Genomic DNA, 72089 nt, shown 5'->3' on the forward strand with positions numbered 1-72089 from the left:
ACTACAATCATATATAAAATACAGCGTATGTGAGAGTTGAAGTATATAAATATATATACATGAGAGTCAGTGATTGTAAGAGTGGCTGTATGGATGAGTGTGTACTTGTATCAGTGATTACATAAGAGACTAAGTATGCGTTAGTATCTGTATAAATACGTAAGGTGGTGTGTGTATAAGTGTATTGGTGAGTAAATGGGAGTGTGATTGATTCTTTGCATGACTGACTAGGTGTGTGAGTGGCAGTGTTTGAGTATCTGTATAGATGTATGAGATGAGTGCATATGATAGTGCTGCATTCATGAGTGACTGCATGTATGAGGGACTGTATGGGTAAATGAGTGGATGTGTGTCTAGACCTAGGAATCATTGAGTGCGTATGCAGTAACTAGTATTGGTGTGTCGATGGTTTTAAAAATGATACTCTATATTTTAGATTGGATGTATCAAAGGTTATATTAAAGTGTGAGGAGGTGCATCAGATGTTCACGTGGATGATGTTATCAGTGATGTCATCAGTGATGTCATTTGAGATGTCATCAGTGATGTCATCAGTGATGCAGGTGCGCAAGTTAAATTGAGCTGAACTAACTATAACTGGGGAATTTCTATGGTTTTGTACGAGTGAAATGTCCAACTAACTATAACATGTCTGAAACCTATGTTTTTTTTCAGTGAATTTCTAAGGTTAAATAAATGCTAATGTCTAACTATAACGTGTCTGAAACCTATGGTATTTTCAGTGAATTTCAAAGGTTTTTTAAATGCTAGTTTCTAACTATAACGTGTCTGTAACCTATGTTTTTTTCAGTGAATTTCAAAGTTGTTTTAAATGCCATGACCTGCCACACATTCAGAGGCTCATGGAGGACATGCTGTGGATGGAGGCGTAAAGGATGGCACCCACCGCTGAACATGAAATGTAGCTGGGATCTACCATGCCCTTCAGATCTTCATCATGGCATTGGTGCCACAAGGCATGGCGCAGATGAATGCTGCTGCCCCCACACCCTTCACATCTCTGCCCCATGGTGTGTTAGCACCTCACAGTGCAGCAGGCATATGAACTGTGCCCCCTGAAGTGTCAGTGGCTCACAGTGCGGAAGACGGTCCATCACGTCCACTGATGTGTCAGTAGCACACAGTGCAGAAAACAATCCACCTTTGTCCACTCATGTCTCAGTGGCACACAGTCCCGCAGCTGGTACAGAATAACCCACAGGTGGGGCAGTGCACACATACTAGGACTAGGACGTGAATGGATTTGACATCAGAAGAAGGCACTACCATTAATTTCCGCCACCTGGCCTGTTTATCCTTGGTGCCACACATGGCCCCACGGCCTTCCATTGTCCATGTTCACTCTGATGCACTCACCTTGGTCTGCAACATGGCCTGCCATATCCTCTTCAATGACCAATGACACAGCGACCTCACTGGGGACTTTTCCCTTCCAGTTCCGCGGTACCTGTCATCCCCGGATGGACTCTTGTTCGCCCTCCACGAGCCCATATTGTGAAGTGTGTTTGTCCTGTCCCTCTACCGCTCCAGATGATAAACTCTACTGGATGTGCAATAAACATCCATTGACGCACTGCTGTGTTATGTTTTACCTAATTTATGTATGAATATGTGGAAGAATGTAGAGATAGTGATTCACCTTACTTCAATGATGCTCATCTAATGGGATGCCAGTCACAGTCTGCTACATACCCTATTGTGTTTCTGGTGCTGTAAACACTACAATGGGGACACACGCATTAGTCACTTCCTTGTACGGAAATTTACTGAATAATGCCTAGAGCCTCAGAGTCATTATGGCTATCCCTAACTTGTTCCGTCATACGCCACACCACTCCACTCCGATTACGTTCCGATGTTGGCCCCACATAGCTACCTGTCGCAGGCGTACTCGCTGTTGCAGGTCAGTGGTCTAGTTGCCAGCATGTCACGGCCACTCTCTGAGGTCAGGTTTGCACACACATCACACCCATCCGGCACATGCGTCACAGGCCATGTGACCATGCAAATATAATGAATTGACAATGTCACATGCTTTATTGCCTGTAGTGACTGGATGTTGGACGCTCCATGAGTCTGAATCATAAAGAGTCCATGAAAAGTTGCGCAGGGGGTTAGTAGCACCCTGAGCTGTATGGTCATCATGGGCCTACCACCACATTTTGCGGACTTGAGTTGCACAGGGTTAGTACCACCCGAAGATGATGTGGCCGCCAGGGGCCTACTACCATGTGGCGTGGACTTGAGTTGCACAGGGTTAGTGCCACCCGCAGCTGATGAGGCCATCAGGGGCCTACCACCACGTGGCGCAGACATCAGTTGCATAGGGTTAGTTGCACCCTAAGTTGTATGGCCGTCAGCGGCCTACCACCTCGTGGCGCTGACTTGCGTTGCACAGGGTTACTGGCACCAGAAGCTGATGTGGTCTCTGCCATTGATGACTCAGGACTCGGCGACATGTGCGGGATCTGCTGGGCCACAGAGCGAGTCCACATAATGTGCACCAAGCCATGGTGGCCCTGGAGCTTCCAGGGCACGTGGAGTGCCCACTGGTAGACACTCCGGCGGCAGCAGGTAATTATTTGGCCATGGATACGCAGGGGCGGTGGTGTCTCTCTCTCTCTCTCTCTCTCTCTCTCTCTCTCTCTCTCTCTCTCTCTTTCTCTCTCTCTCTCTCACTTCCCTCTCTTCACTCTCTCTCTCACTCTCCTCCTTCCTTCCCTTCTATCTCTCTTTCTCTCTCTCTCTCTCACTTTCTCACACCCTTCCTTTCCTTCCCTCTCTTTTTCATCTTTTTTTTCCTTCTCTCTTTCTCTGTGTCTCACTCCTTTGATATGCGCATTACACACGTCCTTATTTTGTGCTTTGTTTTCCTGGCTGTGTCGTCAACATTGATGGACCCGACAGGAGTCTTCTGACTTGTTGTTTTGTGTTGAGTTTGTTAAATTTCAATAAAGTTGTTGGTTGTTACTTAAGTGCTGTGTGACTCTTTCTCGTTCGTATTACTGTTATTTGGTGGTGTCAACCATGGTGTTACATTTTGGGGCAGTGATGGCGGAAATTCTGGTGATGTCTGCAGTTTCAAAGCCCATAGGAATGAATGGGGCATTACCGGTCGGTATTTACTGAATCGGTAAATACAGATTTTTACCGATTCGGTAAAAGGAACATCTGGATGTTCCTACATCTCCACCCCTTAGATTTACCGATTTTTAATTACCGAATCGGTATGATTCGGTAATTAAAAATCGGTAAATCTATTTTACCTACATCGGGCCCTAAAACTACCTACTGGCGACTGCCAGTAGGTAATATATATATACTAATATATATATATATATATATATATATTGATTATAGGATTATCCCATGCATATTGACAATCACCCACCCATCCACCCATGACCCCAGGACACCCCCCACGCTGCACGGCTCGCTAAATGTGCCCCCTCGCTGCTGCTCGATCTTCCTGCTCCGTTCTTGCCTTAATTTCGTGCTTTTTGTGATTGTACTTCTTTTTTACTTCTGTTAAATAGATAGTGTGCTTTTGTTATTACTGTACCCTCTGGTGTGCCCCCCCGCTGCCAGCTTCCCGCCGCTGCTCCCTCGCGGCCCCGCCCCTTCTCTATTCTGTACCCCATAGGCCGCCCCGCTCCCGCCTTCCAGCTGCTCCTCCCTCCCACTTGGCCTCATATGGAGCCCACGCGGCGCAGGCAAGTGTGACCTGACCCCAGGACACCCCCACGCTGCACGGCTTGCCAGCTGTGCCCCCTCGCTGCTGCTCACTCTTCCTGCTCCGTTCTTGCCTTAATTTCGTGCTTTTTTGTGATTGTACTTCTTTTTTACTTCTGTTAAATAGATAGTGTGCTTTCGTTATAACTGTACCCTCTGGTGTGCCCCCCTGCTCCCCGCTTCCCGCCGCTGCTCCCTCGCGGCCCCGCCCCCTTCTCTATTCTGTGCCCCAGTGGTCGCCCCGCTCCCACCTCCCAGCTGCTCCTCCTTCCCACTTCGCCTCATATGGAGCCCGCAGGTATGCGTAGCGGGCGCGCCGAAGGCGCGCCAAAGGCAAGACCGTCTACGCCCGTCCGCGCCTGTACCGCGCCCAGCGCCAGGACCCCTGTTCCTCAACGATGCCAGCGCACCCGACGAACTTACGACGCCGCCGCACTCAACGCCGGCCGGAACCCCGCCTGCTACTGAGCCACCCCGAAGCGCACCCACGGACCCTTCACCTGCCAACCCTGCCAATTCACCTGCCTCCGAACCTGCACCGCACCAGCCAAGCCGAGCACCAGCAACAACCACCTCAAGTGCATCCTGCTCAACACCCGCTCCGTCCACAGGCACGCCGTCGAACTATGGAACCTCCTCGACACAACATCACCAGACGTCGCCTTCCTAACTGAAACCTGGATGAACGCCTCATCAGCCCCCGACATCGCCATAGCCATCCCGGAAGGCTATAAGATCGCCCGGAGGGACCGCGCCAACCAAACCGGAGGAGGCATCGCCATCGTCCACAGAAACACCATCCGCATCACGACCAACTCCAACGACGCCCTCACCGCCGCCGAGCACCTTCACTTCCAGATACACACCGACCCCAAGACCACCCTCAGAGGCACCCTCATCTGCAGACCCCTGGGACCACGCACACAATTCAGTGAAGCCATCGCAGACTTCGTCAGTCCGCACGCCCTCACCTCCACAGACTACATCCTCCTAGGGGACCTCAACTTCCACCTGGAGAACAACAAGGACCGCAACACCGCCGCCCTACTGGACAACCTCGCCAACCTCAGACTCAAGCAAATGGTGAACACCCCCACCCACTACGCCGGCCACACGCTTGACCCCGTCTTCTCCTCCAGCAAGCACATCTCCTTCAGCCACTCCACAGGACTACACTGGACAGATCACAGCTGCGTCCACTTCAGCTTCAGGAAAACCAGGACCCACCACCACCCACAACAGGTTCCCTGCAGAAGCTGGAGCAAGATCACCGCCGACCAGCTCACCACCACCCTCAGCCAGAACCCACCCTCCAACACGACGGACCCCAACGAAGCAGCCCGCAACCTCACACAGTGGCTCTCCAACTGCGCCGACGAACTTGCACCACTGAAGAATCCTCCCAGCAGACCCGGCAGCAGGAAAGCCTCGTGGTTTACCAGCGACCTCAAAAACTCCAAGAAAACCTGCTGCACCCTCGAGAAAGCCTGGCGCCATGACCAGACAACAGAAAACATGACAGCCCTCAAGAACGCCACCCGCAAACACCACCAGCTGATCCGCACCACCAAGAAGACAACATTCAAAGAACGACTGGACAACAACACCCACAACAGCAAGGAATTCTTCAGCATCGTTAAAGAGCTCTCCAACCCCAGCGCCTGCAACAACAACATCACACCCTCGCAAGACCTCTGTGACTCACTGGCCTCGTGCTTTCACCGCAAGATCGCCGACATACACAACAGCTTCGGCACACTGACCACGTGCCCAACCGCCCAACCAGCGCCCCCACCACCACCCTCTGCACCTGGACCTCTGTCAGCACCGAAGACACCACCCGCCTGATGAACACCATCCACTCCAGCTCCCCTACTGACCCCTGTCCACACCACATCTTCAACAAAGCCGACTCCATCATCGCACCCCATCTCCGGAACATCATCAACAGCTCCTTCGCATCCGCCACCTTCCCGGAGAGCTGGAAACATGCTGAGCCGAGCGCCCTCCTGAAGAAACCCACCGCGGACCCCACGGACCTCAAGAGCTTCCGCCCCATCTCGCTCCCCCCTTCCCAGCCAAAGTCATCGAGAAGACCGTCAACAGACAACTTTCCGCCTTCCTTGAGACCAACGGATCCCTCGACCCCTCACAGTCCGGATTCCGAGCAAACCACAGCACCGAGACAGCCCTCATCGCAACCACCGACGACATCAGGTTCCTGCTCGACAAAGGGGAAACTGCTGCCCTCATCCTCCTGGACCTCTCAGCAGCCTTCAACACCGTATGCCACTGCACCCTGATACAGAGCCTCAGCAACACCGGAATTCAAGGAGCGGCACTGGAGTGGATAATCTCGTTCCTCGCCGGAAGAACCTAGAGAGTCCACCTCCCCCTGTTCCGATCCACGGCCATCAAAGTCATCTGCAGCGTTCCGCAAGGATCCTCACTCAGCCCCACCCTCTTTAATGTCTACATGAGCCCTCTCGCAGCCATCTCTCGCCAACACAACCTCAACATCATCTCCTACGCCGACGACACCCAGCTGATCCTCTCCCTCACCAACGAACCCGCCACCGCCAAAGCCAACCTCCAGGAAGGAATGAAAGACGTCGCAGAATGGATGAAGATCAGCCGTCTGAAACTGAACTCAGACAAGACGGAAGTCCTCATCCTCGGACCATCTCCCTCAGCCTGGGACGACTCCCAGTGGCCCCCTGCCCTGGGCACCGCACCTAAGCCAACGGACCACGCACGCAACCTGGGCTTCATCCTGGACTCCTCCCTCACAATGACCAAGCAAGTCAGCGCCGTCTCGTCATCCTGCTTCATCACCCTGCGCACGCTCCGTAAGATCTTCCGATGGATCCCCACCGAAGCCAGGAAGACGGTCACCCAGGCCCTCGTCACCAGCCATCTGGACTACGGGAACACCCTCTACGCTGGAACCACAGCCAAACTCCAAAAAAGACTCCAGCGCATTCAGAACGCCTCTGCACGACTCATCCGGGACATCCCTCACCACAGCCACATCTCTGCCCACCTGAAAGACCTGCACTGGCTCCCCATCAACAAAAGGATCACATTCAGACTCCTCACCCACGCACACAAGGCTCTCCACGACGCAGGCCCGAAGTACCTCAACAGCCGCCTCACATTCTACACACCCACCCGGCAGCTCTGATCCGCCAGCCTCGCCCTCGCCTCCGTCCCACGATTTCGGAAATCCACCGTCAGAGGAAGATCCTTCTCCTACCTGGCAGCCAAGACATGGAACTCCCTCCCCACTCACCTACGGCTGACCCTGGACCATCTCTACTTCAGGAAACAACTCAAGACCTGGCTGTTCGAGCAGTAGCTACCCCCCCCCTCCTCAGCGCCTTGAGACCCTTACGGGTGAGTAGCGCGCCATACAGATTTCGTTGAATTGAATTGAATCATCCAGCACTCCACGGTAGGGTTGAAAAAAGTCCTTTTATTTAACAATGACAAATTACATCGACGCGTTTCGGGAGTCAAGCTCCCTTGTTCACGATGTTTTTCCACCATTTTTTTTGCATTAAAATACACTACTCAGTGATAGTAAAAACAGAAAATGGACAAAGTGTTAACCATTAAACCACAATTGTCTGGAACATGGTGGCCATATTTTAACGTGTTACTTCACAGTAATCACCAAGCTTTCCACTTCATTGCAGTAATTCTTATTTGTGCATTCTTGGGAAAAATATTTTCTTTCTTATATTTTTTCCATTTTGACCATGTACATTAATTGGGAATTTTAATTCCTCAAAAAACATTTTCAAAATTCAACTCAAATTACCATTCCACAATTAAAGTGCTAGTGCTTATTTAAAAGAATTCGCAATTGGAAGCAATCCTTCAGTGTTTGGGCAAGTGCCCTTTCCTGTATTCATTGGTCCTTGTAAGAGTGCAAAGCGCTAATGCGACTTTGTTTTTTACACATTATGCATTTCCAAAAGAAAAAAGGGGAGAACTGAAAGTTCAATATGGGACGGAGCAAACAGTTCATACGATTTATACATAATGGAAACTTCATATCCATATAGTAAGGGGTTACCCCTATGAAAAAGTGCTTATGCTTAGGTAAACCATAATCTATGAATAAAGTGCTTGTGCTCATGTAAACTGTGATAATTTTCTCACTGTAAACATTTCACTCTTTTCCAGTACAGTACTCTATTAAAAGTGCAAGTGCTTATGTAAACTACATTCATCTCTCTTATAGTAAACATTTCCACTCTTCACCATTTCAATATTCCGTCCCTTTTCAGTGCAAAAGAACAATTCTATCATAAAGTGCAAATGCATAATAATTCCTAAAGTGCAAGAACTGTCTTAATCTCACTGGTCCATTTCATTCATGTATCAGAAATACTACCACTGTTAAAAGATAACATATTCCTAGTTAAAAACACAATCAATTCATGGTTACAAGTGCAAATCTGTGTTTCAACTCCTCGTCATATTCTTTTACAGTACTTAAGACAGGCATGTATATAAATCCTCATCTACATTGAGTCCATACGGTTCTTTACAGTTAAAATCCAGAATAAAATATGTCTCTAACTTACGAAGTTCCTTTTCTCTGTCCCCCCCTCTCTTTATCTTGGGTACTTCTGCTATACAAGTATATTGCAGACTCTCAGGGTTACTCTGATGACGGGACTTAAGATGTCTCGCGACGAGATAAGTTTTGTCTCGATTGACAATTGCTCGCCTGTGTTGAAGGATTCCTTGATGAACAGGTAGGGTCGTACTACCTATATATATTTTTGGGCATGGACATTGTAGCAAGTAAACGACAAAATTACTTTTGCAGGTCATAAAAGTCCTAATGGTAATGGGTTTATTAAAAAATGTTTTAAAGCTAGTTCGATTCATGCCATGTTGGCATGCCTTATATTTAGCACATTTTTTAAAACCTGCTTTCTGTTTTAACCAATCAGAGGAATCCTTCTTTTTCTCCACAAATTCACTCCTAACGATCAAATCTTTTAAAGATTTAGATTTTCTATAAGTGATCTCAGGATTCTTCTGAACTCTGGGACCTAACACCGGATCATTTTTTACAAGGTACCAATGTTTCTTTAAAATTGATCTTACTTCTTTATGTTTTACATTAAAGGCAGTGATAAACCTAGAGTTAATCTGGTTCCCCTGGAGTTTAAACTGTTCCTGCTGTCTTTTGGTCCGCGAGGGTTCAAATAAAATCTTATGTTGCATTAGATTTCTGGCTTTGTTAGCTGCACCTTTTAAAATGCCTGGTTTGTACCCCCTTTGGATGAACCTTTGGGTCATCTCCATTTGAGATGTCATCAGTGATGTCATCAGTGATGTCACTGACCATGTCATGAAGGATGTAATATGTGACATCATCACCAGTGGATTGCGGACGCGTGAGTTACAGTTAGTACAACTAACTCTAACGGAGGAATGTCAATGGTTTTGTATGATGAAATGTCCAGCTAACTATAACACCCCTAAAACCTATGTTTTTTTCAGTGAATTTCTGAGGTTTTTTAAATGCTAATTCCTAACTATAACCTGCCTGAAACCTATGGTTTTTTCAGTAAATTTCAAAGGTTTTTTAAATGCTAATTCCTAACTATAACCTGCCTGAAACCTATGGTTTTTTCAGTAAATCTCAAAGGTTTTTTAAATGCTAATTCCTAACTATAACCTGCCTGAAACCTATGGTTTTTTCAGTGAATTTCAAAGGTTTTTTAAATGACAATTCCTACTTATAAGGTTGACCACTTCCCCATTTTTTAACAAGAAACTAAATCTGCAATACCACCTAAAAAATCAGGCACTAGTTTCACGTCCCACTAACAAGTACTGTAAGAACGTCGAATATGTAGTGCGTAAACTACATTCAACTCACACCCATGTTTAAAGAGCAATATGTGATAGAGTTGCTAATTATAAACTTCCAACACCCAACAAAATCACAATACCCAGCGCCACGATCACCTTAATCATCCTCACGGACCCCTCCCCCGTACTACCTCAGAGGCAGCGCAAAACAGGACAACAAACTTTTCCAGAATAATATATCCCCTCAACAGTACACTAGCTTAATCTACAGGGATGTGGCAACCAAGTATTTATAATGGAAAGAACTCGAACATCAACAACAATGTACACAACACTAAGACTACCGGTGAAATACTATACACAATTCACTATAGAAATCAAAAACCTTTCGGTGTGTACATATACCATTGATACTTGTACTGTACTAAATAGTGGACCCCACCATATTCTCTCAGACACTAGGGAATATTTCGGTCATGTAGCGGTGGTCACGCCCCCCTTTGAAACAGAAGCGGAGTGGGCTAGTCCAACGTAAACAACGTCAACGTTAAACTATAAATAATTAGGCTACGCCTTGGGGGTGATTCACTTCTGCAAAGAGAACAGACTGAGACGCAGCGAAGGTCCGCACCCTGCCACATGGCTGCCGCCATGACCGCGTGCCTCCTCGATACAGGCCCATTGCGAACTCAGTGCCACAGCACCGCAGACTTATGTCTGTATCGACTAGTGATTTCCATTGACACAGCGGAGAGCAGGGTTCACAACTTGAATTCAACTTTGGATCTAAATTTGTCATCGGTATCTGTGCTGAGAACTGGCTTCAATCTACTCTGCGATCAGTAGAGTTGACAACTTGATACCAGTTGCGCATCAGCACCACAGAAAACATTGAATTCAGTCTTGATTTATTTAAAACAGAGACAATTGTACTATGTCCTCAGATTTTGTTAAAGTTTGAACTGTAGGAAATTCAGCCTTCATTGATTTAATACAGAGACAATTATGGACAGCATTGAAGTTAGCCTTGATTTATGAAAGGCAGAGTCGATTTTGTTAATGGATGCCACAAAAAACGTTCATCTATGTCTGTGCTAAGTACTACCTTCAAGTGTACACTGCCATCAACAGAGTTTACCACTTGATTCCAGAAGCGGTGAAGCACTACAGACAACATTGAATTCATTCTCAATTTATTGAAGACAGAGACTATTCCACTGTGTCCTCAGATTATGTTAACATATGTGACAAAAAAGCATTTGTCGATGTTTCTGTGGACTACTGCCATAAATGTACTCTGCTGACAACAGGGGTCACAACTTGAATTCAGCTTTTCATCTACACTACAGACGGTAGGGAAATCAGCCTTGATTTATGTAATGCAGAGACAATTCTACTGTATGTGTTCAGATCTTTTTTTACATAAGTAAAAAAAATCATTTGTCGATATTTGTGCTGACAACTGCCTTAGATCTACATTATTAGAGCTCACGATTAAGGTGGAATGGCGATTGCACATGACACATTCCAATAGCCAAGAGACATTGTACCAGCGCGACCCACCCGAACTACGAATCATCGCAGGATGCACACACGCTGAGTCCTTCAGGTACCACTAACTCACTGCACCACAAGTCATCTCCCCATGGCCTGCTTAAGACAGAATTCACTAGGCAAAAAAACATCAGTCCCAGTGCGGCCTGCCCGGACAACGTAACATCGCAGGTAACGTACACACTCAGTGCCAAAGGTACCAGTAACTCACTACACTCTAATTCATCATCACATGGCCGTATTCAAGCAGAAATCAATAGAGAAAAGACATTGGTTAGAATGCGCCCCCCCTTTAAAACTCATTATCACAGGGTACGTAGAAACTCAGCGCCAAAGGTACAACTACTCAGTGCACCAAAAATCATCGCCACGTGACCGTATTGAGTGAGATGTCTTACTTAGAAGAAAATCTATCATAGTTTTTGGAGATAGACTTCAACTTACTCCTGTGAATGGACAACCAATATATATTAGAAAACTTGATTATAAAGACTTTGCTACCAGTGCGTCTTGCTCGGAGCACGCATCATAGCAGGCTCCACAGAACTTTGTTTCTTCAGGTGCCACTAACTCTTTGCACCACTTATCATCGTCGCCTGCACACACACTAAATTACCAATACTGTGCAGCTCTAATCAATGCCACGTAGTCGTGGGCTCTTGCTAACCGCTGCCTCCTTCCTACACTGCGGTCATCAGAGCTCACAATTAATTACACTGTTGATTTATTTTTGGCAGACTACAATACCAAACTAAGTATAACCTTTATCAAAACCTATGCAATATCCCTTTATTATGCTTCCTTTAACAACTATTTTTATATCACATATAGATTTACTTGAATAATAAATTTCACGCTGCAAGTGTAAAGGTACACTTAATGATAGTCAACACTGTGGATAGCATAGGTCACAATTTGAACCTCACTTTTTCTTCATTGGAAACCTGAATTTCCTTTTGGGAGACAAAAATGGCTACACCACAGGAAGAATCATCTGATTCTGATAATTTTGTTGCTGAAGAATTCATAACCATCGATAACACTTCTTTTCCCCCTCAAAGTACATACTGTCCAGTATGCAACATTCAGTTCTTTGAGTGCAGCCGGTTCAGACCACACATCATCGCAGGGGGACCACACGCTAAACATCAGACATACCACTAACTCAGTACACCATAAATAATCACCACGAGCCTTTATTAAGGCAAAATTCTGTAGTCAAAAAACATTATCCCCAGTGCTGCCTATCCGGACCACGCATTATCGCAGGTTACGTATACGCTCAGTCCCAAAGGTACTGCTAACTCAGTGCACCATAATTCATCACCACAAAGCTGTATTCAGGCAGACTTTAACTGATTCTTCATTCATTATGTATAAAGTGAAGTACCAAATAAAGTAATCTCCCTCAAACCTACACAAAATCGCCACTTGGCCTTACTAAGCCAGAATTCACAAGATAAAAAACATTACTATCAGTACGTCCTGCCCAGTCCACACATCATCGCAGGCTCCACAGAACCTTGTTATTTCAGGTACCACTAACTCAGTGGAAACCAAACTAAGTATAACACATATCACACCCTACACAATATCCCTTTAGTATGCTTCCTTCAAAAAATGCTTTATATCACTTATAGAGTTAGTTGAATAATAAAATGCACGCTGCATACATGTTTGAACTTCCACTTCCACTATAATTGCAGATGATGCACTCCACCCTAAGATGTACACTGTGGACAGCAGGGTTCACAACTTCAATTCACCTTTGCATCTATACTATAGACAGTAGGAAATTGAACCTTGATTTATTTATTGCAGAGACAATTATACTGTATGTATTCAGATTTTGTTAAAAAAAGTGAAAAAAAGCATTGTTCTATAACTGTACTGACTACTAGCTTCCATGTACGCTGTGCACAGTAGGGTTCAGCACTTGAATTTACCCTTTCATCTACACTATAGAAAGCATTAAATTCAGCCTCGATTTATCTAAAGCAGAGAAAAAAATAGTGCTGTTGCACTTTCAGTATGCGCAAGCATCTTGAACCTTTGCATTCTGTGAACTATGATAACAAAGAATGTAGAAAATTGTGCCAAAATGTACCTCCACCACCGGCAATACCAACTACCTCTGGGATATCACCTTCAACATCGCCACCACATATACGTCCCCATGTTGAGAAAGCTAGAATGCACTACGTGAAATGCAATCATTTAATTTGTTATGGGGGCAATCAGTAGACCTAGTTTACAGAGCAATTGATAAACATCGATGCTAGTTTTTTTTTTCCCCCTCAAAGTTCATATAGTCCAGTATGCAACAGTGAATGATTTTAGTACAGCTCGGTCAGACTACGCATCGTCGCAGGGTGAGCACACGATAAATACCAGACGTACCACTAACTCAGTACGCCGTAAATAATCGCCACGTGCCCTTGTTAAGGCACAATTCAATAGTCAAAACAAATTTTTACCAGTGCGGTTTGCCTGAACCACGTATCATAGCAGGCTCCACACAAACCGCCCCTACCTCAGTGCACCACAACTCATGAACCCTTTACGAAGGAATGTTCTGTGTGTTATTTCACATACAATGTTCCTACCTTTGTACAACAGAAGTCATAAACCGTTATGATTAAATATCTGTGTATGATATCATGATTACTATTCTACTTGTTACCAACAACAACGTAATAAAATGAAGTCGAGCACACGCGCCCGCACCTACTTCAACTATCTATCTGTGTCTGTGTATTTATTGTGTTTGTAAAATGCTGCTCATCCGCCCTACCACATTATATTGTGCTATAAATAGCGTATGCAACCAATTTACCTGTGATAGTCAGTGTGGGCTATTCCTCCTTTTTTAAAAAAAAAATGCATATTTATATAGCGCAAAATCAACCCAAAACTATATCAGCTATTTACATGAGCACCATATTTACAATACATTTTCAGGCAAGCGTACATTACATCATTACTCTACAATAACAGGATATGGACGCAACTCAGAAACTTGAACACTGATTTCCAGCATCAAGTTCTACAGTTTACCTGAATGACCACATACGTATATATTAGCTGCCCCTCATGTGCCAAAAACTACAACTTAAACCTTTCACAGCCTTGTATTACTACAGCTACAACACTCGACTGAATGTGCAACAAACATTCATAATCGCAGAAATACGTCATGTCCACCATCTTTTATGTATCGAACTATGAACGAATATAGAGTCAGTGATGCCCCCTATCTTCCATGTTGGCCAAGTTGTGGAACTTTACAGATATAATGACACATTTGCTTTTAAGACCCGGGTGACGTCAGCACTACAAAACGGACACCTGAATCACTTGTTTTCTCATATAGCTCACGTTGGGACTACGCCCATTGCTCCAGAATCATGGTTCAGATACCTCGCGCAGCATTAGCATATGTCAGGTCAGCCCACTCTACTTACGCTACCAGGAAAAAACAAAAACAAAACATTGCCCAGATTTCCATTGTAGTGATTTCTTAGTTCCAGGTCTAGTTGTCAAAACGGCACACACACTCCCTCATGGCTGGTATACACCCACACAATCCATCATCACTGCACATGTGACCATACCTATAAAAAAGACTGGCGCACATGCTCTACGACATTTTAGAGTTGCTCCCATTGTAAGCACAGTGATGGCCTGTCCTGGTGGTTCATGTAGGCCCGAAACACCGAACCACCGAACAGGGGGCCCACCACCACGTGCGTGGCCTCTTTGGTTACTGAGTTAATGGTACCGGAAGGACTGAGCGGGTAAAGAACCTGCAATGATGATGATGGGAGCATGAGTATGTCGTTAGCCATAGCGATATCAAGACTCAGCACCATATGTGAGACTTCTTGCTGGCAGAGCGGGACTGCACAATGTAGCAGGTGTCCTGTCCACGTCCTGTCCTCGAAAAGATGAGCAGTGAAGCCTGGGTGCTCATCGGAGGGAGTCAAAGGGCTGCAGCAGACTGGATACAAAAAAGTGACGCAGGAACGTTTTTATAATCGGTCAAACGTCCGGAATATAAACTATACAAATAGTTGTTTTTAAATGCGAGAGGGAACGTGTGTGAAAGGTCAATGTTATTCAACTCCACAATTAGATAGTAACAAATACCAATCATAACATCTTTCTTTTACTATCTTTTAGATGTAGAGCTTCAGGGTGCATTATGTCCCGGCACGTGGTGAAAAACACACTGGTGACAGAAAGGTGAGCTGCGTATATTCTTTGCAGTCACTCTCTCACTTCCTCTCTCCTTTGATAAAAAAATAACACACAATGTTAACTTCCTTTTTATCTTACAGGTTGTGTTTCACAAATTGGTGTCCCCCAAACACCTCTAAAACTCAAAATGAGAGGTTTCTGCGATGTTACGTGGCCATCGTAACAACTTCTGAGAAGGCTGCTTCGACACATAGTGCACCCTCTTTGAATCAGGCCAATGGCACAAGGTGAGCAAAGAAGCTTGTTTCCGAAACAACGACAAGTCATCTGTGAAAGGAGAGAGTGAGTAGTGTGCAGCAGCTTGACTGCTTAGGAATTTACAATTAACTCCGGGCAGTGAGAATACATAGGTTACAAGTTTGAGGAGCAGATGTATGAGCCTCTTGCGCCACTTTTGACATGGGAAAAGTGGCACAAGGAGCATCTAAATCTGCCTCTGACTTCCCAAGAAAAACACTCACCCCCAGACTCTGCGAGTCAATGGGGTACAATAGTATAGATAACCAATATTGAGAACTCAACGCTATGCAGTGGGAATGCATGGGATATACTACTTTGGAAAAAAACAGCGCACAGAGACCTCCTTACAGTGGAACTTGTTGTAATGTAGTATCCTGAGTGTACAAATAAATAAACCGAAAATATACGTGTGCATTTGTATGTACTATGCTATTACTAACTCTATATACTATCTTTCAGATCACTAAACTGGAGGGTGCACTGTGAACCAGCACGTGCTTGGGCACACAACGGAGGCAAAAGGTGAGCTACGAGTATTTTCTCCAGTATTAACTGCTCCATCTATAACTTTCTCTCTCTCTCACACTTTTAATGCTGTTTTTTCTCTCTTTCTCTCTCTCACTCTTTCTCTTTTAAAGTTATGGACGCTGCTGTCCACTCTGACATGTAGAACCAAAGCTGAGGTCAAGTTGTGAACTCTGTTGGTCACAGTGTTTACACAAGGTAAGCAGAGCGGCCTACATATGCAATCCCTCCGATTAAATGCATTAGAATTAAAAGAGCTTATTTACAAGCCCCTTGTGCCACTTTTGCGTCACTTTCAACATGAGTAAAATAACACAAAAGTGGCGCAAGAGTCTTGTAAATAAGCCCTAAAATATATTGTCCTGCTTAATGACTTGATCTCTCACCTAATTCTGTCTCATCTCTGAATCATTTTAAAGACCTGTTGATCTATAGTGTGAATCTGATGCAGTAGGCACTTCCATACAGACACCTCTTGAAGGCGGGCCTATGAGACAAGTGAAATATATCAGGCACACTGCAAACGTAAAAATAAGGAAATATCGCCAAGTGTTACCTTGACTTGTAATGTTTGACCTCATTTAGTCACATTGATCTAATTTTAAACACTCATTTTCATGTTTGTTTTGCAGATTACCTACCGTACTTCTATTGTAGTCCATATCACATTTTGTTTATTATATTGTTTTGTTAAAGTTATTTATTATATTGTTATCTTTAAGTTACGTTTCCAGTTATTTATTGTTGTTTCAATAAAAGTTAATTAAAAAAATATATATATACGTCTTCTTTTTTTGGGGGGTGGCGGTCCCCAATAGAAATTATATTGATAGTTTGAAGTATAATTCTGCGGCTAACTCTTTACCAGATCTTTACCAGAGTCTATAGCTACGACTAACAGTTCCTATGGAAAAGTTTTAAAACTCCAGCACAGTAACTTTTTCCATTAGCGACATAGTGTGGTGAACTTCTAACCTCTGTGCTCACGTAAGTGTTCCATGAACTGTTACTATGGTAACAGGCGGAAAGACGTTTGGGGGTAGGGTTGAAAGATACTGACTGTACAGAAACCGTTATATTTACTCTGGATCCTCTATGTTACAGAAAGGAAAGCAAAGTAAAACAAAACACTGTGTACCAGATTTACAAACCCTTGCACCACTTACGCGTCCAAGGCCCCCCTTACAAAATTAGAACTGTGTGGGCCTCAACGACACCCCTCAAGCACCGGGAACCACCACCCCCCGGGGATTTGTGTATTGTGGGAGGCAGGCTGCGTGGCCCTCCGCCTGGAGCCCTGGAGACCGCAACGCCTAAGGCCGGCTCCTGCAGTCTCCTGGGGTGCCTACCCCCGGGACACTGCTGTTTGCTATGAGAGAGCAGGAGTCTTGTGACTTCCGTCCTCCAATAGCAAACTTAGTTTGTATTTTAAAAGACACAGCAGTGAAATCTGATCTCACTTTCAAAATCCAAACCAGATTGCATTTCCACATGCAAGTTAGCATCTCCCCAGGTTGAAAAGCAATGCCAGCTCCCGAAAAGCGCGGGAAGACGGCGGGACCGTGGGGGCAGTGTGGCTCCCCCCACGGTTGCCAACATTTTTTTATAAGACCTGGGGGATACGATCCCCGGGAATATTAGAAATTACTGATAGGGTTTTTTTTTTTTTACAGAAAAAGTAAAAGTCACGCACCCAGGGCAGCGCTCATTGTGGCCCCCTGGTGTGCACGCACTGGATGCACCACTCATAATCTGTAGGGTGCGCGACTCCAGCGCATTTGGTGCACAACTTCTACGCGTTTGGGAGCTGGCATTACTTTTCCACATCGGGAGCTACTAACATGCAGCTCCCCATGTGGAAAAGCAATCGGATTTAGATTTTGAAAGAGAGAACAGATTTCCTTGCTATGGGAGGGTGGGATGGACACCCCAGAACATTGCAGGATCCGGCCCTCCCACAATACATTAAGCCCCGGGGGGAATGGTGGTGTCCGGGGTTTTGGAGACCTTACAGCCCCCCAGCCATGTTTTTTTTTGTAGCCCCTGGGGGGTAACAGGGCCCTCAAGTGCTCCAGGAGGGGGGCCATTCAGTCCCCCTCTCACAATACATAAAGCCTTGGGGGGTGATGGTCACCGTGGCATTGAGGACCTTCGACCCCTCCCCCAGCAGGCTGGAGGGCCCCTCTGGGCCCCACATAAAATATATTAATTTTGCCCCCGGTATTTAACCCCCCTGGGACTAATTATTTAAAAAAACTCTGTTTTATTGTATTTATTTCACGGCACAGTCCGCGCACCCTACACGCACCTGCCGGGTTTAAAAAAAATAATAATTGTGGGCCCTGGGGGTCCTTCCAGGACCCCTAAGCAGGTATAGAGGATACAATTATTTCTACCCTGCCCCCTTTCTCCGTTTTGCACACATATTCCACTGACTTCCTCAGCCTTGCTTCTACCGAGGCACAAAATGGCTGTCAACAGTTCCTGGTTTTGAATGTTGACAACCACTTGACAACCAATCAGCATTCAGCGCGTGATCGGGACTGTGCGCTTATGGTACGATGACAATCCTCGCACACTCCGCGGTTCCACCGCGCCCATAGATATATAAATGACTTTAACTGAAATTTTCTCAGGAACTACTGAACAGATTAACAACATATAAGCAAAAGGCACAAGTCCGAACTGAGGACTACCTCTTTGCCAAATGTGGCGTAATTCCATTCAGCCGTTCGGGCTGTAGCTGTGGCTAAAGGTCCTATGGGAAATTGCATGGGGAAAACATGTTTTGGGACCCCCTTTTTTCTCGGCCCCCACTTAACCAATCACCCCGAAACTTTCAGGATAGATTCATCAATCGGTGCCAAAGGTATTGGGAATAGAATGTTGCGGATTTTCTATGCATAATAGGTCCTAACTATAACTACCTACTGGCGCCCCCAGTTGGTAATATACATGCACCTGAAGTGTCATCTTGACGTGTGAACATATGGGCTACAGATTACATCAAGTCATTTAAGTTACTGTGTACTGACTTTGACTTCCAGAACTTCCAAATCTATAAATATCTACCCACATCAAAACATAATATGTAGCCCTACAGGCTGGAAGAGTTCAATCCATTGAAGGTTAAACTTACCATAGACAAGCTTGTAGTCAACAGGTATTGACTATGTACAAGACTAATCAATATTTCTCAAAATCTCCCCAAATTGAAGGTGTGATGGGAGGGTGACCTGAGCATCTTGAGGAAGGAATAATGGAGGGAAGCAAAGATGATATCCTGATCGATTACGATGACAGCCTTACTTCACCTGGTGGAATTTGAGAATCTGGTCAGAATTACATGCCAGAAATGCTCTAGAAGATGCATAGGCTTCAGTCCTCAAGCTGCCTTAGGGGTCTCATGAAGGTAAGATACTTCTATCACATGATCTGAGGATGTTGGTTGAGACATTCTTTTTGGAAAGAGGTGCCTCAGAAGTAGGTGGTGGTGCCTCCAACTTACTTCCTCTTGAAAGTCTTGATGTTGTAATCTAAATGAATACGCTGTTAAATATGCAACTCTTCTTGTTCAGAGGTACATGAGCAGGGTCATATATTATAAAGAGGTCATTAGTGGGACTCAGGACTGCAGATTGGCAGGGAGGCAACATCCTAACACTATATTAAAAACCAAAATAAACAAATATTGGCAATGCCAAAAGCTCTTGGCTCATCTGAGCGGTGGAGAAGGTATTGTGGAGAGGTGGAGAAGACAGGCAAACAGGGAAACAGAGCAAGGAAACAGGCACTCCAGTTGAGTGCTGAAAGGAAAATAATAAAGTCCCCTCAAGTAAGTAGTAGAAGGATATCATTCATCCAATCAAAACACAAGACCAACATGCTTGTGGGCATGACAATGACAAGAATAGGGAAGAAAGCCATTGTCCTGAAAGTGTACAACAAAGATAGCCAACAAAGCCATCCAATTATGAGCAAAGGGATTCTCTGCAAAGTATTACATGACACAGGACCTGCGTACCTCAACCACTAACTCACATTCCACACACCTACCAGAGACTTCCGCTCCGCAAGACAACAGCCAGAGAACGATCCTTCTCCTACCGCACAGCAAATATCTGGAACACACTACCTCTCCACCTAAGGCAATCACAGTCACTGCCTCACATCAGGAAGGCCCTCAAGACCTGGCTGTTCGACTGAACCACAGCTCCCAATCGGACCTGTTGCCACCCTCCCCCACGCCTAGAGGACCTTACATGTGAGTAGTCGTGCTTTCCATGGCATTTGATTGATTGATTTTATTTATTTAATTTTATTTATTTAAGTGTATTTTCTATAGCGCGCAGCTACCCCAACGGGTTGTCCCGGCGCTTGATTGATTGATTGATTGAAGTATTTTGGAAATAATCGGTCTGTCTACAGATCTGAACCAAGACCTAAATTTACAACAAATAACTTCAGTTGTAAAACAAGAATAAATTAAGGGATCTTGCACCGAAGAAAAATATATTCGTGTCTAGGGTGTGAAGTGTCTCTCTACAAAAAAGATTAGCCTCGAGAGAGAAAGTAAAAGCTTTGTTACATTTGTAAATTGAGCAGCTACTAGCCAATGCCTAAAGTGATAGGTATTGGAGTGATGTATTTTTCTGAACTCAATGGCAACAAATTATAGCTGAACATTAATATATATGCTAGCCATATCTATTATCGGACAACTTATTGACTAGTGTGGGCACCATAGCATAACACAATGGTTTGCCATGTGGCTGCATTACAACTGAAGCTTTATTCACCTCGAGTACGACGGAATTTAAAAATGTGTGCAGGCATTGATGAAAGTTACAAAAGCCTGCAAATATTTCAAAAGCATGTGGGCATTAGTTGAGTGTTGATTTGCTACTCGAATAGCCTGCCTCTACATTGACTGGGTGTTAGAGTGCCAATTCGCACACATTGGGATGCCATCAAAAACCTGTAATGCTGCTCATTAAATTGATGTAGTGTCACTGTAAAGAGGTGTTTCTGTATTTTAATGGGATGTCTTGAACACATAAAAGAGGAATCTTATGAATGCTTTATGTACCTGAATGTTCTGTCAGTTTGCTCTGTTTCCCCCTCTGTGTCCTTGAAGCATGATTGCACACTGGGCAGTCCCTTCTCGTTGATTATTTTTTAGACCAAGGTATTTTTTTGCTTGTGTTATCGATGGAGAAATTATTGTGTGACATTATCTTGGGATTTGCATATCAAAACAGCCAGTTGACAAATTCCTATATTTTTATGTGTCTCCAAAATAAATTACTGAATGTAATGTAAAATGTGTCTTGTAATGTTTGTATTTTACAAAACGTTCAAAAGTATAGAAACGAGGGACATGTGCACTTTTCAAAATAAAAGGCTGATCCGCAGAAAATCATTTTTTTTTTTATTCTAGAATGAATTCTCAGTTAAAAACAAGCACTGGCAAAGCAAATGGTTTGGCCTTTGCAGACTTTTTTGAGCAAGCATGCACAATAGGCTTTCACATTGAAAAGTTTTACATTATTAAAAAAGTACAAATATTGAAATCTACGGGTCGTGTATACGATTGCAAAAAGAAAGTAAAAATGGATCCACATCAAACACAAATTTTGCCAGCTTCATGCAATAAAACAAATTCATATACAAATCCACTCATATATACATGGAGAAGCATTTGGTCATCCTCTAAATGCATGCGTCGCCTGTGCACATATAATTCAGATTTTGCTTCTGCCCACCACTGGCTTTCTTGTGCTGTGACACCCTTATTACCCTGAACATACATCTACATCCACCTAAATGGAAATTCACTTCAGTGCCTAAGCTACAAGGCCAGTTATTTTATTTTGGCAATGCTTTGTTTCCATTCTTGAATCTTTTTAAATATGCTCTTGGTCCTCCTTGTGTGCTTAAACTCAATCTTCAGATCACCCTCATTCAAAGCTATTATTATCTTGTCTACACGCCAGTAAAAACATGTTTTCCTCTGATGTACTTTACATTTAAAAATAGTTTTGAGTCTGTTGTAATTACACCTGCCTGCCGGAAGCAACTGTACTGTTATTTTAAAATGATATACAATGGTTATTATTTTGAAAATTAAGCTGCCATGCTGGGTGCCATGTTTCATTATTTTCTTTATGTTTTCGTGGCATATGCTTGCATTCAAAATGTTAACCTCTGCACCAGCTCGCAAAGTCAGACATACCTACTGGTTTGCCAATGCTCTAGGAAGCTTATGATAGTAATGATAATGAAAACCTCTACAGAACACTAGACATTATGAAGCTCGGAGTCACTGGTAACTGCTATTACCATTGTCACCCTGTCTCATAATATATTTTTTTATGGGATTGGTAGAAAGGTAAGAGGTTCCGTATGGATTTGAAGCTGATCTGCAGCCTCTTTAACCCAAGGAGGTGTATTCCCAAGGTTTAGGAGTTATGCTTAGGAGAGGCGATAGGAGATACCGAATTATTAGAGTATAATTGGAAGAGCAGTGATTGGACGTCTGCTTCCTTCTTTCTTTGTGCTCTCTCTTCTGTGCCCTCCCTCCTTGCACTAGGTAGGACACATGAATAGGCAAATAGCCCGCTGCACAGCTATAGAAGTAATGTCCAGGGACACATCATTCATGTTTGGCACCAGAACACACATTTGCTTCTTGGATAAGGCAACTCAGAACGTCAACAGTGACCAAACATTGATGCTGGGATGGTGGTTTTCTTATTGCGGTTGGTAGTCTGCTTTCATGTGATGTGTTGGAGTGTAAGGCAGGGCCGGACTGGCCGTAGTGGGCTTTGGGCATTTCCCCAGGAGGTTGGAAGGGAAGGGTTGTGATGTAACTAGGTTCCAGTTCCAGTGTTCTTACATTGAACCTAGTACATGGGGTTCTAGATACTGGCAGTTGCTGCTGCTGTCTTGATGGCTGAGGTTGCTGAATAAATACCTCTTATATTTTTCACCTATTTGGCTCCAGTGTCACCCTATTACACTGGCGACGATCGTGTGCTGATCAAGAAGGTGATCTTTGGAGGAGTAAGAAGAATTAAGCAACCTCAACATTGAAGAAGTGTGTTCAAAAGGAATCTGAGAAGAAATTTGCTGTGAAAGATCTCTTACTTTGACGGTGGTAAACAGCGGGATCTGAAAGGCCTGCCGGTAGGTGGATTGTTAAATTTGTGTAAGCGAAGCCCAATTTGCGATTTTAACAACAAACGGCAAAGAAGCGTAAAGCATACGCGAGGCACGATTTGCGTTCCACTCTGGGCTGCGTCTGCGAGTCACCGCTGTGTGCATGACCGATGTAACGTAAAGACTGTGCGTTCCACCTATGCGTTGCAAGTCTCGTTGTGGATTCAAGGCTGATGAGTACACCACCGGCCTGACGTAAAGACGGTGTGTGTTTCATCTGTGCATTGCAAACCTTGTTGTGAATTCAAGGCTGACAAGTGCGTTTCAGAACTCGTTCTGTTTAATGCAGCGGAGGCGTGTGGGTACGTTCAAGCCCAATATCTGGAAAAAACAAACAAGACCAACTGCGGACTTGAAGTAATCGGCGGTCATAATAATTTTCTATTTTTCTTGAAGTAAAAAAAAAAAAAAGAAAGAAAGAGAGAAGCAGATCGAAAAGCAGTGTATATTTACTGGAATTTCAAGCGGTTTAAGACGATCGTTTGGAGATTAACGAAGCGATATGGAAGATTAGAATGAGGGTGTTACAAAACAGGTGGCGTTGCTGTGGAAAAGGACGCTTTGCAGAAAAGGAAGGTTTGGAATATTTACAGGAAGAGTTAGCCTGACAACTTTGTATTAAAAAAAAAGAAGATACAAATGCACTTTGAGTGTTTGTAAGTCAGTGACAAACAAGCCTCATCTTAAAGACAGAATTGGTAAAACTTGAATGTGCTTGTACTCAGGTGACAGGCACACCTCTAAGCTAATTTTAGGATTAAGAGAAGTAGTATTCTTATACATTTTTTGTGAGTTAAAAAAAATATTATTCATTTCACAGTTGGGAATGTTCTAACAGTATGGTGCTTGTGAAAACAGTGATGAGCACATCTAAAGGTTAATTTTAATATCGGTTATTTTGTTAGTGGTATTTTTTTTAAAGGTTGGAAGGGTAATTTTGGTTTGGAAGGAAAATGCAGAATGTCACTTCGCCTCTATTCTTTTTATCTAATCCAGGTGAACCACCTGGTAGATGGAAAAAATGGAAAAAAATATTTGAAAATTATGCGAGGGTTTGTGGCACAAATTTGAGTTTTGATGATTGAAAGAATGTTGAGGATGTCAGGAGAGTTTGTGGGATGTTCCTCCACCCTGCAATCCAAGGAGACTGCAACCCAAATGAGGAGGCCCCCCGAGGGGCGCCCCCTCCCTGCCTGAGACATAACAGCAGGAACAAAGTGCGACGAATAGCCCACCTTGTGACAGGGCTCCATGGCCCATGTCTCCTGGAATATACAAATGGAGTATCTCTCCACAAGGGCATTCCACTCGGGCAACTCCAGCTTCCTATCAATTCCCGCGATGTTCCAGCCGTTGGATATGGCTTCGGCCTATCATCAGGTACCACTCAGCAAAGAGTCACAAGAGTTAACTGCTTTTATAACTCCTTTTGGCTCGTTCAAATTTTTAAGGATGCCCTTTGGCCTAATTTCCGCTGCCTCTGTGTTTCAGAGAATTATGAATGATTTGTTTAAGGGTGTGGCTGGTGTGAGATGTTACCAAGATGATGTGTTAGTTTGTGGCAAGACTAAAGAAGAACATGATTCAAGACTGAGTAGTGTGTTGAGTAAGATGTCAAAGGCGGGGTTATCTCTCAGACGTGACAAATGTAAATTTGGTGTGACAGAGCTGGACTATTTGGGCCATCATATCTCTGGTTTGGGGGTGCGACCTAAGGAAGATCTGGTCATAATCATAGAAGAGCTGAAGGAGCCATGTTCTAAAGATGACCTTTCGTCATTCTTCGGGATGGCTGAATTTTACAATAAATTCATACAAAATTTTGCAGATAAAACTGAAAAACGTAGGAGTGTGATGTGTCAGAAAAGTGAGTTTTTGTGGACGGATGAATGCAACAAGGAGTTTGTTCAGATTAAAAAAGAACTTAGAAATGTTCAGAATCTTCAGGCTTTTAGGCCTAGTGATCCAACATTTATTGTAACAGATGCAAGTAGTAAAGGTCTGGGGCGTTGCTGTTCCAAGTGAGGACAGGTAGTGAGGAGCTTATAGCTTGTGCTTAAAGATGTTTGAAGGGGGCTGAACTTAATTATTCAGTTATTGAGAAGGAGGCGCTCACCATTTTTTGGACTGTCAATAAGTTCAGGAAGTTTGTCTGGGGCATACCTTTTGTTGTGAGATTGGATCATAAACCGCTTAGAGAAATTATGGGAAAAAAAGGACTTGATTCGGTGTCTTCAAGGATCAAGAGGTGGGTTATTTCACTACAAGAATTTGACTTTAAATTTGAGTATCTTCCAGGCAGTTGTAATGTTTCAGCGGATTGTTTGTCGCGTTTGGTGAAGATTGTTGAGAAAAGGGATTCAGATGGTGGAGGAGAGGAAAGTGTTGATGAGTGTGATATTACACTTGGTGCCATAAAAGAGGAAGAGTGGAAGGAAGAATTGGCTAAGGATGAAGAGCTGGTGAAAGTGATGGATTTGTTGTCTAGAAATCTCAATGATAAGTTGTCTAAATCATGGTCACTGATTTCTCATGAGTTGGCGGTTGTTAAGAGTGTTCTTGCAAGGGGGACAAGGTTAATTCCTCCAGTGGTTTTGAGAGGTAACATTATAAATATGGCACATGAAGGACATTTGGGGATATCGAAGACAAAGGAACGTATTAGACAGCATTTTTGGTGGCCGGGTCTAGATTTAATGGTTGAGCGTGTTGTTCGTGATTGTGTGCCATGTCAGTTGAGTGATAAAGTTCTGAAGCCAAGATGTTCTCCTATGTTTTGTAGAAAGTTGCCTGTGTGTGCATGGGATGAGGTAGCAATCGATATAGTGGGTCCTTTACATGGTGAACAGCAAACTCCTTACTTGATTGTTCTAAAGGATTTGTATTCTCGTTGGGTTGAAGTCAGCTCTGTACGTGATGTAACATATAGGAGTGTGATTACATTTTTAGAATCAATCTTTAAGAGGGAGAGTTTTCCTAAATCTTTGCTTTCGGATAATGGTCCTCAATTTTGTTAAGATGAAATGGAAAAGTATCTGACTGCTAGTGGCGTTATTCACAGGAAGATTTCTTTATATCATCCAAAATCGAATGGACCTTTGGAGAGGTTCAACAAAACACTGAAAGAGTCTATTCAGTTGGCAAGAGTTAATTGTCTTGATTGGAGGGTGGAGCTGCAGAATAGAATCTCTGCATACCGTTTTACACCTCATTCTACCACAGGGAGATCTCCTTTTGAGTTGTTTAGAGGGAGGTCTTCTAATACCTGTTTGTGTCCGGGTTGGATGTCTTTGGATAAGGGATTTAAAGATAATAAGATTGGACAGTGGAGAGATAGAGAGTTACTTTTGCAAGAAAAGAGAAAAGTTTATTATGACTTACGAAATGCTTCAAAAGTTTTGAATTTCAAAGTTGGGGACTTAGTCAAGATGAGAGTTCCTGTGGGCTGCCAAAGATGGTCAAAATTTACTTGCGCTAAAACTGTCATCAAGCTTTTTAAAAATTCTGTGAAAACGGATGATGGGCGTATTTGGAATCTTAATCGTGTGGCTCGAGTGCGTACACAGGTTACTGGTGAAGAACTTGATTCTTTTGATACATCCAAGTCTAATGCCAGTAATGCTACTAGCCGCAGGAGTCTCAGAGTTAGTAGAGCTCCTGGATACCTGAAGGATTTTGTAAAATAATATGTTATATATGCCACTTTCATTTACTGTATGTTTTCATTTGTTTGTTTATATAAGAAGGGAGATGTGTGATGTATCTGGGTTCCAGTTCTGGTGTTCTTACATGGAACCTAGTACATGGGGTTCTAGAGACTGGCAGTTGCTGCTGCTGTCTTGATGGCTGAGGTTGTTGAATAAATACATCTTATATTTTTCACCTATTTGGCTCCAGTGTCACCTTATTACAAGGGTGTGGGCTGATCTTGCAGCGGTCGGGCTGTTTTTGTTACTGGGGGCGGTTTTGCAGCGGTGCAGCTATATTGGCCCCCGGTGACAAAAGCAGCAGGTGAACTGGTCCGTCAAAATTACCAGGGATGGTTTGGGTTTCCAGTCTGGCCCTTCTGTAAGGGATTCAAAAGCGGTGTTATGCTGTGTCTAGGAAGCCATCGATGTCTCATTTAGAGACCAAAACGTTCGTTCCCCTGATGTCAACAGTTCAATTCAACATGAATGGCATGACAATAGACTAATGAATAAATAGAACTGACTGCAAACCCTATAACTAAGTATGTTTTGCATAAATATAATTTTATTAAAATCAAAAGGTCTTGGCTAACGCCAGACCTAAACATTTTAACACTCATTAAATAGCCAAGAAATATGTTGGTCAACTTGCAAGTTGTGAATGCGTCACGTTTTATGACATAAAACAGCAACATAACATTTAGAGCCGTTTCAAATGTGCAAGTCTCTAACATCTTCAGGATATTAAAATAGAGTGCAAGGCAGAGGTTGTAAGGCAAGACTCTCTATTTCCTTTTATAGTGCCTGTGTTTGCATTCATACGTGGGATAAACGGGTTCGAAATCAGCCCTGAAACTACACCTCAGATGTAAATATACTATTGCACGAGCTCTTGTTTAGTGCAAAGTGTTCCACTACACAAACAAAAACGGTACAAACGAAAGGGTTAATACACTTTAACATGCAAAATGTTTTTTTTTTTGCACTAAAATTAATTACTTCGTATTGAATAGTGGGAGTAACGGGGTACAAATAGTGCAAACACCTCTACCTTTCTATGCAAGGGGAGACCATCAAAAGTCATACAAAGTAGCACAGCCTGGCTATGCGTGAAATTCTCGCATAAACGGAAGGTGAGCACAAACAATAGGTAAAAGCTGACTTGGAGATATTTTTACGTGTGGTACTTATAATGTCTTGAAGTTACAAATATTACACGATTTACTTTTGAGGGGTTGACCGTGCATGGAGGTTTCTTCTAGAAAGTGTCCTAGAGTACAAAACTCGAGTTAGGCAACGCTCACTTGGCTCTATGCTAGTAAATTGTGTTTAATTTTACTAAACGAGGCATGATCAATCAAATCATCAGTATGATAAGCATAGTAAATATGGCAATGCACAATTTGCTGCTGTTCACGCTGCAGATTTATGCAAAGGTCTCAGGTTTGTCATATGTGAGGAGCTCATCAAGTCCAGCTTTTTCCTATGTGCAAGCTGGAATTTGTAGTCTTAGTGATCCAATTATAAAATCAGGACTCTAACCTACAGAATACAAAGATCTGACCTTAAATAACTAATCATGCATGGACATGGGAATTTTGAGAGCTCTGTTTCTCATCATGTTGCAAGATACTTGGCCTTTGTAAAGCTGGGTATTTGTGTCCGATGGCAACATTGATGATACAAACGTTTCATTAAAAGAAAAAAAAACTTTTTAGCACAGATTTCTTAAAAAAGTTACACTGTCCATGTGGACATTGCATCAAACCAATATACTGAGCATCTTACACATAGCAATTGACTGCTATGTCATTCATGGGTAAATGTCTCATCCGCTCTCCCAATTGCATCAGGGCCTGTGTGCTCATTGATTTCAAAGCACCTCCCACATTGACACTGATGGAGCAGGATTTTCGAAAATTAAACCTGCTTGGATTAAACCTCATTGTTAGAACTGGGGGTCTCTAGTTGGTAGAGGTAGGTACCACTGTCCAAATAGGGACCCTTGCTTCTAGTCAGGGTAAGGAGGAAACCCTCTGAGATAACCCCTGCTCACCCCCTTGGTAGCTTGGCACGAGCAGTCAAGGCTTATCAAAGGCAATGTGTAAAGTATTTGTACCAACACTCATAGTAACACAGTGAAAACACCACAAACTGACTCCACAACCGTTTAGAAAAATAAAGGTATTTAATCTAAACTACACAAGAGCAAAACAACAAAAATCCAACATACACAGTTCAAGAATATGGTTGCGAAAGAGTTCTTAAAGTTGCGATAAAAATAATCCACAGTTGCGTGAAAAGTTCACAGTTGCGTCACGTTTTGCCAACAGTACCTTTTAAATGCAACAAAGTTCCAAAGTAGAAGCTGGTGCGGTGGAAAACAAGCAATGCGTTGCTCCTGAGACAATGGGGAGGCATTGACGACCGCCCCGCTGCAGCAACGGGTGTGTTGCGACAAATCCGGTCTGTATGGGTAGGAAGGCGATTACTTGTATGGATTCCGGTGCGTAGGTTCCGTAGGAAGTTTGTTCTTGCAAAGGCACGATGCGATGATCCGTAGGGGCTGCGACGAACTCCGTGGCGATGATGCGCGGTCCATCTGCGATCTTCCTCTCGCAGCTCCTCGATGCGATGGCTCTGTGATGATGTTCGCAGCGACGTGATGTGGTGCGCAAGCAAGCGGTGCGGCGATCTCACCCAGCGATGACAGGCTCTGCGACGATGCTTGCAGCAATAGTAATCTTCCCGCAAACGCAGGATGCATCGTCTCCGACAGCGGCAACAGGCGCTGCGACAATCTCGGCCTTCGTAGTGGGGGGAATTTCCACCCACTGTCGGGAATGCGCTCCGCAAGCGAGCGATGTGATAACTTTTCTGTAGAAAAGTCTCTCAAATCTTGGTTTCCAGCTTCCCAACACAAGTACCGCTTCCAGAGGCACCACAACTGGCCCAAGCACTCTAGGAAGGACATGGCTCTCTCAGCAGAGCTCAGGGAAGCTGGGGGTGAAGTCCTTTTGTTCCTGGGACTTCAAAACAGGGAGCCAGCTCACAATATGCCCTTGGAGATTCCTTCAAGAAAGGGGACAAAGCCACAACAAAGTCATTCCCCTCTCCTAGGCAGCAAAGCAACTGCAGGTCAGTCCAGCATCACACAGCAGGGCAGTCCTTCTCCTTCAGTCTTCTAGCTTTCTCCTTGGCAGAGGTTCTTTCTTGTTTCCAGGATGATCTAATTTTCTGTAGTCAGCGGTCCTGTACTTATACCCCTAAAAATCTTTGATCCCTTTGTGCAGGAGGGCTCTGAGCCCGGTCTGAACCAGTTCCGGGTGTTCCTTGAGCACTTTGTTTTCCTGGCCTCTCCTTTCCTTTCAGAGAGAGGGGCAGGGTCATCAGCCGCCCAGCAGGAGGTGGAGACAGCATTGTGGCAGGCAGGCACAGCCCTATTCAGGCCCAGGTGCTAACCCCTCCCACCACTCTAGATGCAGATGGAGCTATTCAGCCCAGGGATGGCCCACTCAGACTCTGGGAGCCACCCAGCCCCTGTCACTCACACACCAGACAGTCAATTCACAAACAGGCCAAGGCACACAGAAAGGTCAGACAAGAGAATAGCATGTTTCTAACAGTGCTGTTCTCAAACACAGGATTTAAAAACAACCTTTCCTAAAAGATGTGTTATTAAATTCTGAGTTCAGGGATACCAGACTTTTATGTCCTGTCTTGCTCCTATGGGAAGAAATGCTGGTAGCCACTGTAGCCAGCATCCCCCATGATAGCCTATGGGGCAAGATAGCCTTACAATAGTGAAAAACGAAAATGGTTGTAATTCACTGCCAGAGCATGTCACCTGCACAAGTACATGCTCTACCTTTCACATACATTGCACCCTGTCCAGGGGGGTACCTTGGGCCTTCCATAGGGATGACCAATGTGTACAGAAAGGGAAGGGTTAGGCCTGGCCAGTGGGGACCCTGACCAGGAGGACATGTCAGTTCACAAACTGCACACTGGCACTGCGGTGGCAGGCCTGAGACACCATTTTAGGGCTCCTCATGTGGGTGGCACAATCAGTGCTGCAGACCCACTAGTAGCATTTGTTATCACCAGCCCTGGCACACTCAGTGCACTTTACTAGGGACTTCTTGGTGACACAAATATGTCAATCATGGGTAACCAATCCTAATAACAAATTACACAGGGAGCACTTGCACTTTGACATTGAACAGTAGTGGCAAAGTGCCCAAACCATCTAAACCAGCAAAAAACGAAATCCAGCACAGCATCAAAAATACAGGAGGTAGAGGCAAAAAGATAGGGGAAACCTTGCCAAAGATGCCAGGTCTAACACTCCTACTGTGATAAATGTATTCACAAGAGACCTGAAATGAGCAGAGAAAAATTAACATGGGGTACTTGGAAAGATAATCAAGAAACGTGCAGGAAAATGACAAATGGTTCTTATAGGCCGTATACGATTTCTTCACGAGAGACAGTAGAGAAATGATGCTGAGAGGTTTGAGTTTTCACGAGTGTAACGTAAATGAAATGTGTTATGAAAAGAGTTATATACCAGTGACAACTCGATGAGAATGTTTACGTTTATATTAGAATAATAGAAGACTAAAATGAATAACGAAATGGAACTTTTTATGTGAGTCTGTTTATTTCTCCTAGAGAAAACTGTACGCTTTCCAGTGAAGGCCTCAAAAGACTGTTAGAATTAATATGTTATGATTGTTGTGTTCTTTTCTTGTCGACTGCTACGTGTTTGGAATATCAACAGAATTTCCTACTATTCGAGGAAATTATTAGTTTTGTGGATAACTGCTTTAGTAAAATGTGGCAATTGTTTCAAAAATGTGCGAGAGCCTGGAGAGGAGAATATCGTGATTTCCTCTGTTGAAGGACGATGATGAGCGCATGGCTCTAAACAAAGAACTCTTGAGAGTAAAAGTGAGATGGAAATCGTGTGACTGAACACCCTATGCTCCTGAACCATTGAAAACAGTAAATTGCTTGGACTTTGATACTAAATTGGAATGGACTTTAACATTTAGGGTATAACTATTGGTCTTAGTGGCGGGTTTTCGGCTGAGGCTGCGAGGATGAGCATTTTCCTGTTACTCGTGAGGAGAGAGCTGTTTCCTTAAGCTCTACTTTGGCTACTGCTGTCTGATCCTGACTCTTTAGCTTTGCTCCTCACACCTTTGTGAGGTTGCCCTAGTTTTCCCTTCCGGGCGGAGTTTTAGCTCTTCAGACTGTTAGAACCTTGTGCTATAGTTTCTTTATGTTAGTATGTTAGTATGAAACTTTGAAATTGCATTCATCTTGTTACAATGCTTTTTGTCTCTTTACCTTCAAGATTCAAGATTCAAAGATAGCTTTATCGGTATTTGACGAACACCATAAAAGCAAACAGTACACAAATGCGATTAAAAACAACATTAATTAATTAAACATTTACATGCTAAAAAGGAGATTTTTACAAACAAAATACATACTCATTACCCTAGTCATTCAGTTAATCTAATATTAAAAACCTTGTAAAAAAAATGTTCTGGAAAGCGATTTATATATGTATCGTTGCAATTTCATGATAGGAGGGTTGAGGTAAATATGACATATTTATGTATTATATGGTGTTATTAGGCACAGAATAATACTTCTACAAACCCTCAACCTACTATTCGTTACTCATAGATCCTCTACATTTTATAATGAACGACAGGAATTTTATCATCACTCCAATAGTACATTCGTCTTGAAGCAGATACAATCTGTGGAGGGCTGCTTTACAACTTCTCAGGCCCCACAGTTTTAACAAAGGCAATAGGTGTTTTTTCCTACCCCATTGATAGTACTTGCAAAAGAGTATACAATGTATGTTAGACTGAGTAGCTACTCCGTCACACGGGCAATTAATCATTTTCCTTGACCAATCATTCGGGGCAGGGAACGTTATTAACCTGAAAAAACAGTCTGTCCTCAGACGAGCTAGCAGCATTCTATGGTAAGGGGAGATATTTGGCTCCAGATAGGGATGTAAACCATGTTCATGCAAAATCTGGCGGTGGGCTATAATGGTGGACTTATTCCCATCTAGATAATATCTCCTCTCCTCCAATAGGCCAAGACATGTCTCTTTTAATACTTTTTTGGGGATTTGAGCGCATGATAGTGGGTCCGAAAAGAATTCTGGGTTACCGATGGAGTTCAGGAATTTTTTAACGTAGGCTAGCCAAGGTTGTTTAACGCCATTTCCTTGCTGCAGGCAATCCTGAATTACCTCCCTATTAAAGGTCGTGTCCTCGCATGTCCAGATCTTATGCCACAACATAACTGGAGCTATCTTTATGATGTCACTAATGTGAGATCTATCCAGTTCGTTGTGGCAGATGGTAGTGGATGTGGAACGTGGGACTCCTAAGAGGTACCTCAGGAAGGCATTCTCCACCCTTTGGATTTCGGAGCTATCTACAAAACCCCAAATCCCCGCCCCATACACAGCTGTAGACACACATTTAGCTGCGTAGATCTTAAGTAGTGTGTCTACCGGTTTCCCGCCCAATTTTTTAGCAAATTGCTTAACCGCCCCTATTGCGCGGGCAAAGGCCAAGTTTCGGGAGGTAATCGCTGCAGACCATGTCCCCCTGTTATTAAAAATGATGCCCAGGTAAGAAAAGGTTTTCGAGATCGCTATCTTTGAATTATTAACAAAGGTTTTGCAGTCTGGTACTTTTTTTCTCGTTGTACATGACATCGTGAAAGTTTTCCCGACATTTATTATGAGACCTCTAGAGCTCATAAAGGTTGCAAAGCCCGTTAGTGCCTTTTGGAGTCCCCGCTGAGTGCGGGCCATAATCACCGCATCGTCAGCGTATAACAATAACGGGACTGCGAGTCCGTTTATCTTGGGGTAATCCACCTCCAGGACATTCATCGAGTCTGCTACCTCGTTTATGTACAGGTTAAATAAAAACGGTGCGAGGATGCAGCCCTGGCGAACGCCCTTTGCAATTGGGAATTTTCTGGTTTGCTCACCGTTTTTCCCATATCTCACCGTGGCACCTGCATCTCTATAAAGTTCCTGGATAAAAGTTAAGATGTTTTTATCTATCCCCATTTTAGTCAGGGTTTTCCACAGGGTTCCATGATCCAGACAGTCGAAAGCCGAAGTTAGGTCGACAAATGTCAGGAACAAGTTCCCTTTTTTTGATCCAATATATTTGTTTATTATAAGGGACAGGTTTAAGCCCTGCTCTATGGTTCCCACCCCCGACTTAAAACCATACTGAAATTTTGAGAGTATCCCGTTAGTCTTGGCCCAAGTTTGCAGTTTAGTTAGTAGTACTCTGCCAGCGACCTTCATTAAATTATCTAACAGAGAAATGGGGCGATAACATTTTGGATCTTGTCTGTCTACTTTTTTAAATATTGGAATGACTATCGCTTCCTTCCATGTGTTGGGGAAACCTATTTTAGTATAAGCATTTAGGACATTTGCCAGTAGGGGTGCCCAGAGGTCTACGTTCCCTTTAAATAGATCAATGGGTATACCGTCAGGCCCTGGGGCCTTTAGGCTTGCACTCTGAGAAATCGCTTGTTCCAGGTCTGCGGGGGTGAACATTACTTTTAATGGAAAGTTTCCATGTGGTTGTAGAAGGATCTCACTCCCCTCGGCCAACTCCTCTTGTGAGGTCAACACAAATGCGTCTTTCTTGTAAAGGGCAGTAAAATGCTTGACCCAGACATCTTCAGCTATGCCAATTTCCATGGTGTCTACCTTCCTATCTAGAAAAAAGGGGGCATTTACCTCTTTCCAGAAGGACGTGTTATCCCTTAGTGCGCTTGCCTTTATCAAGGCTTCCCAAGCTGCATTTTTAAGTTCTTTCTTCCTTGTCAGGAGAGTCAGCTTATAAGCTTGTCTAGCCTCCTTGACTTGGCTGCTATCCCTAGGTATAGTCTTTAATGCCTGTAGAAGTGCTTTATGGGCACTTGTGCAGGCTCGGTTAAACCAGCCATATATTCTCGATTCCTCTCTTGCCTTTAATTTTTTAGTTAGCTTAGAGTTTATTTCGATTTTAATCTCATCGAATGCCTGTAGTATTTGTTCTGGGTTAGTGCTTAGTTCCAGGCAGGTGTTAAATTGTCTAATTTCTTTCTGTAATAGATCTTTCAAAAAGTTCGTGGGTTCAGTTTTTGCCCATTTAATGGCATAGCCATTTTTCTTGGCCAGTGCCACTGAACGGCCATGCAATATATCCGTGGTGCTTATTTTTTGAGTGCCAGGTTTCCCTAGTTTAAGGGAAATACTAATGGGAAAATGGTCACCTATTGCTAGGGCCTCCGTTTCAAACCCGCCCACCCAACCTTGGTTCCTGTTTGATACTAGGATAAAGTCTATTACAGTACCTGCCCCATGACCAAAAAAGGTTGTTTGAAACACTACGGGTGGCTGGCAAAGTTCATTTGCGAAAGCCAAATCCCATTCATGCATAAAATGGTTTAGCAGATTTCCCCCTACGGAGTGTTCAAAATGTGTAGTGGGATCGCCTTGTGAGTCAAAAATGCCACAATTTTTTGTTTGGCTATATGGACATAGGTGGCAATTGAAGTCCCCTGCTATAAGTAAGCAGTCTGCCGCCTGGCCGCCTCTCTTTAGCAGTGAATCCAGTTCCGCTATTAGAATTTTTACCTCTACTTTTGGCATATTATTGTAAAGGTTTATCAAAAAGAAGGAGCGCCCATTTAATTTAAAAAGCAATCCTTGTAGTGAGCTCCCTACACCTGCTTTTGGCCCATTTCCCTGATACATGTTCTGTTCTATATTACAGAGGTTAGAGGTAAAGATACAGAGTCCCCCCGAGCCCCTGCCTCGATTACCCTGGATCGAGGGCACGTAGAAAGTGCTAAAACCCTCTACTGATGTCTCATATGGATCCCAACACTCCTGTAGGCAGACTATATCCTGCTTTTCCATGAAGGTTAGGAATAGCTGGTCACGCGCTTTTTTCGCAAGCCCGGCAATATTCCAGGAAGATATCTTTAGCAGACAAAACCCCTCAGTGATAGGGCAGGGTTCTTCCTGCCTAAGTTGTGAGACCATGCCCTCTTGCAAGGCTTCAATCTCGTTATCGAGTTGGGTCTTAGTCCTATCTACTATACTCAGATATGATTTTATGTTGGTAGTTTCAATTGTGGACCCAGTACCGTTCTCGGTCCATGACCTGTTGGATCTTTCTGTTATTTGCTGGCTTAGCCGGTTTCCTCCACGCGGGTCTTGTACTAGTGGAATCTCTGCCATCGCGGGATTATTATTTTCTACTAGGGAAGGGACATCATGGATCTTATGTAGGGGAGCAGTGACTTCTAAGACCCCTGTGGTAACCTTTATTGGTCAATCGACCATGTCTAAACAGTCGAATCTGTTCCTCATGGGAACCCCCTCCCAGTAATCGAAATTTGGGTTGCCTCTGCTATGGTACCAGGGGCGGGAATTCCAGCCTCTGTTCCATCCATTATTATTGTTATTCCTATTTGTTTTTCTGTTAGTATACCCCACCTGTGTCCAGGGCCAATCCTGAACATCTTCCCATCCAGTTCTGTTTTCATAATTCGGGGTATTTAACGGAGGGTAAAAGAAGGAAAGGCGCTGTACATCCACCCCTCCCCTTTTTTCAAGTGCTGGCCAGGAAGAAATATAGTCAGCCATGGCGGGATCGTCACAGTTGACTATGACACAGTCACCCTGTAAGCTTTTTTTAGTATCCCCAATCCAAAACACTCTTCTAACTGAATTAATTCTGCTATGATGCGATGGCTGTATAGGTCTGTTTTGGCTAAGCCATTGCAGAACTTTGTTTCTCAGTGACCACTGGGGCTCATCCGAGCCCTCTGGTAATTCTGAGACCCCTGTTAGGACAACAGTGAACGGGGTGGCCTCAGGTGGCAGATGGAACGGCCGTCTAGGTCTAGATCCCGTCCTCTGTTTCCCCTGAGCTTGAGAGGGCTGAGAGGGGTGAGATTTTTGGAGTTTTTGTGTATTCTCCTTTAGGTTTGCTAGCTGAGTATTTAGGGCTACTAGGGCTGGGGTGGGTTGTGCATTATCACTAATGGCTGGGGTGGGTTGTGCATTATCACTAATGGTGACGAGTTGGCCCTTTCCCTCTACAGTTTGGGGTTTATGAGTATTTTGTGGATTCTGTTTGACATTTTTAGTAGTCTGGATATTCCCTTCTTTATCTGGTCCACCGGGCTTTGGGCAGACAACTGATGTTGTGGAAGGTTGGGTTGGTTTTGCCAATATGGCCGGTTTAGTTGGTTGTGTCGTCTTCCCCGCCCCCGTGTCTAGGGTACTAAGTGACTTTTGCATGAATGCAGTGGTATTTAGTTTGGCGAGTTGTTTTTCAATTACCCTTATGCTTTTCTCCAGGGGTTTCAGATGGTATTTTAACAGTTCCCCCATGCTGTTTGTGAGAAAATCGTGTAGTGTCACACATGAGGTACAGGGTTTTTGTAAGCCCCCTAATGCGCCTAGTGAATCTAGGTTCCCCAGTGGCGTGATGTTCCGTGGAGGCGTGTTTAGAATCACACTATTAGTTGGTGATGGTGTTTGCAACACTACGGTGTTGTTAGTGTTTATGTTCAGGTTGCTAGGAATCCCACCATTTGGTGGAGCTAATAAATGCACGTGTGGGTTCGACCCCTTGTTTAACCTCTTTGGTATGGCACCCTCCCTGGCCCCCGTGATGTTAGATTCTGTGGCTATTTCATGATTTTGTAGGAGTTGTAAATCTGGTGTTTTTTCCAGATCCTCCCTAGAATCAGAATCGGAACCTAGTGACAGCTGTGTTGCTGACAAATCCACTGTATTTGAAACTGTGTGAACTAATGCACTTGTTGTATTCAGCAGGGGTATGATAGCCCCCTTTTGTATAGGGGTTTGTGCTGAGGCCAGCGGACCCATAGACGATCTTTTTCTGGCCATCTCCAGTTCATGAGACAACCGTCGATCTAACAATTGGATAGTATTGTCAATGGCTGCATTGGCCTTGTGTAGAAATAGGTCAAGTGGACCCGTTATGTCGGTGGTTTTGTCTGTTTTTTTGCTTCTAGTGACTCTGGACATAATTGGGCGCTCTGCGTTACTGGGGTGGTAACTTGTAGATCGCGAGCAAAACTAGTATCGCTGTTACAACTAGAATATGAAGCCCCACTAATATAGACCACACAAAGCAGCAGGTGGGCGGAAAGAAATATAAACACAAAGACAAAAATAGAAATACCGTGGCCCAGTCCAGTCCTGCACAGTCTGGAACGGGCTGAAACGGGCCCGCCCTTGGCCCGGGCTTCGCCTCGCGCTTCTCCACGCGCGCGTCCCGCGTTGCGTGGAGTATGGTTTAATTTAAAGGGAGGGTGAAAGGGCGTTACCGCCGGGGGAAGAGGCACCAGGTGGTGGAAGCAAAGGCTTCTGGTCCTCGCAGTCCCCCGGTGCAGGCAGCCAACCAGAGTGGGGTCTAGCGCACGCTGGGAGCTGTTGGACACTCCGTCGATCAAGGAGGAGCTCCCACCAGCAGCGCGACCTCAGAGGGTTTCTCCAGGCAATTTGGCGCTAGTTCGCTTCCAAACGTCCTTCAAAGCAGCAGTAGCACGGATTCTGTGAGTGGCACCCGCGAAGCGGGTGTCACGAAAGGTAAATAGGGAACGGCAGGTGATGGGCGTTACCGCCGGGGGAAGAGGCACCAGGTGGTGGAAGCAAAGGCTTCTGGTCCTCGCAGTCCCCCGGTGCAGGCAGCCAACCAGAGTGGGGTCTAGCGCACGCTGGGAGCTGTTGGACACTCCGTCGATCAAGGAGGAGCTCCCACCAGCAGCGCGACCTCAGAGGGTTTCTCCAGGCAATTTGGCGCTAGTTCGCTTCCAAACGTCCTTCAAAGCAGCAGTAGCACGGATTCTGTGAGTGGCACCCGCGAAGCGGGTGTCACGAAAGGTAAATAGGGAACGGCAGGTGATGGGCGTTACCGCCGGGGGAAGAGGCACCAGGTGGTGGAAGCAAAGGCTTCTGGTCCTCGCAGTCCCCCGGTGCAGGCAGCCAACCAGAGTGGGGTCTAGCGCACGCTGGGAGCTGTTGGACACTCCGTCGATCAAGGAGGAGCTCCCACCAGCAGCGCGACCTCAGAGGGTTTCTCCAGGCAATTTGGCGCTAGTTCGCTTCCAAACGTCCTTCAAAGCAGCAGTAGCACGGATTCTGTGAGTGGCTCTTTACCTATCCACTCACTTATGCACGTTAAATGAGATGTCATTGTGAATTGCGTATTCCTCTTATGTGATGATTTGTAACTTGATGCTGTGTCTTTGAATTTACCATTTCATATGCTTCAAATAAATAGATAAAGCTAAGTGAATAGTAATACTGAGTATGTCATTACTCATGACTACGATTACTGCGATTTGTACATTGTTATGTAAAGTTTGTTTATAGAATATTCCTTTTGTTGTCGGCCCTCATAAGGGGGGTATTATACATCTTCACAGTTGTCAGTTCCTGACACATTTCAAAAGGTTCGTCGGAAGACCAGTTATAGGTATGGGTCGAATTATAGTTTCATAAGGAGAAAAGACTAATGGTTATTACATTGGCTGCATGTGGTATATATGTTACACCACGTTTTTCCGCTGCATAAAAACCCATGGTTGCCAGATTTTTTCCCATTTTTGTGGGCACCCTCAGCTTTCATAGATCTGTTTTTCAGCCAGTGAACACCAGTCCCTGTCCATTTTCCATTGTCCAGGTCTAGCATGGCCAATATACTCCCTCGACGGCCAACATTTTTCCTGGCCGTGAAACCCAACCTACGTAGAAGAAATTTTTTGTCTCCTTCTTAAAGTGTGCCAAGGACGGAAGTCTTCTGATGGCGGGTGGGAGAGAGTTAGAGATTCTTGGAGTCCCAGAGAAGGCCCGATTGTAGGTTGTTTCTTCCGGAAGCGTGCTGGTTGCAGCAGCAGGTCTTTGGCAGATTGGGAGTTTCTGGCTCCTCTGAATATCACAAGTTTTTGTGTGAGAAATGTAGGGGAATTTGAGTACAGAGCTTTGTGAGTAATGCAGGCCAGTTTAAATTGTATTCTGGCATATAGGGGAAGCCATTTCAAAGCTTTGAGGTGGGGAGAGATGTGGTCAAATTCTTTTGAACCCTTTAGGAGTCTGGTGGTGGTGTTGAGGCAGGCTTTTAATGGGGCCAGAGAGTCCTTGGGTAGCCCTGCAAGAGTAGAGGATCCATATTCAAGTCTGGAAATGACTAGAGCTTGGGTTGCTGTTTTAAGGTCGGACACATCAAGGAAAGGTTTTATGTTTCTTAGGTAGCTCAGGTGGAATCTGACCGTTTTGACCATCAAGTTTATATGGCCATGTATATTCAGGCTGCCGTCAGTGGTTATTCCAAGGGATTTCACTGAGTCACCAATGGTAGGAGGGCAGTTTAGTGCAGTGATGGTCTTGATCCATTCCTGGATGTTTGGATTCGGTTTGGATAGGGAGATAAGAAGAAATTCAGTTTTATTTGCGTTGAGTTTAAGTTGGTTGGCGGTGAGCCAATGGACCGTCAGCTTCAGGGCCTCGTTTAGGGAGGAAGTGTCCTCATGGGAAGAGATTTTTTATGTAGACCTGTGTATCGCGGCGTACATAACGTAGGAGATGTTGGGGGCACGAAGCACCTCAGTGAGAGGTTCAAGGTAAAGGTTCAAGAGGGTAGGGGAGAGGGTTGATCCTTGGGGGACTCCAACAGAAACCGGAGAGGGGGCTTATTGATCACTGTTGATGAGGACTCTCTGTGAGCGGTTTTGGAGGAAGGATCTAAGCCATTCAAGGACGGTTCCCTCCAACCCCATCCTGAGTTTGAGGCGTTTTAGGCGAATTTCGTGGTTAACCTGATAGAGCGCGCAGGTCACCCGACTAATAATTTTACCATATGCACACTTGGGCCCATATATTTTAATACATCATACTAGATATAATCGGGTAACCTACACTCTACTACCAGTAACCCTGTTCATTCCTATTTATTTCCAATGTACCCGACTTACCAATCCTCGTCACGGGTACCTATGATCACAATGGATCAGGGAGCTAGCTGAAAAAGATAAGCAGTCACCAAAAGTACAACAATAAAATTTATAATATTTGCACTCTTTATAATAACCACAGACTCAGGACATTTTGAAAACCTTTATCTAGTTCTCATCAATCTCAGAAAGCATAACATTCACAGTGAGTAAATTATCAATAACCAAGATAATGAAAATCGTGTAACCATGCAGAAAATAGATTATGCCAACCATTTAGAAATGTAAAGGGAAGATAAGAACAGGGAACATGCTAGTAGATATTTTCAATAATCAGATTTGGTATGGTGTGCCTAAAGAACGGGAAAGATAAGAAACATGCTACAATGTCACAGTTTGAATACCTCTCGAAGGTGGGTAAAGCGAAAGAACTTTAATTTGTACTACAGAAATTTGAAGATACGATGTAGCTATAGGGAAGGAAAAAATGGAACACGCTAATGATTCAGAGCAATCACTCTAATTCGGATAAAATAATGTAAAGGAAAGATACGAACAGGGAACATGCTAGTAGATATATTCAGAAATCAGACTTGGTATGGTGTGCCTAAAGGACGGGAAAGATAAGGAACATGCTAGAATGTCACAGTTTGAATACCCCTCGAAGGTGGTAAAGCAAAAGAACTTTAATTTGTACTACAGAAATATGAAGATACCATGTAGCTATAGGGAAGGTAAAAATGGAACACGCTAATGATTCAGAGCAATCACTCTAATTCGGATAAAATAATGTAAAGGAAAGATACGAACAGGGAACATACTAGTAGATATATTCAGAAATCAGACTTGGTATGTTGTGCCTAAAGGACGGGAAAGATAAGGAACATGCTAGAATGTCACAGTTTGAATACCCCTCGAAGGTGGTAAAGCAAAAGAACTTTAATTTGTACTACAGAAATATGAAGATACCATGTAGCTATAGGGAAGGTAAAAATGGAACACGCTAATGATTCAGAGCAATCACTCTAATTCGGCTAATAGAATGGGTGAAGAAAGGGAACATCTATATTTCATGAGCAGTATTTCACAATTGAAAATAAAGGATGGGAAGAAAATGGAACATGCTAATAAAACAGCAAAAGTGTAAAACTTTATTCTTGGTCAGCACAGGGAGGGTAAAAAAAGGAACAAGGTGCAAATAAGACTTTAGCAGTTTCAGAAAAAGACGTAAGTGCATTTCCCGCACAGATTTATATTTACCTAGAACAGTGTGAAGACCAACCCTGTCCACGGGTCAGTTAAGGACAGTAGGAACCCCAAGGAATACAGTCGCCAGTAGGCTAGCAGGTGCAGAATGGAAACCCACGACAGGGAAACCAGATTAGGATCAGGACAGGACCACCAAGGTAAGATCAGCACCCGCAGTTCAGTTGCAACGCCTGCGCTACACCCTCTCTGCAGCTATCAGTCAAAACCCCGATTAGGTTATCGAATTCCCCAGCAAAGTGCTTCGCCAGCACTTAAGGTTCTCAAAACCCCGAATGGGTCTGTGAGTCTGTCTGACAGAGTGCTCCGCAGCACCTCTGTTTCTCGATCAGCTATTGAGTGCGTTGGGTCAGTGACAGGTCAGCTATTCGGACAAGTCGGACAATTTCTCTAGCTAAACTAGGCTAGTTATACTGTTTTTGGGTCAGTGTTCCACCCCCCAAATGTTGCATGTGTAAGGATCCCCAATTTCAATTGGACAAAGGAAAGGACAGGTCATCACACCTCCTAGGATTTGACTTTCTCAAGCCCCTCATTTGAATCTTTCATACCCGCCCATTGAATTTTGGGTTCCCATGACATGTTCCTTACATGGATCACTGACATAACCTCGACAGACCGAATATCGATTGGACAAAATATCGGTGACAAATTATTGACTACAAAATTATCGATTCCCTATACTTAAACAAGAAAACACAAAAATATCGAAACCACAATATCGATTAAAAAAAACGACTACAACAATATCGACCAACAATATTATCGCATTTTAAAACATCGATTATCACATCTTAACATGAAACATAGTCAAAATATCAAATACAAAAATATAGAATACAAATAAATCGTCTTTTAAAAAATATCGACTTTACTAAATACTTAAATAATGCACTTTATAATTAAAAATTAATATTATACTCATCACAAATAACCACTTTGGGGTCGATTCCGATCCTGTAAAAAGCGCTCCAAATTGCCGTTCGGAGCGTTTTTCCCAGTACGAATCGTACCCATAAGCGTCCCCGTACGAATCAGCTAGTACTGGAGAACCGTAGCCTTAAGGATCAGCGGCGCAGGATACGCCTGTAATCCCCTGGATTCACCTGCCTTGTCAGAAACAGAGACACGGACTCTTCATCTGGCGTAGAAGATACTATTTATTAGCTGCAGCTAGTACAGTGGTCTTAGAAGTCGTTGATAAAAACGAGGTTCAAAAGAGACTGCCACTTAACTCCGTGGCGCACAGGTTTATATACGGTACAATACAATGCAAAATGCAATCACACAAGAGAATGAGACATGGGCAAACGTTATAAACAATACTTTAAGTCTAATACAACTCAAGTTTCCCGGTTATGTTTGTCACTCGACCCCTTGAGTAAATTACAAATGAATCCACAAAATTCAATTTACGAGTAGAGAAAACACAGCTGCATGTTGTGGAAGGACAATCGTGAAACAGGAGAATGCATGAGACGTGTTGCAAAGGACAGCAGATAAGATAACTTGAAGGAAAGAATGGAGCGAACCAACAAATAGTCCAGGCGGGGATTAATCAGCTCAGACAGGAATTAGTGTACTCGGCCAGACCCTGACACTAGTTAGTAAACACAGGCAAAGAAGCCACCTGACACGTAAATGCAGAAATGACAAAAACATCGCGTTCGCCGCGCTGCCTGAGTGAGGGCAACAAAATGGCGGCGACTACAAAATGGAGGCTGAGCGCAAACGAATTCGTAATTTACAGAACCTCAGACCCTCCTTTTGCCATTACTCAGGCAAAAACAAATCAACTCATGTTAATCTGAGTCGGAATCAGCATCGATGTTCATAAAATCCTCAAGCTGCTGCTGTACCATCATCCTAATATTCTCTGTCCTCTGAGTTGCAGCACGGGGAACGCATAAAGTAGCCAGCAGGCCGCACACTGCGGGACCACACTGAACACACAGACAACAAGAGAATATGACGGCCAAAATTCCTCCAAGGAATGTTAGGATTTTCCATCCCCAAGTTGACAATAGTTCCCAAAACCATCCCATAAAGGACCAATCCCCTTCGTCTTGATGAATCGACTCGGAGATGGTATGCAATTTGGAAATGGCTTGGTATACTGCCGGAGCATCGTCTGGAATATAAATGCAGCAACTAGATCGGATCAATTTACAGACGCCTCCTCGGTCTGCTAGGATCACATCTAGGGCAATTCGATTTTGTAACGTCATAAGACGGTCAGCCTGAAGCTCTGCTGTAATGTTACTTATTGCACCTGCAGTAACATTAATAGTGGTCTCAACCACTCGTACCAATTGCCTGATGTTTCTGCTGTTGGCGATTGGGCCCCAAAAGGGAAGGAATCCTTTTAGGAAGTCTCCTCCCTCTTGTTCTGCTGTGTCCTTGACATCAAATATACCTCGGCTATATCTAACTCTTTGGTGGTCTGACGGAGCCGTATAGGTAGGGGGAAGAAGGAAGGCTACATAACAGGTTCCAGAAAAGTTGGAAGGGAGCCACGTGTAAGCTCTGTCTTTACAGACAAAATATGTTCCTTGAGACGGAACCAACGGAGGGAAATCAAGGGACGAGAAAATGTAGGTGTGTAAACAATTCTGCTTAACGTCAGTTTTCTTACTGTTGATTTGGAGACAAATATTACCTTGATGGGGTACAGTCCATATAGGAGAAGGCTCACCCTTTCTAGTTTTGTCACCAAGAATAGAAACATAGTGGGTAACATTCCATCCTTCATAAGCTTCCTTCTCATCTAACGGAATCTTACTTTTCTCTACAATCTTAGCCATCGTCACTATTCCTTTTATCAGAGAGCTATGGCTGAAATCCAATCCATTCCCAGACGTTTTTACAGGGTTTCGAAGTCTGTTATGGTATGCGGCCTAAAACATAGTCAGGTAAGCCCAAGCTGAATCTTCATATGAGAAGGGAAGAACCAAATACGGCATCCCCTTTCATACATTGTGTGGCATAAGACCGCACACCCAACAGTCAGTCATATTAATAGCCAACTGGTGTTGGTGTAACAATTGAATAAACGTATTATTCATATATTCAGCTCTCCTTATCTGTTCATGAGGGGGTAGAGTATGCAGAGTTAGCCACATTTCTAGGATGTAAAACATGTACTAACCAACCTATGCAAGCTATTAAAATACACAAAAACATGAAAATACACAAAGTTACGCCAAATCGACTACGCAATAATTTACAATATTTCAATCTCATTTCCTGCTTTCTATTTTCCCTACCTATGGTTGTAGTACCATCCATCTTTATTAAAAAAAAATATAGCTCACGGCAATCTACCTCAATTACTCAGCTACGTACTTCTGTATATCCTGAGGCACTAGCCACCTACTAAAGAGAACAAAAAACCAGGTTACAGTCTGAGACTCCTACCGTGACCCTGCGACAGAGACAGATGGCACATCTAATACTAAATATCCTACGAAAAAATGTCTCTGATCGATAAGAAAAAAGTGTTCAAAATGTTCAGTTCCTTTGGCCAGCTCTCAACCTCAGGTTGTAGCAAGTTTTTCTCGGTACCGTCTGATCCTTGAACAAAGTTTTTGGATTCGTAGTGTCTATTTGAAGATGCACAGGCACAGGGGCTTGAAGAATATCGTCATCTGCTTTCTCAGACTGAGTCCCATAAATTTGAGCATCACTGAAAGGCACAAAAGAAGGAACCGCTGCAGTACCCGAGTCCCTTACACCACTGCGAATCCACTGGTCGAATGGTAATGGCAATGGCACCTTCTTGCAGTGCACACCTTGTACCCAGTTTCGTTTGCCGACCACCTTCACAGCTGTGCAGGTAACAAGCAGGACTTGTGTAGGTGTGGACCAACTGGGCTCCAGATTCTTGGTACGTTGAAAGTTTTTGACACAGAACCAGTCACCGGGCAAGATGGTGTGACCCGGGTCTGTGGAGGCCTCTGGAAAGCACTTTGTACCTGTTGACGAATAATACTTAATTTAGTAGTCAAGTCATGCAAATAATCAATTAACAAAGGATATGGTATGTCAGAGTATTTCTTAGGACGAGGGACACCCCAAATATTGGCTGGGCGTCCGAATACCACTTCATATGGGCTAAGTCCCATACGAGAGTGTACAGTAGTTCTGGTTGACAAGAGAGCTAAAGGCAGGGCGTCTGGCCAAGCAAGACCCGTGCTGGCTTGAATCTTAGCTATTTTAAGCTTGAGTGTACCATTATAACACTCAACCAAACCCGCTGACTTTGGATGGTTTGCCGCATGGAACTTCTGTCTAATACCAAGACCAGAACAGACTTTCTGCATGATTTGTCCCACAAATTCACTTTCATTGTCACTCCAGACGATTCGCGGCAAACCAAACCTGGGGAAGAATTCCTTAAGCAACACTTTAGCAGTTGACAGAGCAGTGTTATCTTTCAAGGGGTAGGCCTCTATCCAGCCGGAAAAGGCACATACCACCACCAGAACATACTTAAGGTTGTTACATCGATCCATATGAATGTAATCGATTTGCAACACCTCAAAAGGATATGACGGGGGAGCAAAATGACCTGCCGGAGTTGGGGTACCCTTTCCTGGGTTATGCATCAAACAAACAATAAAATGCTTACCCACATTCTCTGCACATTTCGGAATTCCTTCATTCTGCCAGACAGGGGCCAACAGCTTACAAATGCCTTCCGCACTAATGTGATCTGGGCCATGAGCCATAGTAACAACCGGCAGCACATAGGCATCCGGTAATAACCATCGCTGATGTACCGACAATTCCGTTCAACAACCCGACGAGTCTAACATTCCCGCACTTTCCTTCCACGTTTTCAATTCCTTCTCAGTAGCCTCTCCTTGAATCGTTTTCACACTCTCAATCGTATCTTCACACATTCCAATTTCCCTGACCCAGTTTGCAGGACCTACCACATACATTCGACTAGCAGTATGTATGGCTGTAGTTCTTGCTACCTTATCTGCAAATGCATTTCCACAACCCACGTCGTCTGTGACTTTCTTATGTGCACTGCACTTTATGATCGCTATCTGTGCAGGTAAGGTGACTCAAGAAGATCAGTCACTAACTCACCATGCTGAATCTTTGTTCCGTGAGAGGTAAAAAATCCTCTCTCCCTCCATAACCTACCGAAACTATGTGCAACACCAAAAGCATACTGGCTATCTGTATACACATTCACTCTCTTTCCCTTTGACAACACACACGCTCTAGTCAAGGCTATCAATTCAGCTGCTTGGGCTGAATTATGTCCAATACGTGCTGTCTCAACAATTGTGCATAAGGTGGTAACAGCATAAGCAGAAGTAGTCTCCCCGTTCGGAAGTTTGAAACAAGAACCGTCCACCCACAAGATCCCATCCGGGTCTTTGAGCGGAGTGTCCTTTAAATCAATCCTACCCTTCGTTTCTTCTTCCGTTCGGAGAAAACAATCATGCTTTTCCTGAGCGTCTTTTTCTTCTGGGAGTGGCAACAATGTGGCTGGATTTAACGTATTACATCTTTTGATATGTACATGGCTCGCTAGAAGTGTCAGCGCATATCCAGACAAACGAGCACTTGTAAGGTGCTGTGTTCTTGTCCTATTCAACAGGGTATCCACTGCATGTGGAACCATAACAACGAGCGTGTTATCCAACACTAATCCGGCAGACTGTCTAATAGAGATCACCGCAGCTGCCGTGGCTCTGAGACAACTGGGCAAAGCTTTAGCTATTGGGTTTAGTGTAGCGGAGAAATAGGCACATGGCCTCTGCTTATCTCCAAATTTCTGTGTCAAAACTGACAATGCGCAACCCTCTCTTTCGTGAACATACAGTGTAAAGGACTTGCTATAATCTGGGGCACCCAACACTGGAGCAGAACATAGAGCAGTACGTAGGTCATCAAAGCTTTTCTGACATTCATCCGTCCAAGGGAGCGGATGTGACGTATCTTTCAGCGTTAACACCAACAGTGGTTTAGCTAAAAGTGAAAAATTGGGAATCCACTGTCTACAGTAGGAAGTGATACCCAAGAAGGCACGCACTTCTCTCTGCGTGGTGGGTACAGACATCTGTGAAATAGAATGAATAGGTTCTGGGGTCAATCGCCTTCCCTCCTTCGACAAGAGATGACCTAAATAGGTCACTTCTTGGCATATTGCAACTTGGAGGGAGACACCTTATGATGTAAAGCAGACAAATGATGCAACAACTCAACAGTCACATTATTACACACATATTTTGTATCAGCAGCCACCAGCAAATCATCCACATACTGAATGAGCATGGCACCTGGGGGCAAAGAGAAAGCATCGAGTTGTGACTTAAGAACCTTGCTGTAGATAGAGGGACTTTCGCAATAGCCTTGGGGTGCTCTTTTAAATCTAAAACTTCGGCCACCTAAAGAGAAACCAAAGATGTCCCTACTTTCTTCAGCAATAGGAATGCTGAAGAAAGCATTCTTAAGATCTATGACCGAAAACCAAGCTGTCGAAGCAGGAATCATCGTCAACAAAGCTGTAATGTCTGGTACAACAGGAAACTGTTGTACAACTATTTTGTTAACCTCTCTAAGGTCAATAACAAATCGATACACAGGAGGCTGTGAAGGATGCGTCCTTTTGAGGATCGGAAGAACAGGGCTGTTACACACATTTCCTCTCGTTTCTTCAACCACACCCTTCTGAATAAAATCATCAACAATAGCCAAAAGTGCTCTCTCTCCATCAGCAGAGATACGGTATTGGGGAATGCGCGGCATTCTCACATTCTCTTTAATAGTGACAACATATGGTGGAATTGCAAGACAACCCACGTCATTCGGGCCTGTGGCCCAAAGACTTTCAGGAAGAGAAAGCAACTCAGGTAGGAACCGGTCTCGGGATAGATACATGGAAGACGTCCATTTCTTCCCCAACGTTAGATGCACACCAGAAGGGGAACAATACAATGTTGCATGTAGTCTTTTCAATAAATCCAGACCCAGTAAGTTCTCCCCGCAACCAGCTGTCAGAATAAGTGGAGCATTCAAATCATATGGGCCAATCGAAACGGGCAAAGGACAAGAAACCGGATTACGGACTGGGGCACCAGAAAATCCTACTGAAGTATTTATTAAGCCAGACAAAGGTGCCCCAGGGAGTTTAGTATGCATAATAGAACTTCTCATCGCGCCAGTATCCAAAAGAAACGGTTATGAAACACCCATAGTGTTGATAGTGATATATGGCCCATTTTGATCTACTGGAATCGACACAACTCCCTCACTTCATCCATGGCTGTCCTATTCGATCTGAAAATCATCAGCCCTCTCTTCACAATAATCGTCATTATAATACTGCGTGGACTGAACTTTCTGCTGATCAAAGTAATTTGTAGTAGATGTAGGAAAAGAACGCTGCTCCTGAGAGGACACACCTCGTCCTCTAACTCTAGATCCAGTCAGGGCAATACCACGACCCCGTGGAGCAGACATCCCATTATTACGCTGTGATAAAACCGGACAGCTATTCTTATAATGTCCCTCTTCCCTACAATATGCACATCGATTAGGACCCAACGGAAGACGTGGTGTGAAGTACTCAGGTTTCTGGAGCACTTTCTGAAACTGTGGGGGTTGAGAAAACTGAGGCTGTGCAGAACGCGGTGGGTAAGCTTGCTGTAACAGAACCTTCGTTTATAAATCTTTATTTTTCTTCTCCTGTTTTTCTTTCTCCTCCTTATCTATATTCTCATAATACTGTGCGGTAGCCAGTATTTTAGCAGGGGAAGAGACAGCCCATGCACTTTCAGAACTCTTCAGTTTATTTGACAATTCAGAAAGCAAGTTGTATACAAACGTATCCACAAACAATCGCTGACCACCCTCTACACTCAGATCCTGACCACTATGATCAATAAACGTCTCTTCAAACCAAGTGAAGAAATCCGAGACGCTTTCATCTTTCTTTTGCTTGCATGCAGCCAGCTTATCCCAATTAACTCGCACCGCGGGCATCATAGTTTTCATTAATTCAATTATTCTGCCTGGTAGGGCCGTAATCAGATCCTCAGGCTTCGCACCACCCACTTGATTCGCGTCAGCGGCTCTAATAGCAGCCCAATCACCACCTAATTCACCAACATGATTCTCCCTACGAATCCGTGCCCATAATGCTTGCGGAACGACATTTCCAAATAACATATCAATATCGGCCAAATTCATAATACAGGCCTCAACTGTTTGAGACAACTCCTTGTAATATCCAGCTGGATTTTTACGAGGGTCCGAAAGAGTTTGTTTAAGTGCAAATACTTCAGACCTTTTCCAGGGTTTGTGAACCCATATACGCTGAAAATGAGCAGGGACAGCAGGCGGACCAATCACCGCTTCCCTCCATACTGGGGGAACTTCACGCATCGGATAATTCTTAATGCCCTTGTTGTTAGAAGCATCAATCTCGGAAATGGACAAGGACAAAAACATTGTTCGGAACGCAACAAGTTTATTCACCGCCTTCTCAACTTGTGGCCCTACAATAAAACCTTTATCAAAATCAGCTTGTAATTTCAATAAATCCGAAGGAACAGTATCCAACTCCATATCTTCCCAACCACTTGTGGTATATAAATAAATAATACCGGATCTATTTTTGACTGGACATAGTAATAACAGATAGCTCAATAAATAAGAGTCAAGATTCGAGGTAGTAGGAGTTTGCAGGTTTAATACAGCATAAGGACAGGAACAGGACAACCTGCACGGGAACAGGATGGCAGGGCCCTGCCGGGGGGACAGGGAATGAGCGCGCTAACTTTAATAACAGTGCACAAGCATATATACTAAAACAGTTGCATTACAATACATATGATAGGCGGAGCAGTGGGTGTGGTCAATAGCAGTCGCGAAAGATAAGGGTGAAAGTGGGTGTAACAAGAGGCGTATACATAGACATGTGATGTAAACGTAACAGAATATGTCATAAATGGGGCGGAAACATGGAGGGGGCTACCTAAGGAGCCGGGACCTCTAACCTAATGGTGCGCGCAAACTGACAATGACGTGTTACTAGGAGAAGCTGGGGGCTATCAACTCTGCGCTAGGAGTAGAGACTGAAGTCTGGAGAGTCAGGGCGACATGTACCTAAACCCTATCTAGTATCTAATGTTTAGAGGACATGTTGATATAAACTAAGAGTCAGGAGGGGAGGGGCTAACAGACTCTAAGACTGGAGCATGCATTATTCTACATGTAGTGCGTGTTGAGGAATATTAAATGACCATTAATACAGTATTTCTCCTACTTGGAGACGTAAAGGCTAGACAATGACGGAAACTATTGATGCGATTCAGTAGCTTAGGAATGCAGAGAAGGAGGGCTGGACTGATAACTAGAATCATAACATACTCTTGGCAGACTCGTGGGCAGAGCCAGGCCGAGCCGGGCACTGCGAGGCAGGAAGTAAGTGAAGGGTCGAGGATACAGGTGGGGGCTGTATCGCTCCTCAGCGAGGGTTCAGGAGACAGGAGCTGAATCTGGTGTCCGGGCCCTTTTGAGGCCTAGAAACGGGGACTTTTCAATGAAATAACGTGCACACTGAGAAACGTGGCAACGCAACTTTACATAGGCCTAATACTCGTAGCTTTCACGAGAACTGGAAACTAGCATACTAGAGATGGACACAACTGTAATTGCGTCTTTAATCGAACATGGGGGATACATATGCATATTAATCATGCACACATAACATAAGATGGGGGACACGTAGGGACACAGAACATGGCAAAATTTACTTTTCCACACACTTATAAGAGTCTGACACATAACATTAAAAACATATCATTGTGTGGGCTCTGCCCATATATGAAAGGAACTCATAATGTCCCCTGTACTACAGTCTAATCCATTTTTAATCCATTTACGAGCCAGGGACCTCAAAACCACTTTCTCATCCGTGAGAGGAAGTTGACAACGGGATTGTCGTCTAGAAAAAGCTGGAGACAAATTCAAAGACCCAAGAAGAGGAGAGAAGAAATTCGAAACAGCGTCTGCTAGTCTCCTGTGTGAAGTAGGGGAATCCCTTGAGAGAACAGGAGTCCTTACAGACATAGAAGGCAACGGGGACTGGAACGTAGACGAATGAGTATAAAGAACGGGGGATTGGAGAAGAGGTGGGGGCTGAATTACAGGTGGTAAAGGCGGAGCAGAGGCAGGCAAGGAAGCATGAATAGGCTGAACCGGTTGCTGAACAATCGGCAATGGAGCAACCATTTGTTGGGCAATAGGAGGGGGTAACAGAAGTGCATTAGGATTTTGAGCATAGGGCGGAGGTGAATTCAATAAACAAGACATTAGAGAATCTTCTTCCAATTCTTTGCTATTATTTGACGATGAAGTAGGCACCATCGGATAGCATTTATCTATTGCCATGCGATGTTGTCTCTCTTGTATCTCATTCGCACCATCTACTTCATCATTTTTAAACTGCTGAGCAGCCTCTATAATTGACATATTTTGCACTTTCTTATCCTTTTTTGCTTGTTTAATTTCCTTCTGTTTGGCTTCCTTACGCCAAAGGCAAAAAGAGTCAAACATTGCCTGCCGGGCTTTTCTTTTAAACAGAATCGTTTCCAAATAGTCCAGGCGGGGATTAATCAGCTCAGACAGGAATTAGTGTACTCGGCCAGACCCTGACACTAGTTAGTAAACACAGGCAAAGAAGCCACCTGACACGTAAGTGCAGAAACGACAAAAACATCGCGTTCGCCGCGCTGCCTGAGTGAAGGCAACAAAATGGCGGCGACTACAAAATGGAGGCTGAGCGCAAACTAATTCGTAATTTACAGAACCTCAGTACGATCCCAACAAAAAGCGTCACTCCGTACGCCTCGTAAAAAACGCCATCAAAATTGAATGTCCATACGATTTGCAGTCGGCTGACGCTCTACGCTACGTCCGAACGTAAATAGACCGGGTCTTCCGAACCAGGAAGTACGATCCGTGTTGAACACACTCCGTACGGCTCTTTTGCTACGAGAGCTCAAAACTACCGTAAAACCAGACTCCGCACCCCGGTACGCGACAAGCAAGACATGAACGCCATCGTCCGTGTCATCCCAATCCTGTTCGGCCACCACCTCATACATAGAAACCGACGACGGCGCAGACGGTGAGTATAACGAAGTCCAACATACCTGTACATGGTGCCACACGCGCACATCTCCATTGCACGACTGTAATGTCTGGGTACGTTGCGCCACACACTCCCACATATCACCAGTGTAATACGGAGATGTGCCGCACCTACGTCATCGACCTCGGAGTACGGTACGTCACCGCACATCACCAGTGTAATACAGAGACGTGCCGCACCTACGTCATTGACCTCGGGGTACGGTACGCCACCGCACATCACCAGTGAAATACGGAGACGTGCCGCACCTACATCATCGACCTCGGGGTACGGTACGCCACCGCATCACCAGTGTCATACGGAGACGTGCCGCACCTACATCATCAACCTTGGGGTACGGTACGCCACCGCACATCACCAGTGTAATACGGAGATGTGCCGCACCTACGTCATCGACCTCGGAGTACGGTACGTCACCGCACATCACCAGTGTAATACGGAGACGTGCCGCACCTACGTCATCGACCTCGGGGTACGGTACGCCACCGCACATCACCAGTGTAATACGGTGACGTGCCGCACCTACGTCATTGACCTCGGAGTACGGGTACGTCACCGCACATCACCAGTGTAATACGGAGACGTGCCGCACCTACATCATCGACCTCGGGGTACGGTACGCCACCGCACATCACCAGTGTAATACAGAGACGTGCCGCACCTACGTCATCGACCTCGGAGTACGGTACGTCACCGCACATCACCAGTGTAATACGGAGACGTGCCGCACCTACGTCATCGACCCCGGGGTACGGTACGCCACCGCACATCACCAGTGTAATACGGAGACGTGCCTCACCTACGTCATCGACCTCGGAGTACGGTACGTCACTGCACATCACCAGTGTAACAGTGAAACGTGTGGGACATACGTCTGCTATGTCAGTGTAAGTGTAAGAGGTGTGTAGAAAACACACACAGCACTGCCAAGCAGCATAGGGTGTGTGTGGCTAAGACCCCCACCAGTGCCCAGCAGTGCCCAGCATTAGAGTGTGTGTGTGGCTAAGACCCCCACCAGTGCCCAGCATTAGAGTGTGTGTGTGGCTAAGACCCCCACCAGTGCCCAGCAGTAGAGTGTGTGTGTGTGGCTAAGACCCCCAGCAGTGCCCAGCATTAGAGTGTGTGTATGGCTAAGACCCCCACCAGTGACAAGCATTAGAGTGTGTGTGTGGCTAAGACCCCCACCAGTGCCCAGCAGTGCCCAGCATTAGAGTGTGTGTGTGGCTAAGACCCCCACCAGTGCCCAGCAGTGCCCAGCATTACAGTGTGTGTGTGGCTAAGACCCCCACCAGTGCCCAGCATTAGAGTGTGTGTGTGGCTAAGACACCCACCAGTGCCCAGCAGTGCCCAGCAGTTAAAGCAAAAAAATACCATTGTTAACCTCATCACCATCAGGAAATAGACACATGTCACAATACCCAAATTTGAACATCACACCAGCTCCCAGGCACACAGCAGTCACAGACATTATCAGACAAACTAAAGTACAGAAAGGGAAAAAAAATAGCTTTATTCAGCTGGTTCAAAATTGAAAACGCAAATAAGAGTCCTTTCTCACAGAAGGCCAATGGCCAGTCCAAACAAGTCAGAAAAACAGTTTGTGCCTTCATGGATGTTCTCACACCCAAACTTGCCTGCACATGGAGTTCAATCCGCATTGGAAACTTTGGGGGCATCATCTGTGCAATCCTCCGGCACCACATGGACAGGAGAGGGAAGGACAGGTGGAATGGGTGCAGGTGTTGTGGATTCATCCTCACTGGCCGGTGCATCGCAGAAAACAGCAAGATAAACTTGGCTGCACACTTCAGCCAGTTCGGAAAAACTACCACCTGAACCTGGGGACACATTGGGGGTGGAGGTAGAGGGCTGTGAGTCTGTTGTCCTGGGTCTGTGGATGCGTGTGTGAGCTGTGTCACCTCTCCCTGTGGGTGTGCCTACATCCCCTTGAGATTGGGTGCGTGGAGATTTGAGCTTTTTCTGCCGTGTCGGTGTGCTGGGTGTGTCTGTTGTTGTGTCTGACCTGTGGCATCTGCGTGTATGTTGGGTAGGTATGGGAGAGGCTGAGGTGGATGGGTCTGAAGGATGGGGGGACAGATGCTGCTGGGTGTACAGAGCTGCCGTCAGTGTTGACTCTATGGCAGCCACACTCCGACGTAGATCAGACATGGCAGATGACATGCCCTCCATGAACGAGAACAACTGTGTAATGAGTCGTGTATGTCCATGGAGGACAGTCAACATGGATGTCTGACCTACCACAATCTGCCGGAGTAGGTCCACAGACTCAGCACTGTGGGCAGCAGGGGACACAGGGCCAGGTGCTGCGGAGCCGGGAACAAAGGAGACACGGGGGCTAGCACGGACCCTAGGGACCCTAACAACTGGGAAGGTGGAGATGGTACTGGAGGAGGAGAGGCCAGCCAAAGATGAAGAAGAGACCATTGCTGCATATTCCCCCTCCTCCTGAGAGTCTGATTCCGAGCCGTCCGCATGGTAGGATGTGTCAGTCACATGGGGTCTGGGCTGCAGACTCTCATCACCCTCCGTGCCACTGCCTTCCTCTGACTCCTCAAAGCAGGTGGCACTTTTGCTGGGTCCCTCTGCCTGATCTGCGCCTGTGTCTCCTCCAGATTCTGGTGATGATGCTGTTGGCAAGGAGAATAAGAAAAACATATCAGTCACCTGTACACATCACACATATCAGCTACAAATCATTTGGGCACATTTCTCAACATGTCATGCATCATGAGTCACATGCCACTGAACCCTGCACAATGCCAAGCCTAGTCTTGGAGAATTGTAAGAGACACAACGCTCAATGTATAGTAGGATACAAGTAACAGGCAAGGGAAAAACTTGTATGAGAGACACAATGATGAGCCACTGCCTGACAACAGGATAGCTGATGATGAATCACAGTTCATTTGCCCACCCTGCCACCCAAATCCAGACCTGGTCATGTTTGATTTGCTTTGACCTTGTGCCACATGGGAAAAGTCCTGCCTGAACTGCCATGTGATGCCATCCTGGGACCTGAACCAAGTGTTCCATCACCTCACTCTGGAATCACAGCTGTCTACACCCAAAGTCACATTGTGTGGCTGGCCATCAATATTATTTACAAACAACATGCAACATATTTTGAGAATATGCACACACGCCTTGTCCAGTGTGAGTATGCACAAGCCAAAATTAGTGCACATGTACAGTGTGCACCTGTAGGTAACACATGACAATTAGAAAGTATACCATGGACAAAGGCCACTGAGGCTGACTTGTGCAGAAAACACATGTTGATACTCAAGATCAGTGCCAAAATATGAAGAAGATTCAGAAAAGGGGGTGGTCATCACCACCCCCTTTTCTGAATCGTTTTTGGCCACTATAGGTGTGGCAGGGTATACTCAGACATGAGTCCCTTGCTCACTGCTCCATCAGGATTCAAGCAAGCCGGGCCGACGAGGATGAAATGCCAGAAACCGGTCCCCGGTAGCTTGTCTCCTTTCTGGTGAAGAATTGGCTTGGTAGTTTGGTCTGCCCTGTTCCCATGATGCACTGGGCCAGGGACAGACTAATTTGCATATAGCCAGGTTCTGAGCTGGGATGGGGCAGTGAGCTAAATAACGGTGATGGATCAAGCCCTGATCTTTGGACTGGGTAAGAGTGGTCTGCTTAATTCAGACACTCTGTTCATCACCACCCCCTTTTCTGAATCGTTTTTGGCCACTATAGGTGTGGCAGGGTATACTCAGACATGAGTCCCTTGCTCACTGCTCCATCAGGATTCAAGCAAGCCGGGCCGACGAGGCTGAAATGCCAGAAACCGGTCCCCGGTAGCTTGTCTCCTTTCTGGTGAAGAATTGGCTTGGTAGTTTGGTCTGCCCTGTTCCCATGATGCACTGGGCCAGGGTCAGACTAATTTGCATATAGCCAGGTTCTGAGCTGGGATGGGGCAGTGAGCTAAATAACGGTGATGGATCAAGCCCTGATCTTTGGACTGGGTAAGAGTGGTCTGCTTAATTCAGACACTCTGTTCATCACCACCCCCTTTTCTGAATCGTTTTTGGCCACTATAGGTGTGGCAGGGTATACTCAGACATGAGTCCCATGCTCACTGCTCCATCAGGATTCAAGCAAGCCGGGCCGACGAGGCTGAAGTGCCAGAAACCGGTCCCCGGTAGCTTGTCTCCTTTCTGGTGAAGAATTGGCTTGGTAGTTTGGTCTGCCCTGTTCCCATGATGCACTGGGCCAGGGACAGACTAATTTGCATATAGCCAGGTTCTGAGCTGGGATGGGGCAGTGAGCTAAATAACGGTGATGGATCAAGCCCTGATCTTTGGACTGGGTAAGAGTGGTCTGCTTAATTCAGACACTCTGTTCATCACCACCCCCTTTTCAAAATATGAAGAAGGGCAGACACAGTGCACATGTGGTGCTGCATGTAAGGTACCAACAGGTGTCACAGACCCCCCTCCAACATGATGTGCAAAGGAAGATGCATACTAAGACATTGCACCATAGGAGTACATGTGAAAAACAATCATTAGCTAACGCGCTGGTAAAATGTAGAGTAGGGCAAGGCATGTAAAGAAGCATCTGCTGAAACTGGGCCATTCTTATGCCAATGCATAAAGTGCCTGTCTGACCACACCACTCCAACTATGGGAGTGTTACCATGCCTCGGAGCACTGCAGGTAGCATGTGACACACATGACAACAAACAGACATGTACCTAGCCCCTTCTTGCTGCTGTCCCTCCTGCAACTGCCTATGGAGGTCGGGAACACCACTTCCAGGACCCGAGGCATGTGGGGGGTGAGGTGGCGGGTGCCGCCAAGCCGGCGTGGAGCTTCCAGCTTTAGCTGTACTCTGGCGATGCGGCGGGTCCAGCACCGGATGTCCTACCACCTCTTCATAATGTTTCTGAGCCTCCTGCGAGGCCCCCCCTCACTCCTGACAGCCCTGGTGATGGCCACCCAGATTTCACCCTTCTCATAGGCAGATACCTGTCACGAATGTAAAGTTAAAGAACATCAGTACACCTGGTCCATGTTCCAAAGACACACATATGTGCACAAAATACTTGAGGACAACAGGGCATCGGATGCTCCACACATTTGCATCATTGTACAGGAGTATGTGGCCTGTGAGCAAACAGAACTGCACTACATGCCATTTAAAGACTACAGATGACATAAGGGGTGCAAACCACTCTTTGAGCATGGCACTCACTGAGCAATATATGCTACATCTGGGTGCACTGCAGCACGTGACATGCTGTCACACACCTCACTACAACAAAGAACCCTCTTCACACAACACTGTACACCCTGGCACTCACTCCCAACAACATAGCATCTATCCACTATACATACACAGTGGCTATAGTGTCACACATACAACAGGTGCACACTCCAAGGTAGTGCACACATCACTCACCTGCTCCTCTGGTCTCCCATACAGCTTGCTGTAGTTAGGCAGGAGGGCATCCAGCAGGGCCTTGTTCTCACCATCACTGAATGCAGGTGCCCTCTCCAAGCTCAGCTAATCAGGGTCCAGAGGATACAGAGACAGCAGCTGTGTTTTCCACTCCAATGTTGTGCAGGCAAGTGCCCTCCCACAGCCACATGCTGCCTTATATTTGTGCTGCAGAGGGTCTGTGAGTCCAAGGAGTAGTGTGTGATAGGCCACCATAGTTTGCATCCTATGTTTCATCCAATCCCGTCACACATAAGGCCATGACACACATATGCATGGTTTGAAAACTGAGCCAGAGCTGAACAACAACTATTGCAACATGGTATACTTTTGCCCGACTGAATTTTCTAGAACACCTGTAGGAGGCTCAAAACTATCTGTATCCATGACAACCTGGCTGCATTCTGATCATTACACTGTTCCCTTAGATGTTCCCTATGTATTTATTTGATTACCCACACAAGTATGGTGCGATTGCCATTGCAAATGCAACCCATTCAATGGTGAAACGAGGCACGTACCATTGGGGTACGCTGTAGTCGCGTATGGCTACAATGCAATAGGGAAACAAGGCGTACACACGCACGTACCATTGGGGTACGCTGTGGTCGCGTATGGCTACAATGCAATAGGGAAACGAGGCGTACACACGCACGTACCATTGGGGTGCGCTGTGGTCGCGTATGGCTACAATGCAATAGGGAAACGAGGCGTACACATGCACGTATCATTGGGGTACGCTGTGGTCGCGTTTGGCTACAATGCAATAGGGAAACGAGGCATACGCACGTACCATTGGGGTACGCTGTGGTCACGTATGGCTACAATGCAATAGGGAAACGAGGCGTACACACGCACGTACCATTGGGGTATGCTGTGGTCGCGTATGGCTACAATGCAATAGGGAAACGATGCGTACACACGCACGTACCATTGGCGTACGCTGTGGTCGCGTATGGCTACAATGCAATAGGGAAACGAGGCGTACACACGCACGTACCATTGGGGTACGCTGTGGTCGCGTATGGCTACAATGCAATAGGGAAACGAGGCCTACACACGCACGTACCATTGGGGTACAGTGCGTCAGACATGCTCAAGTGAACGCTTGTGTAGGCTGCGTTCCTGACCTCCTTCATGTCACCATTGGGAGAGTGACCCCAGGAAATCACATTGCAGGGATGTAGTCTAGACGATTTGGATGCATACATCAGCATGGCATCCTTACATCAGCAGGCCCCAGGTGTAACAGACATTGAAGAAGCACAGGGACTGTGACTCAGTTGATGTGTGAAGAGCTGATGAGACATGTCATTATTCATTGTGCACATGTGTTTCACATACATTCAACACTTCACACCTGAGTAATGTCTGCAACATATTGTGATGCACATCAACACTGGAATGGCACACCATTCAGTACAGGGAACATCCCCAAGCGTCAGACTGGATCTGCCAATTTTGGCTTAGCAGTACCCTTGTGTGTCGGTAGGCATCGTCTGCGGCTCCGCGTGTGTCGTAGGCGTTGTGTGCGCTGTGACGACGGAGTCTGAGTACTTACACGTCGCCTCCGCGTGCTCACGTCAGGTCCTCTTTTTTTCACGCCAGCAGCGCAGTTCCCGTATAAGTGTAACCTTACTCATTTTGTGTCAACTCGTAGTACGATCACTTCTGATTATTTAACTTGGATTGTCCAACTCAGGACGGTGCCAATAGGGACGGCCGTTTCCAAGCCTGTGAGGATTGCGACCGACTGATGACGGTGACTGACCCTCACCGTCGGTGTCTCCACTGTTTCGACGTCAAGCACGGCAACAAGAGCTGCTCTGACTGCCCGACCCAGACATATGAAGCTAGGTGGGATTGGTCCCGCAAGCGGCTCGGACTCCAGCAGTTGGCCCTGCACCACAATAGCTTGTGGTCTGGACGTAGGTCGAGTGCCCGGGCGTCGGGTTTGAGCCATTAGAGCCCTGGGATTTGACATCACTCCTCCAGGACAAAGTTGTCAGGTAACCACAAGAAGTCAAAGAGACGTCATCGCACTTCAAACTCACCACAATGCACGTGCAATGCTGCACGGGATTTGGGTGACACCGCCCACGCGGCTCCGTCAGATTTGCAGCCGTCGTAGCCTGCACCATGACCTCCGGTCCCTGGCCAGCATGCGACGCAGGAGGAGTTCGTGCGCTTCCTCAGGACCATGATGTCCCTCACTCCACCGACGGGCTACGCCGCGGCTTAGGGCCCAGCGGACCCGTCTGGGGGCACTAGCGGGTCTGGTGCTTTGGCCCCGATGCCGTCACCGCTGGGCCACACTGGATCCGTTTGGTGATCCTGGTCCTCCCTGGTTCACCTCACATCCTCACCAGCAACAGTCCCCCAGGTGTCACCCTCGGCGCCGTCCTCGGGTGGTGATGTCCCCGATACCACACACTATACGGCTCCGGCGTGGAAGCGGTGCGGTAGAACGCCGCTTTTCATGCTGCATGGGGAGTTTAACTTCAACAAGCCGGGCACATATTTTGACAACCCTGATTATCAGGGACTGGGTGATAAGGAGTATTGGGAGGGTTCTGAAGACCCACTGACACTTGAGTGTCAGTCCCAAGACGACTGGACAGGTGGACTGGGGGATGCAAGTGGTCTGGACACCTCGCCAGACCCATGTAATGTCCCTAATCCAACCGTGTCTTTGGAGGAGCGGGCAACGTCCAGTGTTGTGTTTACGTGTGCGGCCATAGCCTTGCCCCTTCATCTCCCCTACCAACCTCCTCACTGAGGTCCTTAAACTGCAGTCAAGCTCGGCTGACCCTCTGCAGCCATTTCATGAGGCATTGACTGACGCTATTTTGGCCACTATGTCCAGGCCCGCTGCAGGTTTGGCTGTAGATAGGCACATCGCCAGACGCCCACACCCCTCTCCGGACGACCCATGTTTCCTGTCCTCCCACCCCACCCCGGAGAGCATGGGCATCCAGGCCTCTAAATCACAGACCGCATTCCCGTTTGCTCCGTTGGACAGGGTATCCAAGAGGTATGAGCAGTACGGAAAATGGTATCATCCTCCCTGAGTCTGGGACTGAGGTCTTCCAACATCACATGCCTCTTTGTCCGCTACACACACTCTCTGTGGGATACGATTGTGGAACTGCTGCCAGAGTGCGCGTTGTAGGTACGGGCAATACTTGGCCAAGCCCTTGTTTAATGCCGATGTGCGGCACGGTATTCGATCCGGTGTGGGCTGGATAGCACCGACTCACTGGGCAGAGCGATGGCATCCACGGAGGCAATTTGTTGCAAAGCCTGGTATGTATTCCAAGTTAGGAATATGGTACTAACTACTGTTCCTTACAGATATTTAGTTACAAAAGGTAAGTAACTTGTTCATACTGTTCAGTATATCTGCTGTAGGAGCATCTATGAAGGGTCCTTGCCGTGATGACAGGGTTTCACATGTACGCACACCATGCCACTTGTGCAAATGAACCGCTCATATGTGTGATGGCATCACAGACTATTTGTCACATTTCTGCTGGCTGATGATGTCCATGTAATAGTTTTGGAAATATCACACCGCAATAGGAATATGTCAGATCTGTGCAAATGATGGCACATGTGATGTGGGTGTGTGTATTGCTGTCTGGATGTGCAGACAACCTCCTAATGCAATTCACGTGACGTGTGTCACTGACGTGATACATTGTCATGCTCACTCAGACCTTCCCATCAGATCATTTGTATGCATGTCATATCCATTCCACAGACCACAGGTCTTTTACTTTTCACGGAGGAGTGGCTGGCTCATTATGATTGCAACGTCAGCCTGCATGGACATGTGGAAAAGTCAATTTGGGTAAGGACTCATATGAGGCTGTTTAGCGTTGGTATGGTTTCAATTGTGTGGTACATGTTCATGCGCATGTTGTTAGACCATGCATACATGCAACAACATGTAGGCCCACTCCCATGACAGGATAGTCACCCCATCTGACAGTCATCTGTTGTAGTTTTAGACTAGAATGCATCAATGTGTGTAGACATTGACACTGCAACATTGCATATACCATGGTTTGACATTGTGTTAGAGGTCACAACCACGGACTCTGTGGGGGATTGCAGACTCACTGTGTGCATTAGAATGTGTCTGGTTCCTCACCTCAACCTTGTGGGCCAGTCCAGTTTGTTTACCAAAAAACCATGTCGTGTAGGTGTGGCCCACTGTATGTTCCACATGTTAAGACAACTGTCCTGTGATTCTGTTCGCATGGATGCATTGCCCCTTGTTGCAGTATGTCATGTCACTGTCATGTTGTTACCTCAGTGCAGGTTGAGAATACTGCTACGCAGCCTTCACAGTGAGTAGCAGTTGTGTTTTAATTCACAGGATGCCATGTATGTTTAGCATTAGACATGACAATGGTGGGATGATGCATATGTGTATTATTGTGTTGCACCAGTGGAGTGCGGTCATTCACATGATTCTCTTGTCCCGTGCAGCATTTCTGTGCGACGGTAGGGTTCATTATGTGGCTTGTATCAACATCACTTGCTGTTGAATTAATTAATTTTAAACCTGCTTGTCATGTTTAGCATAGTGATGCAAAGTTGATAGAGCAAATGACTGGCTACAGAGTGCCTTCATTGCATGTAGGTCATTAGCTTCCTCATCATACGTGATTCTTACAGCTGTTGTGGGTGATGTCAAGTTTGCCTACATGGCCCTTACGGGTACACATAAACGAATACAGATATTACACTTTGCGTAAGTAGCATTGCCATATATTTTAATTTGTTTGTAGAGTCCACATCATCAGACACTGTGAATTATTTTTTGTCCTCATTGATCTCATTGCATAGTAGCTGACTTGTGAGCGTTACACAAGACTCAAATAGATGACAGACTGTCCTAGGTTTTATGTGGATGTGTTACAGCATCGGATCTCATGTGACAGCATAATGAGTGATCTCAAATTGGCTACAGTGGTTACACTTCACAGGTGTGACTGGTACAGTGTATCTCATGAGGTATTTGTAGTGTTAGTGACATGAGAAAGTACTCCTACTGGTTATTTGCCTCTGTTTCAGGTCTCCCTCCCTGCAGTTCCCATCCTCTCCTTCCCTCGCCTGATCACCCTTTTGTGTCTGTCATTTGTACTCAGACCAAGGGGCTATTTGGAGGTGGAACCCTTTGAGCATCACACCACTCTGATGAAGAAAGGTACGGCCAGTCCCTGGCAGGCTTGTAGAGAATCGTTATGCTGCATTACAGGTGACATCATTCATAGACTTTTTTTTTCTTCTTGCCAATGCCAATGACCATGTATGTTTGATAATGCTCCATGGGGTCACAAGGTAAATCATCATGTTGTGGATGACGTGTGATTTTAACTGAATATTGTGCCTCCTTGATGTCAACGTACATGTCCTTCTAATGTGCATTTATACTATATGGCATGAAGTAAGCTTATTCTTGGTATGTGTTTACGTGTACAGTGACTACATGCATGGTGTTGGTTAAGGCTAAAGTACTATATTGTGTGTGAGGTAGATAGCTGTGTAGCTGCTGTTTAGCTTGGAACACACTAGCTGTAGTCTACACCTGCTGACGCTGTGTGTCCTGTGCTCCACTTGTCCCTAAGGGGCCTGATCCTGTGACCGTGATCTTTGGTGATTACTCTGCCATTTTATTTGCAGTGACCCTGAGTGAAGCAGACACTCCTGCATTCACATGCACATGTCACTTTGTGGCTTGCCAATGCCCTTGTGGTATGTGTTTTTTTGCAAGTTGTCACACCCCTCCTGCCGTCATGTCTTCACTCATTCCTGCTGCTGCATACACAGCCACAATGCAGCGCACACTATCCAGGACCACACACGCCTACAGGATACCCCTCCTTCCATCCATTTGTAGAGCATGCTCCAGCCACCCTACACACAGAGAACACCAGACAATCATCCTCCTGGTATCACACTGCCTCAAACTCACCCATTACAGCTTCTATGCCTGTGTGTGCAACACATACTGGCAAGACTATGCTGAGCCACATGACAGTGTGTCTACGTACCACCAGGTCATGTGCCTTGTACAGCACACACACACCTTCCATAGGCACACTATTGTACAGTGTTACCTTGTCAACACCACAGCAGCAAAAATCGGCTTCCTTACAGTCACGTGGCAGTACACGACCTGGTCACACCACTTCAACATAGCCATCACAGTCAGTCAAGTAGCCACAGGGGACACACACCATGACCACGTCTCTTGGGTGTGGTGTGATTTGGCCGTTCTGGTGTAGATAATTGTCAGACGTGGCTAGTTGTTCTGGATGCGTTGCACCCATCACAGGAGTTTAGTACTTGTAGCTCCATAGGGGGAGGTCACGTAATCAGGTGAGCTTGGGTAGAGTGCTACAGCCCATTGCCCACAGTCTGTCCTGCCACCCTTGTCCTGTGCGCCATTCATCACATCCACAGTACAGCAGCATGCTGATGATAGTTCACATACCTGAGGACACAGATGTAGGTACTCCCTACGTGGACAACTAGTTTTTTCACACTGTGCCTGTCTGTAATTGCAGTTTTGTGATCCAAACCCCCCTCCAGCATTTACTATCCCTCACAGGTGTGTGTTTCCATCCATGTATCTAGTTGTTAGGAATTTGTGACCTATGTGTGTCCTGACCCGGTCTCAGATCCAAGTGTGTGGATGGCTGCAGTTTGTTGAATACCCTTGCATTTCATATATTTGCACACCCATATTCATTTATACTGTGGGTACAAGATAACTCACCAAATGCGTATGATGTTTTGAATATTTATTGGGTGATCTTGTGCAGGAAACATGAATAGGTGCTGTACAGAAAGTGGGGGGATCCAAAGTTCACTGCTGGAGATAAGATGCCTTACAGTTTGAGTCAACAGAGTCCAGGCCACAGTGCTTGGCATCATTGGGCAGACTGTGACCAGCAAGTCCATGTGGGAGAGTCTCATAGGTGATGCTGTTACACCCAAGGGCAATATGCCAGGTCAGGTGTCCTGGGAGTTGTGCATGGCCCACTGCCTCTCAACGTCTTAGCCGTGGATGACCCTTCTTCCTTGGGGGACCCTCACGTGCAGGCATGGACGATGCATGGGACGCTACGTCAGACAGTTCCTCCTCCTCCTCCCTCCCTGTGGCTGGTGTTGCACTTTGCCTTGATGTAGCTGGCCTGGTGACACAGGGAGGGTGCTGCATATTGGCAGCAATCTGACGTAGTGATTGGCTCATTTCCCGATGAACCGTCAAGAGCTCAGCCAGACTTGCCTCCACCCGTCCATAATGTTGGTCTTGCCTGGCATTTTGCTCAGCCTGCTGTTCCTTCACCTGGTTGAGGGCCTCCGCTAGCTGGCTTACCTCCCTGGTGTCCCGCCGGTATGCCTCCATGATGTTAGTCAGTTCAGGCACACCGGGCCCTGCAGCTGACTGGCCAGAATCTCGCCTCTGCCTTGCGCCACTCCCACCACCCCGACCCACACCAGCACGGCCTGCGCTTGTGGGCACATCCGATCGACGGGCCCCCCGAGTGCTGGCAGGGTGGAAGTTGTCTGCCACCTCAGGGGTGCCCGACAAGGGGTGTCCCTCATTTTCAGACAGGCTCCCTGGTGGATCATGGGCAGGGCTCTGACCTGCCTGCTGGGATGTGGTGGGAATGGTTCCGTGGTTGGCACAGATGTCGCTGGTACAGTTGCTGCAGGGGTTTGGGATCCAGAGGAGCCAGGTTGGTTGGGGTCATCCACAGTGCGTTGAGTGGCGTCGCTGTCGGTGGGGTCAGGGTCCTGCTGAGCCTGGGACTGGGCTCCTTCTCCCCCCTGGTTGGGGGGGGTCTCCACACGTTGCCCTGTGTGTGGGACAGACAGACACTGTTAATGCACTATCAAGTGACATATTAATTAGTTAGCCATTATCAGCATCACAGTTCCACAAGCTTTACATTGTTGTCATTGTTCAGTTGTGTATGTAGTGGTAGTAAATTGACATGTACTCTGGGGTATTTTCCTTCTTCCATTCTCTTGAAAATGACTGACACAGCCATTGCTTGTCTTGTCTTGCCGGCACAACACATATGCAGCAGTGCTCTGGTTCACGCAACATCCAGGATACAGTGTAAATCCTTATGCCAGCATCAAGCATGCACAGAGTTTAGATGCAGCATGTTCATGTAAGAGACAGAGCATTATTTATTTGAATAAATTCTTCTACTTTGGATAGGTGTTGCTGTTCCGTGATGGCCAACCAATGCCAACACCCCAGCACCTGTACACCCACTTCTAGATCATGGCTTTAGAATGTGGCACTTCTCCAAGACGCATCACCTTGTCAATACCCATGTCCATGTTGGTACTTAAGTGCATCCACAACGTTCATGAGATGGGGCACGTGCATTGTGTGAGAGGCACAATGGACTGGAGCATCTGCAATGTGCATGTTAAAGTTGTATGCGTATTCATATGAGTGGGTGTTTAGTTGTGGTACATGACAATTGGGACAGTGTTGCACTCCATTGCCTGTCCCCAGGGGATGAGTTTCTGTAAGGGGGGTGTATAACAGGCCATGCTAGTAGTTTGCGTGTGATTTGCAAGCGTCCATCCTTCGTGATTTGGCTGTCCCCTCATGAAGCATTCTGGCATAATCGTGGTTGTGGGTTCCTGCACAGGATGTGTGACCTTGTCCTGGTGTTTGTGTTTTCAATGATCACAGGAGGGACTTGTGCTGCCTAAGGGTGGGCGTAGTTCGCGAAGTAGCGCTACGCGAAGCTACACGAAGTGCACTTCGCACTACGCGAACTTCACGTAGCACTACGCGAGCTGCGTAGTAGCATGTTCGCTTTGTGCAAGATGCAGTTTCAATGATTGCACAGTGCGAACAAGCATCCGGCACTGTGAAATCATTGAAAACGGCATCTTGCACAGTGCGAGCTGTAGTTTTCTGCCGCTCAAGTAGATTTTTACTCGAGCGGCAGCTTTCTCAACGCAAACTGGTAGTTTCTCATCGCGAGCGGTCGCGAGCATGCACGACCACTCGCAATGAGAAAACCTGACCTCCCCGCGTTGAGAGGGTCTCGCCGGGATGTCATTTTGCTTGCTCGCGGTCACGAACATGACGTTGAGGACTGCGAACAAGCAAAAAATGACTGCTGCACTATGCTACGCAGCGCTACGCGTGTTCGCACTGTGCTACGTGCAGCTCGCGTAGTGCGGAGTTGCGCAAACTTCACAAACTGCTTCGCCCAGGGTTAGTGCTGCCTACACCTGGGCCCATTGTGTACTACAGAGCTTTCCAAACTGTGTGTCCTGACACAGTACAGTGTCGCCTGCAAAGGGTGGGTGTGTCGCAGGCACTTAGTACATGACTGCTGGTAATTAGGAAACATCCCTATACACTCTGCTTTATGGTCTTTATAAGGCCTGTGCAGTGCTCGGGTGCAACTGTGTGTGTGCCCAGGGAGCTGGGGTGAGGTGACAGAGGGAGGAACACTGAGGGATGGATACAGAGGGAGGGAGGGAGACAGAGGGAGAGGGAGACAGAGGGAGAGGGAGACAGGGATGGAGGGAGTCAGAGAGAGGGAGACAGAGAGAGAGGGAGACAGAGGGAGAGGGAGACAGAGGGGGAGGGAGACAGGGATGGAGGGAGTCAGAGGGAGGGAGACAGAGAGAGAGGGCGACAGAGGGAGAGGGAGACGGATTGAGGGAGTCAGAGGGAGGGAGGGAGACGGAGGGAGAGGGAGAGATGGATGGAGGGAGTCAGAGGGAGGGAGGGAGACAGAGGGAGGGGGAGACAGGGATGGAGGGAGTCAGAGGGAGGGAGACAGAGAGAGAGGGCAACAGAGGGAGAGGGAGACAGGGATGGAGGGAGTCAGAGGGAGGGAGGGAGAGAGAGGGAGGGAGACAGAGGGAGAGGGAGGCAGGGATGGAGGGAGACAGAGGGAGGGAGATAGAGGGAGAGGGAGATAGAGGGAGAGGGAGACAGAGGGAGAGGGAGACAGAGGGAGAGGGAGACAGGGATGGAGGGAGACTGAGGGAGGAGGGCAACAGAGGGATGGAGACAGGTTGTTTGTGCTTGCTCGCTTGCTACACTGCCTTACTGTGTCACAAAAACTGATGCATCTCTGAAAGGTGTGTCAGCAACATGAAATTGTTTAGAAGCTGTGGTCTACTATCTTGTGTGATATTTCCCTATCCCTGTGCATTGGGCATGGTGCTTGGGTGTGTCCCTGTGACATATGGGATGAGAGCATCCTCCTACCCTACACCTTCCACCCTTTGTGCCTCCCCCTTGCAACTACCCCCATTCTGTTGTGTACTGCTGGGACTCATGGCCACCCACCCCAGCCTGCTGGGCACTGTTGTAAGTCCACCCATGTAACAAGTGTTTTTTGTACACTCACCAGACTCAACAGCTCCTTCAATTCCGTGTACTCCCACCGGTGGCAGCAGGGCCATGACTTTCTCCTCCCAGGGATGGTATACAGGAGGTCTGCGGGGACCACCACCTCCAGTGTAGTGTTCATTGGCGTAGTCATGGTCCATTTTCTTCTTCACCATCCTCCGCAGATCATACCACCTGGCCTGGCATTCCTGCATGGTGCGCCTGATGGGTGCAACAGCATTGACCTTGTCAGCGATCCTCTCCCACATGTGTGTTTTTTCAGCCATGCTGGTCTGTCTGACCAATGCACCAAACAGCTGTGGCTCGACTCTGATGACTTCATCTGTAAGTATCTCATTCTCCAGGTTAGTGAACTTTGGATTCTTGGCTGTGGTCATGGTGTGGGGTGTATGTGATTGAGGGGGTGATGGTGTGTATGAATGAGGGTGTGTGGGTCTGATTGTGAAGGGGTGGTATGGGTGTAGATGAGATAGGGTGTATGTGTGAAGGTGTGTGGCTGCAATTGTTGGTGAGATGTCTGTATCTTCGCAAGAATGGGTATGTTGCAAAGGATGATGGGTTGTATGTGTGGACCCTTTTATTGGTCAATTTGTGGGTGTGGCTTAATTTGAATTGGTGGTGTGTGTGTTATACGGGGTGGGTGTTAGTGTTGACCTCTGTTTGCCTGTTTGGCTGTGACCAGGACATTGTTTCTCAATGGTGTGTACACAGGAGACATGTTCAGTGTTGTTGTGCGACTCGTTAGCAAAGTCCTTGTGCTGGTTTAGGTGTTGGCGTTATGTGTGCGTGTTGTACTTGTGCGTGCGGTTGACTTGTACGGGCCGTTGGCGGGTGGGGGGGTTCTTGGTCGCTTGATGGGGGTGTGTGCGTGTTGTACTTGTGCGTGCGGTTGACTTGTATGGGCCGTTGGCGGGTGGGGGTGTTCTTGGTCGCTTGATGGGGGGGTGCGTGTCATACTTGTGCATGCGGTTGACTTGTACGGGCCGTTGGCGGGTGGGGGGGTTCTTGGTCGCTTGATGGGGGTGTCTGCGTGTCGTACTTGTGCGTGCGGGTGAGTTGTACGGGCTGTTGGCGGGTGGGGGGTTTGCGTAGGCTTGATGGGGGTGTGTGCGTATCGTACTTGTGCGTGCGGTTGACTTGTACGGGCTGTTGGCGGGTGGGGGGGGTTCTTGGTCGCTTGATGAGGGCGTGTGCGTGTCGTACTTGTGCATGCGGTTGACTTGTACGGGCCATTGGCGGGTGGGGGGTTCTTGGTCGCTTGATGGAGGTGTGTGCGTGTCATACTTGTGCATGCGGTTGACTTGTACGGCCCGTTGGTGGGTGGGGGGGGTTCTTGGTCGCTTGATGGGGGGGTGTGCGTGTCGTACTTGTACGTGCGGTTGACTTGTACGGGCCGTTGGCAGGTGGGGGGGTTCTTGGTCGCTTGATGGGTGTGTGTGCGTGTCGTACTTGTGCGTGCGGTTGACTTGTACAGGCTGTTGGCGGGTGGGGGTGTTCTTGGTCGCTTGATGGGGGGTGTGCGTGTCGTACTTGTGCATGCGGTTGACTTGTACGGGCCGTTGGCGGGTGGGGGGTTCTTGGTCGCTTGATGGGATTGTCTGCGTGTCGTACTTGTGCGTGCGGGTGAGTTGTACGGGCCGTTGGTGGGTGGGGGAGTTCGCGTAGGCTTGATGGGGGTGTGTGCGTATCGTACTTGTGCGTGTGGTTGACTTGTACGGGCTGTTGGCGGGTGGGGGGGTTCTTGGTCGCTTGATGGGGGTGTGCGTGTCGTACTTGTGCGTGCGGGTGAGTTGTACGGGCCGTTGGTGGGTGGGGGGGTTCGTGTGGGCTTGATCGAGGGGGGTGTGCGTGTCGTACTTGTGCGTGCGGTTGACTTGTACGGGCCGTTGGCGGGTGGGGGGGTTCGCGTGGGCTTGATCGAGGGGGGTTTGCGTGTTGTACTTGTGCGTGCGGGTGAGTTGTACGGGCCATTGGCGGGTGGGGGGGTTAGCGTAGGCTTGATGGGGGTGTGTACGTGTCAAACTTGTGAGTGCGGGTGAGTTGTACGGGCCGTTGGCGGGTGGGGAGGTTCGTGTAGGCTTGATGGGGGGGTGTGCGTGTCGTACTTGTGCATGCGGTTGACTTGTACTGGCCGTTGGCCGGTGGGGGGTTCTTGGTCGCTTGATGGGGGGTGCGTGTCGTACTTGTGCATGCGGTTGACTTGTACGGGCCGTTGGCGGGTGGGGGGGTTCTTGGTCACTTGATGGGGGTTGTGCGTGTCGTACTTGTGCATGCGGTTTACTTGTACGGGCCGTTGGCGGGTGGGGGGGTTCTTGGTCGCTTGATGGAGGGGTGTGCATGTCGTACTTGTGCGTGCGGTTGACTTGTATGGGCCGTTGGCGGGTGGGGGGGGTTCGCGTGGGCTTGATGGGGGTATGCGTGTCATACTTGTGCGTGCGGTTGACTTGTACGGGCCGTTGGCGGGTGGGGGGTTCTTGATCGCTTGATGGGGGTGTGTGCGTGTCGTACTTATGCGTGCAGGTGAGTTGTACGGGCCGTTGGCGGGTGGGGGGGTTCCCGTAGGCTTGATGGGGTGTGTGCATGTCGTACTTGT

Source organism: Lissotriton helveticus, chromosome 6, assembly GCF_964261635.1.
Source record: "Lissotriton helveticus chromosome 6, aLisHel1.1, whole genome shotgun sequence".
Classification (NCBI taxonomy): Eukaryota; Metazoa; Chordata; class Amphibia; order Caudata; family Salamandridae; genus Lissotriton; species Lissotriton helveticus.